Source organism: Hippichthys cyanospilos, chromosome 3 (assembly GCF_059441005.1).
Source record: "Hippichthys cyanospilos isolate Australia breed blue-spotted pipefish chromosome 3, RoL_Hcya_1.0, whole genome shotgun sequence".
Lineage (NCBI taxonomy): Eukaryota > Metazoa > Chordata > Actinopteri > Syngnathiformes > Syngnathidae > Hippichthys > Hippichthys cyanospilos.
The window spans coordinates 27864603-27935274 of record NC_142371.1 but is presented as its reverse complement, the minus strand read 5'-3'; the positions used below and the strand labels follow the sequence as shown (position 1 = coordinate 27935274).

The 70672-nt window shown below is 41.2% G+C and overlaps 5 protein-coding genes and 1 long non-coding RNA gene across 8 annotated transcripts; 1 reads left to right on the top strand and 5 right to left on the bottom strand.

Moving 5' to 3' along the window:
- Nucleotides 1-16473: 16473 nt before the first annotated feature.
- On the bottom strand, nt 16474-28440 carry LOC148426671 (palmitoyltransferase ZDHHC18-A-like). Its single transcript, XM_088411635.1, has 9 exons — nt 27867-28440; nt 27578-27738; nt 27241-27390; nt 25380-25517; nt 25249-25300; nt 24585-24687; nt 24373-24485; nt 22573-22678; nt 16474-18679 (listed from the first exon to the last, which is right to left on the bottom strand). The coding sequence occupies exons 1-9, from the start codon at nt 28100-28102 to the stop codon at nt 18353-18355; spliced, it is 1386 nt and encodes a 461-aa protein (XP_088267761.1). The 5' UTR covers nt 28103-28440; the 3' UTR covers nt 16474-18352.
- A 721-nt stretch (nt 28441-29161) lies between these two features.
- Nucleotides 29162-32722, bottom strand: LOC148426670 (GPI alpha-1,6-mannosyltransferase 2-like). Its single transcript, XM_088409431.1, has 3 exons — nt 32533-32722; nt 30668-31834; nt 29162-30089 (listed from the first exon to the last, which is right to left on the bottom strand). The coding sequence occupies exons 1-3, from the start codon at nt 32596-32598 to the stop codon at nt 29802-29804; spliced, it is 1521 nt and encodes a 506-aa protein (XP_088265557.1). The 5' UTR covers nt 32599-32722; the 3' UTR covers nt 29162-29801.
- A 1190-nt stretch (nt 32723-33912) lies between these two features.
- LOC148426669 (AT-rich interactive domain-containing protein 1A-like) lies at nt 33913-51491 on the bottom strand. Of its 2 annotated transcripts, none has more exons than XM_088410023.1 (20): nt 50308-51491; nt 46717-46932; nt 46087-46647; nt 45906-46001; nt 44498-44738; nt 44015-44104; nt 43766-43936; nt 42996-43296; nt 42770-42915; nt 42591-42676; nt 42287-42496; nt 41996-42200; nt 41734-41887; nt 41465-41634; nt 41190-41370; nt 40628-40753; nt 38856-38952; nt 37813-38659; nt 37077-37207; nt 33913-36994 (listed from the first exon to the last, which is right to left on the bottom strand). In XM_088410023.1, exons 1-20 carry the CDS (start codon nt 51214-51216, stop codon nt 35156-35158), a joined length of 6777 nt encoding a protein of 2258 aa, XP_088266149.1. In that variant the 5' UTR covers nt 51217-51491; the 3' UTR covers nt 33913-35155. The 2 variants fall into 2 exon arrangements, with proteins under 2 accessions (XP_088266149.1, XP_088266150.1); XM_088410024.1 differs by having other exon boundaries at nt 41734-41869.
- LOC148426668 (uncharacterized) lies at nt 49731-52997 on the top strand. Its single transcript, XR_015865038.1, has 2 exons — nt 49731-49870; nt 52812-52997. It is a non-coding gene; the product is annotated as an uncharacterized LOC148426668 (long non-coding RNA).
- Nucleotides 52745-57559, bottom strand: LOC148426667 (GPN-loop GTPase 2-like). 2 transcript variants are annotated; one of them, XM_088410026.1, is made up of 6 exons: nt 57477-57546; nt 56786-57189; nt 56530-56686; nt 55286-55446; nt 53323-53453; nt 52745-53146 (listed from the first exon to the last, which is right to left on the bottom strand). In XM_088410026.1, the coding sequence occupies exons 2-6, from the start codon at nt 57110-57112 to the stop codon at nt 53074-53076; spliced, it is 849 nt and encodes a 282-aa protein (XP_088266152.1). In that variant the 5' UTR covers nt 57113-57189; nt 57477-57546; the 3' UTR covers nt 52745-53073. The 2 variants fall into 2 exon arrangements, with proteins under 2 accessions (XP_088266152.1, XP_088266151.1); XM_088410025.1 differs by having other exon boundaries at nt 56786-57559.
- Nucleotides 57560-58476: 917 nt separating this feature from the next.
- Nucleotides 58477-68980, bottom strand: LOC148426666 (G patch domain-containing protein 3-like). The gene is made up of 7 exons (XM_088410909.1): nt 68548-68980; nt 60886-61340; nt 59522-59696; nt 59293-59352; nt 59054-59175; nt 58830-58957; nt 58477-58739 (listed from the first exon to the last, which is right to left on the bottom strand). The coding sequence occupies exons 1-7, from the start codon at nt 68978-68980 to the stop codon at nt 58556-58558; spliced, it is 1557 nt and encodes a 518-aa protein (XP_088267035.1). The 3' UTR covers nt 58477-58555.
- Between the last annotated feature and the right edge of the window lie 1692 nt (nt 68981-70672).

Below are 70672 nucleotides of genomic sequence, written 5' to 3'. Positions count from 1 at the left end.
TTTGATTCATTATTTTTCACGTACAACTAATACCTTTACAAACACATGTTGGCGCTAGTTGTTGACTAAAAATGACATCACATGTTGGTCGCGTGATGCACACACGTTGATCAGCGATTGTCATTACACGCGCCTTCAGCACGTGAAGTCAATTTCAGTTGACAGTAAGTAGAAAACGTGTTTTTAACGGTATCAATTGTACATGAAAAATAATTCTAGACAAGATAATAACTTTTTACTATTGAGAATCGCTAAATCAGTGGCGTACCCTACTCAAGGTTAGGCTTATGCTAAAATAAAATGAACAAATGAACCATAAATTAATATGAAAATGAAAGTCTACTGACCGACCAAAATGAAATAGAGCCCCCCCGCCACAAAGGGCTTTATTTGCAATATGAATGTGCATTCGACTACAGTACAAAGTAATTCTGAAATGTATTATGTTGGAGATAATACATACATAATTTAAGTGTTTTTTTGTTTTGTTTTTTCATACGCAACCGCAGTCATGACTTTGCGGCTCGAGATGAGCGGTACTGCATAGATGAAATGCTCCCAAGCTCAACGGTCAAATATAGTGTTGAACTATTATGTAACATTGGGTCGTTTTACTCGCTCAGAGAAGGGAGGAAAAAAAACAACCCTTTGGTTTTAAACTGCGGGGACTGGTGCGGCCATCATAGAAAAAAGAAAAAATGTAAAGCAAACAGTGGTCTCGATAAGAAATTCCTTCAGAAGTTGTGATCAAATTCACAATAAATCAACTGTGCAGCTTTCATTCGGCACATCAGAGAAGCGAAGAGATTCTGGCTGTGTGTCAAGCGCATATTTTATTCATGTGAAATGTCTTTTTACTTCCCCCCGAAAGCCAAAAAGCTCACAAAGCGCACATGCGTACGCATGAGTTATAGAGGAGGCTGTGTCGAAGACAGGAATGTATAGCCTCGCTCATAAAAACCCCCTTAGCTCGATCTGTTTGGCTGGGGCCTTCTTACTTGGACAGATTCCTTAACGGGAGCTCAAATCATACAATGCAGTCATCTCATAATGACCCTTAATGTAGCCGTATAAGTGTTTTCGCTCTCAAATTCTACACGTAAGAAAACAAACCCCATGTTGCTTTATTTTCGCTCTGCGCGCCTCCGTCTATGACCCCTCCAGACAGTTATCCGCAAAGCACAGACACCGGGCCAAGAATATCATTAAAATGTAAAAATAAAATATACAACTTCCACCGTTTTCCCAACACGTGACCCCGGCGCGGGACGTTGCTTATGAAAAACTTCCAGAAGTGGAGCGCTGGGTCCTTTCAAGCTCTGCGGAGTTTACCAGAAGTGAGAGGGGAACCCCTATTTAGCAGGAAGCTCTGGTTTCATTCCCAGAAATCCCGCACCCCGCTGCCCTCCTGACGCCGGGAGCATAACTCCCGGCTCGAGCGACGCACGGGAGCCACTCAAATCAGTGGGATGTTTCCAGATAAATTCCCTCAGAAGCCGTATCTGTTAAGATCATCCCAGCGCAGGTTGACTCAATGATTTTTCAGAGCAGAAGCACATTTTTCCAACCTCGCAGTTTAAAAAGCATCCAAGTGAACAGACAATTAAAAAAATATATATGCCGCAGCACATTTCTAAGATCATTAACCACTTTTTGTGTACGCCCTCCTGGAGGGCCTTCTGGGAATGTGTCAGCTACAGTACTTCGTGGGGAGCCAGCTGCATGTCATTATGTGCTTCAAGCAGGGTTTCTCTCATTTTTCAGATCAAAACACAAATAATATATTGCCTCGGCGTCAACAGGAACTGTACATACTAATAATAGGGAACACAAGTGATGACAAGTTATTACAACACGCAAGTTAAGAAGCTGTTTGCCAGGAAATCGTCTTCTACTGACGGCCGAGTCACAATAATTCACTTTCGAACCAGTTTGGGAAACTAAAGGATAAAGAGGAACCTACAGGGTCCAATACAATCCATCAAAGCGGTGCCGTCTTACGCCAAAAGTAACACTAAGTAATACTTTAAGTAGGGGTTTCAAATTAACAGAATAATCGTGATCAATAAATTAGAATCTTAGTCAAAGTCTTTCAATTGCATTGCATCTCATTTTCAATCTCTAACTGTATGTTTTTGGTATGGTGATTAGTTTTTTTTATGATTTGGACTTCTTGTCCTTGACTTGCTGGGAGTTGGAACACAAAGGCAAATCCTGAAGTGAACACTCATTGGCTGCCATTGTGTTTGCCATAACTCGATAGGGTCATGTTGTGTGTGAGAGGGCAAGTTATGGAGCAAAGGGAAGACGAAAAAATGGAAGAGCATGTGAAAGGTGTCGGTTTGAAAATTTAACTTTATGGCACCTTTGATAAAGGTAGAGTGATATGCATTCTTTGTAAGAAGAATCTTGATTACCACAGAAGCAGCTCAAGTTCAGCCTACCACATAAATGCAAAGCACCCAGGTAATGATAGCAACAAAAACACTAATGTAGTGAGTCATAGCAAAGCTCTTTGCCAAACTAAATTTGAGAACATCCTGTCTTTGAGCAAGTCGGTGATGGAGACGATGGAAAATGTTTTATTTTAATATTAATTTCTAATTATTTGCTGAATAACAAAAGAAAACAGCACCGTTCCTCTTGATGCTTGAAATTACAGGTTGCAGTCTACACTTGGGACTAGTCTCAAATACAGCAGAACTTAAATGACTGAAGTCCCATTTTTGTTGTTGGGTATGAATCTTTTGATCTGCCATAATATTACAATGTATCTAATCTTAAAAAAAAAGATTGGTTGAGGGGGTTTCTATGACGTTTTTACATGAGATTAAAATTATTTTAATTAGATCAATTAATTAAAAATCTTAATTTTATGTATTCCCTGACTGAAAGTAATTTGAACATCCTTAACTGCCATTCTGCCAGAGTAAAAATGAGGTAACTGCTATGACCCACCCTCTAAACCCATGGCCTGGAGGTTAAAAGCAAAAGTGAAGAAGGGGAGAACAGAAGGTGAGTAAGAAGGCACTTGTTAGTTGCCACATAGTGTATGGTGATAGGGATAGACAAATTACCGGGCGGGCCAATTTTCAGTGCGGGTATTAAGTATTTTGACAGATATCGACAAAATATCTTATTGACAATACTAAAAAGACTTTCAACTGTGTTATCTTGAGGGAACTATTGAAAAATTTCTGTGAACTTTATAATTCTGCTGACCCAAGGAGCATGCTGCATTTTAACATTTTTGTTATATTGAAGTTTTGGGCAACTTCATATTTTGTGTTTTAGCTATTTATTTATTCAAGTTTTCATTTACCTTTTTAAGCCTTGCCAATGAAGTTTGGAGCTCCCTGAACTTTTTTTGTCTGAATTTTACAACAATATTTGTTTTAAACATTTATATAAAAAATAGAAATAATAAAATCAACATTATGCAAATCTGAAAACCTGTTGACGAAACATATGCTTGAACAACAAAAATATGGAGTTTGATTCTTTTTTTTTTTGGACGCCAATATTTTCCCTTTTACCCACGTTGAACATTGGCTGCAAATATTGGTTATTGGCCTGATTCACTACAAACAATGACAGTGATGTGTGTGCTGTACTTTCAAACTTAAACAAGAAAACACTCACCGCTTTACTTTGATGAGGGAGACGACTGAGGCTGCCTGGGGGTAAATCTCGGCACCTAAAATAGACCAGAATAAAGTGCACACTTCATCACGTTGACACTTTCGGCTTATTGTACTAGGCAGGCGGTGTTTACTGCCTGAATGTCACATTATGTTTCATTCCACACTTTTATCCCTCTGTGGCACATCTTGGTTTTCATGCCAAAGCAAGTCAAGATTACCACAGGGTAATTCGTAAACCATGCTGCACCAGGCTGGATGTACCGAGTTTCTTTCTTTTTTATTCATTTATTTTGAATGCCCGAATGCACCTGGTAATTTGGTGACTGAAGATGGACAATACTGTACTGAAAAGAGTGCAAAGGACTATAAGAATCACTTCGCTGTAAATGGTATGTGCTCACACCCAGAACGGCGCAAACATACATTTGTGATTGCAGTGCCTCTGTGAAAATGACCAAAGAAAGGAAGCACACAGTAGATTGTGCTTTACGCTAGACATGCTCTAGCTAGATATGTTCAACCAAAGTGTGTCCTCTAACTAGCATCATAGGTGTAATCGGATAACGGGTAATCACCCACTCGGGCTATTTAAAGGGGGGCATGTACTTACTATGATGTTTGGTGGCATGGTGTGTACCAACACTGAACAACTCAAATATCCATTGCTTAAAGGGCTACAAAACTGCAGCCCTGTTGCTTTTGGTTAGCTCATCAATGACATTTCTCATTATGTGTCAGCATCAAGCTAGCGGGATTACAACATAGGTACAGTTATACCATTGTTTTCAACACGTGTATTTCTGTTTAATGTTATGTCTGACAGGGAGAGACTTCTCAAATTTTTGTTCACAACTCGAAGCAAAGGAACTCATCCAAACAACAGCTCGTATCACAAAAAAACTCTTAGACCTAGCCAAGTGTATCTCAGAACACCGCTATATTTATGATCGGATGAGAAAAAAAACTTGAGAGTGAGAGGCTGTTTGTCATTCGTTAAGAAGATTTATGCGTTGTGGGGCAGGTTTGACACCCATAAGCAGCAGGGAAAAAAGGCACACAGAGTGCACATGGCCAAAAGCTGCTGAGTTCCAAGCAGCGAGTCTTTCAATAGCAGCTGGAGCTCACATGCCCGACGTCATGTTTCAGAGTGAAATTATATATTGATTTTTACTGTACGGTTCTATTTGTGGATAGTTTTTCTGTTGGATGCAAAGACTTTCTGCTATGAAGTTCCATTTCTGCAACACAAGCCTTTTGGAACATCATCCATTTCCTGGCAAACAAAACAGCGTACTATAAGTCAAATAAGTGTTATGTCTGGTCATGCCCTGACAGTGATTCAGCATCCATGAGTTATCTGTCGGTCATCTCGTCCCATCTCTTTTTTTCCCCTACTGCTCTCATTTTATTATCATTGCTACACAACCCTGAGCCGCATCCAAGTGTCTGAAGTCCGAGGGCCTTTATTGGGCATTGCATAACAACAATCCGTAGCAAACCATGTGTTTACCATTTATTGATTCCTGCGCTATGGTAGCGGCAGCACAAACACCAGAAGTATCATTCAACTCCAGCAGAGATGTAAAGGCGGGCATAAAAAATGCAATCCTGCATAAGCATTAAAAGCCATGTTACAATTGTGTAAATGATATTTTGAGGTTTCTTTACAGGATACATTGTATGAACTCATTAGAAGGTTACATACTGAATAGTACAACTTCAAAAATGGGGTAAGCCACAAGTGAAGATTGTGGTCAAATGGGTACTTTCTTATTAGTATCGTTTAAGAAAGTTCTTTACGTAAAGATTTCCATCTTTTTTCACTACTTGTTCTCATCAAGGTCGCAGGTGAGACTCAACCTCTTTGAGCTGACTTTGGGCAAGAGGCGGGGCACACGATAGCATGGTCGCCAGGCAATCACAGTGTACATACAAACAATCATTCACGCTCATTGTCGTGCCTACAGCCAGTAGATAAAAATAAAAGGACTGTAGAGAAAAAGGCAGAGAAAAATCAAATACTCTGGGCAGGCTGGTTGTACAGAGGGCAGTCTGGGGGAAAACAAAAATCTTATAGCCTGTCCAGAATGCATAGGGACACTTTGTGTAACATTGAATTTTTTTGGTCTGCATGTTTATGTTTTTGGTAGTTAAAAACATGTACTTAAGAGGAATATAACATGCATTTATGTCATGCCACTTTTTTTTCTGTGCGTGCGATTGTGATGACCTAGCCCTGCCCTCTCTGAACCTAAAAGACAAACAAAGCGAACATTGACATTTTCATTGTTTGTACACCACTAGTTAGGTCGCGAGAGTTCCTGCCCCCATCAAGTGTGAAGTTACACAATCAAGTAAGTTTTTTGTGAGGTGACCTTTCCCGAAAATGTACCTGAGCGTAAGCCATTCAGATTTTTTTTTTTTAATTGTCACAAGAGTGGATCACTAGTTTTATACAGCACAACTCATTCAATTCCAAATACATATTTTGAGGTTTTTTTAACAGTCCAGACTTTCAATCCCAGGCCATTTATACTTCTTTTTATTATATTTTTTAAGTGGTTGGCTAACGGAGGATCATAAATGGCTACTTTCTTAGTACTACTCTAGTGAATTAAGTGCTAGATTACTCCATTACTTTTGGCAACTAAAGCAACTAAGTAGCAAAGGTGCAACGTATAATAAAGTAATTGATTACGTAGGGTAACTAAGTACTAAAGTCGTTGATTACTTTAGGTATATACTTAGGTAAGACTTTAGTACTTAATTACCTAGATAACTCATTCAATTCCAGTGACGTATTTTCACATTTTTTAGGAGTCTGGACATTAAATCCCAGACACTTGAGTATTAAATCATTCCTGAGTACATTAAGGACATAAAATTCCAGATACTTAAGTATTAAATTGATTCTTAAGTATCTAGGATTGAATATACCAGAAATACATCCCTGGCATTGAATGAGTTAAGAAGGAGCCTTTTTTAAACCCTATTTTAGCCACTTGAAAAAAACAAACAAACATTCAGTACTTGGGATTGATTGAATGAAAACATAAGAGTTTGTTTTTGTGATTGAGTTAAACAGATTCAAAGCAAAAAATAGGGGGCTAATAGAAAGCTTGCTGTAATTCTTGATCCCAGGTGTATTATCGAAATGTTATCAAGGGAAATGTTTGAATGTGAAAATATGCATATGAAGCTCATTTTAAAATGTATTCTACAGCCATTTCCACATTAGGCTACATCATCTTTAAAATACTCCAAGAAGGACATTTACTCTGCACTTCATCTAAGGTTCCTCAGTAGCTGCTGCTGTTTTGATTAGCAACAGAGCTCAATTGAGTTCAACAAGTTAATAATCTATAATCCAATTTGTGAACAACACATTCTATAAAATCAGGTGGTGACTCTAAAAGAGTGGAGACAAATATTTGTTTTGAAATACAATATTGTCCACTAAAACATACAGATTACAAGATTACAATTACAAGACATAATTGCGGTACGAGAGAATAGATTTTAGACATATTTTTAACAATTCCAGAGCTATAGTTCAAAAATGCAACCTTCTTATTGACCCCACAAGTAGCGGAATGTTATCAGTTCCCTGGACCTGTGTACAGATGCTTACAACATCATCGTGCAATGACACATGTTTGTTGTCCACAGTTTATCTCTCCCTACACTATCGGCCCACCACCCACGCTCCAAGACACTTCAATCCTGATATGCTCGAAAGAAAACTGCTCACCTACCTGTCACAATGCCCACTTTCTGCCATAGCATAGGCGTTGTCCATAGCCCAAAAGTCAAGTCAGAGCAAATCAAGATGCTCCAGCCCAGGCACCAGACATTAACATCATCTGTGAAAGGAATGAAAGAGGAAACATGAAAAAAACAAAAGAAAATTACCTTGATGAATTCTTGGGAAGCATGCAAGACGGATTTCTTTTTGAAGCCTGATGATTTCATCAATAAATTGCATGAATCACATCCGTACTGAAAGGAAGCAGCTCTGCAAGATCGTGCAATTGTTAGAATATTTTTAATGTGGTTCTTCTCAGCATCAATACTTTGTTCCGTTATGCAACATATTTTTTTTAGTATTTGAAGTCAATTATTTCTTCAATTTTCACATTACTCACTGTAGGTGAGAAAACTTTTGTCTTGCCAAAATTTGACCTTTCTGTGTTCATTAAATCAGTGGTTCTCAACCTTTTTTCAGTGATGTACCCCTATGAAATATTTTGTCACCCAAGTACTCCTTAACCAACGCAAAGCATTTTGGGGAGAAAAAACTGGAAAAAAAAAAAATACTTAAAACATGGCATTGGTGTCTGATTTGGAGACTTTAAAATAACTACCGGTAACTTAAAACTTTTGAATATTTCAAACTTCATCGGTGTTGGTCCACAAAAACATAATCAACATAAAATGTCTTCTTTTGAATCATATAAGAGATCTGTTATCAAAAAGAACTTATTTACTGATAAATATTTGTCCGCAAAAAATGATCACCCATAGTGTCAAACCCGTTCTCAAGAATAAAATACATCATTATAAATAAATATTTGACCACAGAAAAATATTCAACATTAAGTGTCCTCTTTTAGGATCATCATAAAGATCTACTATTGAAAAAATAATTAACATAATTAATATTTGTCTACAAAAAACATAAAGTGGCTGATGTTGTGAGCTTCCGCATCGTGTCTTGAGAGGATTTTCATTCATTATCCATGTGGCATCCATATTTGCTCTTATGATGGTGCTGCAGGTGCGCTGGCTTCATGCAGTTGTTAGCAAGTTTCTCCCCACACAAAAATACACAGTGCCTTGGTTTGAAACTTGTGGGTTTAAATTCTAGTCAAATATTGACAGGTGACAAGAGATGGTGCGTACAAGTCGGGTGGAACCATTCTAGTAAGGGGGAGAATCTGGGTTTTTAAAACAATGACATTTAAATTGAATAACCCACTAACCATAAAATTTGTTTCATGAACGTAGTATTTTCCTCAGACATTGAATTAATTCAGTCATTAGTTTTAAGCATATATTTGTTTGTTTAATTTAAAATCTCAAGTAACTTTTGGAGTTCCTTCAAGTACCATTTGAGAACCACTGCATTTAATGAGCAATCTTTCTACAAGTGATGGAATTTTATTTTATTATATCAAACATCATTTGCGAGGGTTTTAGATTTCATATGATCCATTTCTAGAAGCAATGGATTCATTAAAAGTATGTTATTTGGTTGCACTGTAATTCAGCATCGAGAAGGTTATCCACTAGGAGAAAGTTAGCCAGTGAATACTGCAGCTTCCTATGTCACACATGGCTGCTAACCGCCAATCTGTTCCACTCAAGCTGAACTACCTGCTACCTCACTGCACAGCACAGGGACACTTGACACTCTTGACGTTAAGTAGCACGAAGTGATGAAGACTAACTTTGGGTGTGAGTCACCTCTTTTTTTTTCCGCGACTGCACACACGACACCAGGCCAAATGCGTCTTGCTGAAGTGGGGCTAGCACATTGCATTTTTTTTTTTTTTTTTTATTAAAGATAATGAGATGTACAGTATTGGGTGAGAGGAAAACATCTTTTTACAGCGTACAGACAAACTGATAATTATGCCTTACTTGACCATTTTTTTGTTTTCCAATTTAACTCAGTGAAGCCTGCAAAGATGTCTGAAATATGATATTATGGTTTGTTGAACGTGTGACTTTTTTCCCTCCAATAATGGTCGGAACCAACAGTCATAAACCTTAGGCATGTTCAACATTTATGATACTTTTGTGTGTGCTCAACAAAGAATTTAGCAACAGACTCCGAGGTTGTGACGTAAAATCGGAGCCAATAAGGAAGCCACTTAAAGCGTCCCCTGTTGTGGACGCAAATAGAGGAGCAGCTGATTGTGCCTGTGAGTTTTTGTATTAGGGCCGTCATTATTGAATCTCTTTCAAATCCATCATGCTATTGATTATTCAAACAAATAATCGAGTAATCCCGCCCTCCCCCCCATTTATTTATTTTTAACGTGAATTTAAATGAGTGGATATAAAGAAGCATTGTTTATTATATTCTACAATATTCCATGAGAAAACCTAAGAGTGGAGCTGTGTGTTAGCTACAATGAGGTCAATAACTTTGCATTAGCCTTCTTCTTCTTTTTCTTCTTCTGATGCTATTTCTTCCTTTTGATGAGCAGATGGGGCACATTTTACGCTTGACTGCCCTCTATTGGCTAATTTGACCACCTAAAATCAAACATCTCTAGACTCTAGTGTTAGGTTATATTCTTGGAGAGTAGAACTCGAGCTTTTTGTGGAAGTTCACAACTTTCTTTCCTTTCATTTGGTATCATTAGTCCTCAATGAAAGCCCGCAAAAAACTGTAATCAATTAATGTGTTTTCAAGCACACAAATAGGATTAGCCATTCAGCCACTATGTGGTGCACCAAGACAACAAATAAAGTGTTAAGTCAAGATGGTCTTTGCATACAGGTGTTCCAGGTTAAGGGCGGCAAGAATAGAAGTACTGCTGGGGTATGAAAGGTCCACTTTGCAATATTTACATATTACTTTAATTTGTCACTCAATTTTTATTTGAAAATGATCACGCATTTGCAATATCCTGTTTTTTGTGGAGTTTATCTGTCATTGTGTGTGTATGCAAGAAAGAAAGGTCCGTGTAGAAAACTGTGGCACAAAAATGGTTACGGGGGAGCTTTAGCGCAGATATTTTTAAATGTTCTTAAAGTCCAATTACCCTACTTGGTCAACTTTTTTCCCACCTCCAACACAACCTATGTCTGTACACTGTATGTAATGTTCTGTCGTGAGAAGTTTGCAATCACAATTGCAGTATTCACTTGGTGTGTGAAGTAAATGCAATATTGTTTGGGTTTTTTTTTTTCAATGATCATGTATTATTGTTAATGGTGTGTTTATTATAGTTATTAACTTCATTGCTTTTATTCTTGTTTTGGACTGTTCTGCAAGTATGAGAGGTGGAGGACTGTTTGATTGCTTCTGGGTTATTCTGGACTAATGTTATTTCCTAAATCACCTCAATAAAAAGATGTTCATCCATCCATTTTCAAGAGCTGCTTATCCAGGGGTCACAGGCTTGCTCGTGCTTATCCCAGCTGACTTCAGGCAGTAGGCAGGGGACACCCAGAACTGCTTGCCAACCAATTGCAGGGCACACAGACAAACAACCATTCACGCACCCAATCATTCCTAAGGACAATTTAATATGTCCGATACACATGCCATGCATTCTTTTGGAGCGTGGGGAGAAGCCGGAGCGCCCGGAAAGACCCCACGCAGGCTCGGGGAGAACATGCAGACTATACACAGGAAGGCCGGAGCCAGGTGGATTTGAACTTGGGTCCCTGAACCGTGAGGTTTCAATTCAATATTCTATAGTGCTTGTAGAATCACACACATTGATTAGCTCTAATTCAAATGCTGTCAAACAAGCTGCCGTTGCTGAAGGTATCTGATGTAACAATATTGAGTCCAAGTGGAACTTCTTCAATTGAAATTCCACCATACTATGTTTATTTTTTGAAGTTGTACAATTGAAACTTCTCAAATTGGAATTCTACCATACTTTCAAGAAATGTGAGCCCCTCCAGACTCACAAAAATTTGATGTACTTGACACTTTGGCATATTTCATGAGCATGTCTCATCAGTGAGCAGCTCTAAAAGATTAACGGCAAAAGTGTGTTTTGAATCTTCATTTTCCATAAGTAATGGCAGTAAAGTGGCAACAATAAGTTGAGTGTGAAAATGAAAGATGTAAGAGAACTAAGAAAAAAAAACGTTATAAAGAGAAGAATATTGAGGTGCTTTGAATCAATTTTTGCTTTGTCATACTTCATGCATGTTCACGCAGTTGTGGAATGCAGTACAGTCGGTTTGATTCAACGTGTCATTTGCCTTCACCGTTGTCAACATCATCTATTTTTTGCACATTTATTATCTATTTTTCGATACCATTTACCGTCATTAAAATGTCACAGCTGAGCTAGCTGGTATCTCCATTTGCTTTACGTGAGAGGCACATGCTACATTGAGAGATTAACAGGCAACTGCAGGGTACTCGTACGTAAAACTGTATGATGGTGACACTAAGAAACTAGGGCAGATCATTTTAGTCACAATTAATTAATGTGGACATGTGTACCAAATGAAATCTATTGGAATCGGATGGTATCAATCGATTGTGTTTGTGTTCTATTTTGGGAAATCCACAGAGGTTTGCAGTGGTGTAGACCAGTGACCTGTGACCACCGTATCTGAATAAAGGCAACCATAATCTTGTAGTTTACTCCTCTGAAAACTATAAGCACCTAACAGTATTGATCGGAACTGGATGGCACGGTTTCTTATACCAATCATATTTCTGATTTGCACGGTGGCCGACGGGTCCAACGTACTTCAAACGGCTGAACGCAACGCTTGCTTTGTGGAAAATTTGCTTCCATTTAGTTTTTGCGATTGAATCATTTTTTCTGTTTATGTTTTTCTTTTTATGTTTGCATTTTTTGTTTGAGTTGCTTTGTTTGTTTGCTTTCCTCATTTCTGTGCTTGTAGAATTTGGCCAATTTTTCCATCATATGAATGGTTGATCAGAACACAACCTGCCAAATTCCAATAGCAAAACAGGTCTGGAGAGATCTGCACACATTAATAAGCAACTCTGATGAATAAATTATTTATTCAGATTTTTATGGTTTTGTCTTTTTATTAGATAAATATTGATTCTGAACTGCTCAACATAATGTATCCGACCTGTGTTTATATTGCATTTTTGTACTCCTTTAGATGATTCCTATAATTGGGCCGTACAGTGCATCCAAAAAAATGTTCACAGGGCTTCACTTTTTCCACAATTTGCTTTTCTTACAGCCTGATTCCACATTGCATCTCTTACCTAAAAATTCGAAACACAAAACCCCATTATGACAGTCTGAAAAACTGTTTGTTTGTTTTTTTTTTTACATATTTTGAATTTAGAAAGTGGAAAATTAAGAAATCACATTTTCATAATTATTCGCAGCATTTTTCATGCAGCTCAAAATTGAGCTCTGGTGTATATTTTTTTCTACTGATCATCTTTGAAATTTTTCTACCCTTTAACCGGAGCCCACCTACAATAAATTCAGTTGATTGGACTTGAATTGGAACACACCCGTCTATATAAGGTCCCACTATTGACCGTGCATCTCAGAGCACAAACGCCAAGCAATTCAAACAACAAACAACCATTCCTGCAGCAATCCACCAATCAGGCCTATATGAAATAGTGGCCAGACGAAAGCCAATCCTTAGTAAGAGGAACATGGCAGCCCATCTGGAATTTGCCAATGACACTCAGACCATGAGAAACAAAATTATCTGGTCTGACGAGATAAAGAACTCTTTGGTGTGACTGCCAGGCAGCATGTTTTGGGGAAACCAGACGCTCCTCATCACCAGGCCACCTTTACAGTGAAGCATGGTGGTGGCAGCATACTGCTATGGGGATGTTTTCTAGCAGCGGCAACTGGCACTACTTAGGACAGCGGGAAATGAATGCAGCAATATATGACAGAGATATGTATCCTGGATGACAACCTGCTCCAGGGCACTCTTGACCTCAGACTGTGGCACAAGATTCTTTTTCAGCAGGACAACAACCCAAAGCACACAGCCAAGATCTCAAAGGGTTGGCTTCAAAACCACTCTGTGAATGCCCCAGAGTGGCCCAGCCCCAGAGTGGCCCAGCCAAAGCCCAGCCTTGAATCCTATTAAACATTTCTGGAGAGACCTGAAACTGGCTGTGCAAAGATGTCTCCAATCCAACCTGATGGAGCTTGAGAATGACTGCAAAGACGAATGGGCAGAACTGTCGAAAGATAGAAGCGCTAAGCTTGAGACATCATCTTCAAAAAGACTTGAGGTTGTAATAGATGCCAATGGTGGTACAAAAAAGTATTGAGGAAAGGCTGTGAATATTTATGTAAATGACATCTTAGTTTTCTATTATTAATAAATTCAGGGAAAGTGAAAAAAGTAAGTCATATTGGTGTATTTTGCGTAAATTACGAGGAAAGGTTCATACAATGTGGAACGAGGCTGTGACATGACAAAATGTGGAAAAGGTGAAGCGCTGTGAATACTTTCCGGATGCGCTTGTAATGTATTATGAGTTGTATTGATTTCGGTAAATCCCCAGTGAAGTCACAGGTACCAAAAACACAGCCTGCAACTGATCAAAACTGAGTATTATGATATTTTGGCTGAAAAGGCAGATCTTGCATTGGTTTTAATTACAGTGCAGCTGTAACCAATGTTTTGAGTTCAGTCACGCAAATAAGTGTGAGAGACGAAAATTACGTCTGCAGTGCCCATCATCGAATGTCCCTTAGAATTTTGGAGCTATGGGAGTAGAGCTCAGTACTTATCCAGTCTCCGAGCCAAACCGTCTGCCTGATCTAAGCTCTTCTTGTATATAAAAAAAAAAAGTCATCCTATTTTAACTTTTAGCGTACCCTCTTATTGTGCACGCTGGCCACTGGTCCGGCTGACTGGGTGGCCTTTTCTGCCTCGACTACTCCACTTGAGGTTAAAGAGCACGGGCACTGCATTGACGTGAATCACCACGCCAAAACGGCGATGACAAGTGCACCCACTGCACCGAAAGGCCACCTTCTACTCGTGCTGCCATGTTGAATCGAATTATTGTCAATCCTCTTGCAAATTATTTGTATTCGTCTTGGCAACTGAGGGACCTGGTTCAGATCACAACGCAGCTGCTGAGTCTGTGAAGTTTTGGCATTTTCCCTCAGCAAGAGACCAAGCCAAAGTCTGTCCATCTGTTTTATGTTTGACTGTGATATACCGCTTGCCAAACCGGCAAGACTTAGCGAGGAGTCTTTTGAAGTGCAACGGTCGTATAACTGAAGTTTTACAGAAATCCATCAACGTTATCAAATTTCAGGTCCATGTCCTCAAAGTCTAATAAGAGCCTGATATAGAATGTGCTTTGAATGCTGTAACATGTAAAAAGTTTTGACGTTGACTCTATGCAATGTAATGATTTGCTTATGGAGCAGCATCAAAACTTTGGCTAGGTTCTCAAAGGAGCGGTGTGGGTTGTTCTTCGGTGCTTATTTTCGTAGTGACCCACCAACCTCATGAATGAACTTAGACTTACAGCACATCTGGGCAAGGTTTATTGTTAATATGTGAAATGAATGGCATTACGATATAACTGAGTAATTGTGTTTTTTCAGTTTGCATTTCCTAAGTCTGGAAAACTAGATTGAACGTATTTGAATACATTTGAATGTGGTTGCTAAATTTGTGAAACATTCCCGTATGGCAGTTTTTCTCATAATGCCAGGGGGGTTGGGGGGGACTGACTATTGTTCGTGCCAATGCAGCAAACAACATCTTGCAGATGATGCGGTCCTGTTGTATTCTTCAGTGATCTCCAACTCTCACTGGAGCAGATCATAGCAGAGTGTGAAGCGGTTGGGATGAAGATCAGCACCTCCAAATCTGAGAACATGTTCCCTAGTCAGAAAAGGATGGAGTGCCCTCTAAGTCCTGCCCCAAGTGGAGGAGTTTGAGAATCTTTGGGTCTTTTTCTCGAGTGAGGGCAGGATGGTGCGGGTGCTTGACAGGCGGATCGTTGCAGCAATGCCTGTGATGCAGACCCTGTAACGGTCCGTTGTGGTAAAGAAGAAGCTGAGCCCAAAGGTGAAGCTCTCGATTTACCCGTTGCTCTAGGTTTCTACCCTCACCTATGCTCAGGACCTGCGGGTTGTGACCAAAAGAATGAGATTTCAGATTCGGCTGGGTGTCTGGGCTGTGCCTTGGAGATAAGGTGAGAAACCCGGTCATCCGGGAGAGGCTATTGGTCTTCCAAGTTGAGAGGAGCCAGTGAGGTGGCTCGGGCATCTGGTTAGGATGCCTCCCTGGTGAGGTGTTCTGGCCATGTCCCACTGGGACTAGGAGAAGAGCCTGGGACCAACTCAGGAAACACTGGAGAGACCATCTCTCAGTTTGTCAGGGAACACCTGAGAATCCACCCAGAGGACCTGGACGAAATGGCTGGGGACTCGTTCAAACACATTTCAATTGATTTCAACGAGTGTGCAAATGTGTTCGAACAGGATTTCTAATCAAACGTGTTTTCTCTACATTAGCATTTTCACAGTTTCGTGATTTCCGTATCACAATTACAAAACAACACAACTGGAGACTTGTACAGTATAACCTGACAGTTGGATGCAGTCAAACATTAACCTCTAGCCCTTGCTGTCCACCCTTCATGATTCTCAGCATTCAGACAAATTTCTCCCTGCTTCTCAAGCTGGGTAATTACAGACTGAACAGTCTTTTAAAAGCATAACTGGGCATAGAATAAACTTTGGGACATGAGCAGTGCCAAGCAAAACCAGTTGTGCCATTGAAACATAATGTTCACTTTTGTGTGGCAACTCCTTCAGAAAAGAAATTCTCATGCACTGTAATTGTATCTGTTCATGCACTGAGGATGACCATGAGATGTTGTTCGTTGCATACACACTGTATCCTAGCAAGACACACACTCACATTCCTCACCTGTCTTCCAGTGTAGCTTTAGGGCGCCTGTTGTCCACATTGTGAGATCGCACTTCACACGCGCTTTGAACACGTGCGCTCAACATGCGTCTCCTCGTTTTTTTGTTCCATTCGGCCAACTATTGCTGATTTACTGTCACCGCAATTGGAAAAGTCATTCTGGGGAGGGGAGCGGTACAAAGAGGAGCAACACAAGTCAACAAAGTGATTGTTTTATTAACAACTTTTACAGCTCCACTGTCACTTCAGTCAGACTTGGTTCAAAATCTATGTGCCGTTTTAACGCATAAAAAAAAAACAGAACATCAAAAGGCCTTTTGGTCTACTTGTACTATTATTACTAAAGAAGTGCTGTCGAGGCAGACGGCACCAACCTTGTGCATATTCTGGCCCCTAGTGGTGAAAACTAAAGTTCGCCCAACTGTAGCGTTTTCCAGGGAGATTTGGCGAGAACCAGGGTACACCTTTAACTGGTTGCTAGCAAATGGCTGGTCACATTTTGACAGATGCTCACTGACACAGCTCTGGACATTTTTGAGTCTTCAGTGAAGATATTTAACATTTATGTGGGAGAAATAGATAAATGCCACAGAAGTGCAGGAACAGAACATGCAAACTCCACACAGAAAGGCTGGGTGATGCGATCTCAACCACATTCCAAACATAGCTGGTATTTAAAACGATCGAAACCTTTCACTGCAAACACGTACGTCAGTTTTCATGCTGTCTACTAGCTTCGAGGGAAAGGAAACAGACTCATTTTTAAAACATTTCCCTCTTGGGGCCAGCAGTACGCAGTATGGTTATCGTTTATTTAAATGTAAATAACAGGAGTACTTCCAAAAACAATGACCTTGTTCTTAAATCAAATTCCATAAAGGCATGTAACTGGAAGAACCGATGACAAAGGAAAATTATACAGATTGTTAAAAAACATCTTGCTTTCTTATTCAGAATTTTAGCTGTCCACAAAAATCAGGGGTTCTAAAACTGGGTGGCAAACTGGACACTGGCTTTGAGTAGAACTATGGGACTCACAAGAAAAAAAATAAATAAATAAAAAGAATCAGGCCAATGTATAGTGGTGTGCTATTCTGTCTTTGGTCCATTGAAACCCTTAAACTCATCCATTTTCGTAGCTTCTTATCCTCGGGTCGCAGTTAAGAGCCTGTCCTAGCAGGCAAAATACACAACAGACTGGTTGCCAGTCCAGCAGAGGGCACATAAAACAACTACCGGTACTAATACAGTCATGATTCACACCTATGGACAAGTTCTGAATTAACCTAGCATGCATGTCTTTGGAATGAGGGAGAAAGCCAACTTTTATGATTAATTATGACCAGTATAACTACATAGAATAATCGACTACTAATCAACTATGAATTTAATCAATAATGATGTTTAATAACAGATTATTCAGTTTGACACCTTGTTTAATTTAAAATTGTTCAAATCCCTGGAATTTCAATCTTTCACTAGTATATATTCTTTTATATTCTTGTTGAATCAATCTCAAACATTTGCATTTACTTTGGGAGAACAATATAAACATTTTTGCCCTTTTTCTGACATGTTACAAGAAAATAGCATCTGGATCTTGGTTTATTTAAGTTATTTGACTACGAATTTGAAATTACATCCTGTTTTTGAAAATAAAGGGATGTATATTAAAGTTTTTAGCTTACGTCATGTCATGGCCATGCCACGTCGCCAGGTTTAACAGATCTGTTTTCCAAGTTTGGAAACTCCTGATCAAAAGTTAAAAACAAAACATTAAAAATAATAACAATAATAATAATAATAAGACATAAAAATCACAATTACGTGATTTCCCTAAAGTCATTCCTGAAATGAATTGCTGCTCCATCCATCAACTCCCGCAAGAATTTCTGAGCCGTTTGCATAAGATGTGTGCAGGAAATTAAACACTGCGGCTGACCTGGCTCTATGGCTTGTGGTTCGGAACTGTAAATGGTATGTAGGCATGTGCTGTTATGAATAAAAACAGATGATAAATGTCCAGGGGTGCTAGAAGTCAACGCTCAAGTGTGAGACCTACATGTTGGATACGCTCAAGGTAAGGTGATAAACTTGACGTCGGGCGCCTCGCCGAGAACCAGCGTGGCTCGACCGATGGAAGGCGAAGGAGACGCCAAACGGAACGCCGGGTTGATGGTGTGCATCGAGTCGCTCGTGCTACTCCTGGAGAAGGGAGCGCACGGGGTGGCTGCGGGCTGGTGCGAGCACCTCGCCGCGGGCGATGTCTCTGGGGGTTGCCCTGGGGCACTGGTAACCTCCAGGCCCAGAGGGGTGGTCTTTGGGGTGCCGGGAAGGCAGAGACCGTAAAAGGCGGAGGAGTGGAGCATCCTCTCGAGCACGTCTTTGGTGCTTTGTGTGCACTATGTGAAGAGGAAGAGAAAGCAAACGTCAAGAGCAGACAAAAAGTACACTCTTCTCGGTCAGTTAGCTTGGATGGCATCCAGAATTTTGAAGGCAGTCTGTTGAGACGCACAGAGGAAGGTTAAATGCAGACAGTGCACGCAGAAGGCAACCATACGGAACAAGCTGAGGATGGATGTGAAGCTTCCTAACTCCTCTGGCGGCGAGGGGAATGGGAAACAAGTACAGTATGTGTTTGCTTACATCACCGTGCATGAATAAGACGGTGTATGATTCAAATCCAAAGAGGGCAGAACATCGTGTCAGCACATGAAATGTGACCACCATCAAGCTCTAACATAGGTGAGTGAACACAAATTTGAAGGAGAAATTGCAGAGAAGCATGCACACTCAACATTAGTGAATAAACCCAACGTCAAGGCAAAGCAGTCACAAAATTGGACCAAACATGATTTACAAAAAACAAACTGCAGCACGTCATGGAAGGTAGACAGGTGATTGAGATGTGATTGACCCTTTGCTTACCATCCACCTAATACAGGCTGCACTGTTTTTCAGGCTGTGCAGGACAAAGAAAAATCCTGACAGGTCTCCTCCTGGCGGGTGGAATGGATATAGCACAACAGTGAGCATTGAAAGGGTCCATACATAATGTGTGGCAGATTGGGAGAATATAACAAGAGTAGCAAGACAGGAAAATATGGACTTGTTATTGCTTTGTTATAGTAGTTTTCCGTTTTTCGACAAAGTGCTTTTTCACAATTACAACATTTTTCCTTCTTTTGATGACAAGGTATTAGGGACGGGAGGGGGCTTAGGTCTGCATCAAGCACTGCCACAGAGAAGCAATCCAACCGCACCATCACATCGTATCATGTACAAAAGGACTGCATACAATGCAATAAATTTGTTAACGTGACAAGCCGAGGAATGTGTCTTGTGTCTAGGGCCTAGACAATATGGATTTCTTAGGCTGATGCCATTTTTTCGCAGGGGAAAAAAAAAAACAAAAAACATTATATATATATATATATATATATATATATATATATATATATATATATATATAACATTTAACCCTTTCACTCTTGTTGGGCCAATGCGATCCACAGCTTTTCACAAAAAAAAAAAAAAAATCGCAGTAGGTATAGGAATCGTAGCGATAACATGAAAAGACATCCCAGCAGTTTATTACACACCTACCTACAGATTCTAGTGCCATTTATCAACTTTCCACACACAACAAGCCGGTGCTGCGCCGAATGTCAACAAGGCAGGTTGCGTTGTACAATATCTCGTGAATTAACAATCTTGTACAGCAGAAATATACTGATAATATGTGCTATATACGTGCGTTACCATAGATTACACTGTATTTCTTTGTATTGCAGGCATTTTGACTTCTCTCGCACTTTTCATTTTTCTCTTTCACTTTTGTAAAAGTATCATGGTCATTGGGATATACAGTCCCAGTGGAATTTCTTGGTGGAAATGGAAGTAGGACTTTAGAAACTATATTTTTTTTAAGTATTCTAGAACTATAAACAAGTAATATATGCCCCCCCGCCCCCCCCAAAAAAAGGAAGTCGGTAGGGAAAGGCTTAAAACAGACCCCAATTTGCCAAAATACAAAAATAACCTTTAAAAAAGAATACCACTTTTCTAAAGTTATGTTGAAATGTTCTGTGTTTAGTTAATTCATGTACAACAGTGACCAAAAAATGCTGAAATATTGTGTACGTTACATGCAAATTATTTGAAAGAAGTTAGACTCCTCAAAATGTAGCCTCCCTAAAGCGTCAACCACAACCTAAGTCAAACACCAAACACCGAAACACATGTTTTGTGACCGAAAACAACCTGACTGTGATGTAGTTGAACAAGCTCAACTAGCAGATCAAACATGTTTCAACATGTTCCTGGCTGGTGAATGGACTTCCGCTTTTAGGCGCAAATTCTGCAAGTTCAAGATTGGCACAACAACAAACCAACGAATCTATTACTATGAACAATTATTTTAAGACGTTTGCAAGTCTGTTTAGTCACTGATTCCAATACAAATGATTTCCTACAAGGACAAAGCATTTTAGTTTACTCATTCATGAGCTTTAACCCGAGTGTGCTATATTAAATGGTCAGTGTATGGCATTCTTCCGCATCATCAGAAGAGCCAAAAAGGACCAAGATAGCACATAAGATCTCAATCCTTCTGTTATGTATATATTAAGTATGTGCCTTCATTAGATTAGAGCTGGAATTATTCATTCATTTTGATTTTATGTTTACATATTTCAAGTTCCATCAGATTGCAGTAACCAATAGATTCTTTCAAGCCACAGGAACCAAATAAGGATATTTCTGGTTAACTCTAATAGTTTGAGTAACCCGCCTGCGTTCTCACACAAAACGTTCCGGGTCTGAAACAGTTCCACCAAGGTCTGCCTGAGAACATCTTCCATACTAGGGTCTTCGTCTACCTACCCGGGACCATCGAGGGGGTAGAAATTTGTTTCAACAAGAACAGGCGAGTAGCTGACGAGACGCCCGCCTTCGTTGAGCAGTATTGCGACGTGGAGTCAAAATATAAGGGTTGTCAAAACCAGTTTCTTCCAGTTGAGGCTACTTGCTAAAACTAAAATCTAACTTGCAAGAGCAGATTTGGAGCGTCTATTTCACTGCTTCATTTCATCAAGGCTAGATTAGTGTAACTCCCTGCTCGGTGGCCTCAACCAGTCCTCCATTGAATGGCTTCAGATGGTTCAAAATGCAGCTGCTCATCTTCTCACTCGCACCAAGATACACACAGGCACATCACTCCAGTGCTGGCCTCCCTGCACTGGTTACCCATTCCCTTCAGGATAAACTTTCAAATATTATTGATCACATTTCAAGCCCTAGATGGAATGGCCCCCTTTTACTTAGCTGAACTCCTGCATTACCACACCCCAGTTCCAGCCCTCCGGTCTGTAGACCAGATGCTGCTGGCTCCGATTGAGACCAGGCTAAAGACTCGTGGCAACCAAGCCTTTGCAGCAGCCACTCCAAGGTTCTGGAATGGTCTGCCTCTGTCTGTTAGATCTGCCCAGACCCTCGTTGCTTTTAAATGCCTCTTGAAAACCTACTTCTTCTCGCTTGCTTTTAATACGCCTTGAAAGCTGACACCTTCGTTGCAGAGCTGTCTGAGTATTAGCTTGTTCACTTGTTTTATGTGTTTTACGTTTTTATCTACGTTATTTTATTGTACAGCAGTTTAAATGACCATGGTCCTTCTAAATGTGCTTTATAAATTAACGTTCCCGACTCGACTTCACAGTCCCTGTATTTTTACCAGGCTTCCTGTTAAAAAGCACTCGCTGTAAAGACTAAAGTGCTTGCTCCACCAGCAACCGTAACTTTGTTGCTAGATAGCGCAGCTCTGAAGACGAATATCAATTTATTAGGATCTTCCTAACAAAGCTGAATATAAATAAAGAAAAAGCTTATTTGGCTCCATTCATTGTTTGTTTTCAAAAACAAATTTGTTGATTTGTTTTACAACAAATCACAATGCTTCTTTTGTTCATCATCCTGCTTATTTTTCATTCAGCTTTTTTGGTTAGCGCCACTTGTGCTTCACGTTTAGCCTGATTTTAATAAAGTTCCTTGGCCACTGTCACAAAGTGAGAATGCAAATTCATGGGCTACACTCAATAACCTCGGACCAGGAATTTCTCCTACCAGGAACTTAAGAGTTCCTGGGATTTTTGGACTGAAAGTGGCTAACGAGAAACTTGAACAACTCCATACTGTACAAAGAAGAGTAGAAGGGGGACATTCTTTAAAAAAAATAATAATAATAACAAAAAACAAGGGGCTGGGAGTACAGGGGAAACCAAAGTGAGATCAAACATACCATGTTCGCGTCATTCTTGGCCGCAAAGGAAGGCAGCTCAATCTCTGAGGCATGCACAGTAGGGATGGACTCTTCAGGTGGCAGGAAGCCTCTCCTATCAATCAGACTGTACGAAACAATAGATGATGGCAGCCCTGTGTCATTTTTGGAATCAACAAGTTCAACAGGTCTAAAAAACCCCACAACAGTGTGTCGTGATTGTGACACAGAATTAGAGATGAATGATAGATTGCTTTAACAAGATAATCATGGTTTGATTTAGCGTGAGTTGCAACTTGCAAAAGCCGCAATTTCATTTATATCCAACTGATATGTCAACACTGAAATACCAGAATAAATGTGACTCATTTTCAGGGAGTTTCCAGTCTCATGGGACTTTGAGGCAAGTATCGAACAAACGGAACAAATTATAAAATGGATGCACCTTGATTGTCAGCGGTCACATACTAAGAGAATAAATTTGTCTTTATGTGGCACTGTGTTGCGGCATCAGATTTAAGAACTGTCTGAAAAAAGACAAACTGATGCTCCTTCTCTTGTAATTGATACAGCGCTACTGCTGCTTGTCATGCCGGTTGGCTCTAAAGCAGTTTTTGAAATCGAAACATGTTACATCATATAAGCAGGTATGATATTACTTTTTTCACACTTGAGTACATGTGAAGTTATTAATTGGAACTCTGTATTTTTTGTTCTATTTGGATATGATATTTATCTATTGATGTACATTATAAATTCAGTGTTTAAGAAGCGCAGTCTCATGTTTCATGAAATGGGAAAAGTAGGCTATGTTGAAGTGGTGAGGCCATTATTTATTTATTTTTTTGCTTTATTGTAGTAATCTTAACTTTAGTTTGATTTCTAACTGTATTTCAATTTAGTATATGTTTACACTGCATTCGATAGGATTACATTTGATATCGTTTGTTGAAATATATTCATATTAATTAAATTAATTAATTTGAGATTAGTTTATTCAGTGCCGGCCACTTTCAGATACCGTTTGAAAAATACAATACAGATAAGTATTTTTGGATTGGAGATTGGAATTTTGACACTTTGATTGAAATTCAAGATCGCATTAACTCATTCACCGGCACTGTTCTGAGTTATATATTTGAAAGGGAGGGTGAATTTGTAAACTTATTTACTACCAGTCCACTAAAAAAATGAACATTAATGTTCACATCAATCAATGGGAGTGAATGAGTTAATTGTTTGTGAGAAAATAAATAAATAAACAGTGGCGTATTAAACTGCAATCGCAATGTTTACATTAAAAAATAGGAAAGGGCATAATCAATTATTTGGATTCAATTTATTGTAAATTAATTGAGAAAATGCATTACCGGGCTTCAACCGGCAGAGCTGCTTTTTTATTTGTATTTTAGAAAGCTTAGTTTGTGCCAGACATACAGAAAGGCTTAAAATACTTTTCTCCCTGAAAAGATGCAGAGTGCAGAAATAAATGAAAAAGGTACAGTGTGTACTAATTATATAAATAAAAAGTGCACGCATTGATGCAAAAGGTGCTGTCGTTTGTATGAGGCAAGCATGACTATAAAACAAAGAAAGAGAATTGTTGAATGAATAATATGAAGTACAGCCTGTTTTAAGGCAGGTGAAGCATGGTAATTACAGCAAGTACAATCAAGTGGCCTATGCCATTGTAGTTTCAGTTTCAATGAATCTGCAATCCATATCACAAGATATCACCTTTGAGAAACTGAGCTACATTTACTGGACTGGATTTATTGTTCATTTTTGCCATGTTAACTTATGTGTTAAAATGTTACACACCTTGGGGGCATGGGGCCACATAATGTCACACAGCAGTTGGCTAGGATACTGTTATACGTGTATGGGTTCCCAGACTCCTCTGCACCCCTTTTACTTGACCAGGAGCCCTTAATCTAGAAAGTGAACAACGAAGGATGCAGTTATTGTAACTGAGTGTTTAAAAAAGGGATAGAGAATTGAATTGTCCTATGTGTGGTGTAAGGTTTACTTACGTCCTCATTTGTAGTAAGGTTGGAGGCTACTAGGTAGGTATGGAAGCCTGAGAGGCCCAGAATAGACCAGATGGAGAAGAAACAAATGACCAGCTCCACCACAGTACAAAACCAAAGTCAAGGAATAGTTTGACAGCTATCAACAAACTCTTGCCTCGCTGAGAATTATTACATTTGTAAATGCTACATTTAGAACACAGCTTTTCTAATAATTCTCATTGGACAATGCAAGTGTGCCTATTTTGGAGTGCAACCAAAAAAAATCTCCTTTTGAGGTTTCCACTAAGAAAAAAAATGTGTTAAGTATTACCCACAGCAGGGTAAATATGTATTTCTGCCTGTCATCATAGCTGCTATTGTTGTGGTGTTGAATACCACTATAGGGGATTTGGAGCATTTAAGTGTCATGCGCTCACACAAAGTCAAAATAGTTTTCCAAAAATAACAAAAGTGCAATGTATGACGTCAGTGGCACGAGGCGATCCTCTTGCTTGAAAGCCATCTGCCTTGCTGTGTGCTAACACTGATCCTATTAAGCCCTGGCTTAGACTGGCGAATGTCTTGACAGCCTCCGTTATTCTTGCCACAATTAAACCAACATCGCATGCATTTTCAAAAGAATACAATTAGGCCAAAGGAAAAAATAAGGGGGAAAAAAGGATATCTGGCAGGGCTCTCCTGGATGGCTTGGATGAGGCTTTTACCCGATTGAGAACCTGCACACAAAAGACAGCGGGGTATTGTACAAGGATGATATTGGTTATCTCAATGGGAGCTTGAGTGTGATGAACTTACGCAAGGTAATGTGTGCTATGACGCAGCCAAATATAAAAGATGTCAAAAAAGACAGGGAGATGATGAAACTGTAAAAAAAGCGATAATTGCGCTTGCCCACACAGTTTCCCACCCATGGGCAGTGATGATCAAACCTCTCTGAAAATAGAACACACAAAGCGGCAATGAAAGCATTTTCACTTTATAACAGCTTGATCGTATGTTTAGGCATGACTAGGAATGCAAGGGGATTTCGTAATAAATTGTTTTGTACATCAACACGACTCAAATGGGGGTATGATTACCTGTGAGGGTAAGTGAAGGCACTTGAGGAGGTATGTCAAATTTTAACATGGTCTCTGCTGGTATCAGCAAATCTAATGTAACACTTTTTTATGCCCTGGCATGAACATTGCAATTGCATTTTCAAAGTAAGAGCAAATTAATTGGAACATGAAGCATCTTGATGTTGAATTGTGTTGTAGTGACTCCTTTGCTAAATGCTGTATGCATTTTGTTTAATTGGCAGACAAGCCTCAAATTAAACCGTTGCTATGCCATCTATCTTCTGGGGTTGCTGAAAAAAAATCCTAGAAATACTCGTACAAATATAGTTCCTAAATGTATTAAATTAGACATGGATGGCACACCACTGTTTTACGTAGTCTTTTTTTTTTTTTTTTTTTTTTTTTAATCCAAAGATGCGTTGCGCTGGTTAAGGGCGTACTTGGCTCAACAAATGTATCACAAGAGGTACATCACTGAAAACGTTTGAGAACCACCGCTGAATACTGGAAAGACAACAGTAAATTTCCGTGAAAAGTTGAACTGGAATCATTTGGAAATAGTAAAAGTTGCACCAAGGTCAGAATAAGTGCCAAACACGAGTTTACAATCAATATTCATATTTAAACAAATGTGGTTTTATTTGTTTCGCAACAAGTAAGCATCTACACGAACATCTTTTTTTAAGTGCTTTTTTGTTGTTTTTCTTTTGCCGCAGAATAGGAAACAGATGTAACAAGTTTCTGCAGACATTATTAATATGCATTCCCTGAACTCAAAATTCAAATAAGTAGATAGTTTATCATACTGCTATTAGATTTGTTAGGTTTATGACAACTGCACAAGACCTCTATTCATAATCGGTCTGCTTAGTTAACAAATCCATTTTAAGCTATTCAGTTACTCCCTTAACATTCCAAATGCCAGTACTGACGTTTGAAAAAAATCGTGAGTAATTTGCACCATTCAAATGCAATAATCTGCCTTGTCCGAGACCCATGGAGATACCGTGTTTTTCTTTACTCATTCCAAGTATTTAATCATGAACGCCATGCTTTCTGATGAATGTGCTTGTTTTGTTTTTTTGTAAAGGTTTTGATTGTTTTGTTTAACCTGCGACCCGACTCCAGAATAAAGTGGTAGAAAATTGATGGATGAAAATGCAATGGATGATTGTTGTAATGAAATGTGTGTAATCGGGGCCTCGTAGGGATCCTTAAAAAAAAAAAATAACAAAAAATTAAAGTAAATAAAGATTTTCGTGGGTGAGCCTGAGCCTTTTTTTATTTAGCAAGCAGGGTACAACTTTGACTGGCTGCCAGTCAACTGCTAAACTCAAGAAACTGTACATGTTTAATTCAATGTATTTAGATTTAAACTATCTGATTTGACCTAAAATGTTCATGTTGCCTGTTACAGAATAAATAGAAATATCACCTGCATTTCCCTCTTTCTGTACATTTTCATAGTCTCATGAATTCCCCTTTTTTTTCAAGTAAGTGGACCTTAATATGAGTGCTTCCAAATGATCCAGTCTTTTGCTAAAATAGTGTCAAGTGGGGGTGGAAACATTTGCAACTTATGACCATATTCTTACCCACACAGTTGTCACAAAGGCTGCAGTGTGAGGTCCGAGGTGGACGAAACATTTTACACGTAAAGCAGTACTTGAGTTTGACCACCTGCTGGTTGATGAGGATCTCCTTGGTTCGTGGAGGGGGGCGATAGGATGAGGATCCTGAGGTATCTTAGAAAAGAACAAATGTTTTTCGTGCACAAGTTAGTCAGGAACAAATGTGCAGCTGCTTTGCCTTTCCAATAATGACGCTTAAGTAAGCTACTTAGGTTTGGGAGTGTACTGTAGTCCCTCACAGATGTCCCCATATGGCAAAGCTGTTTCGCCCCCATCTGTCTGTGTAATGAGTATGCCTTACCTATTTGCTTCTCTATGTCTGCAGCTTCATCTAAGGTGGCCCTGGGTAGGATGCCTGGGTCTGTGAAGCTGGTTCTCAATAGGGAGAGGACCACAAACACGAAAAGCACCCCGCCGATCACCGGGATGAAGACTGTCAGATGCTTCACAAGAAATGGGCAACTAGAAAAAGAAAGCGTGTGCATGTTTATCGCAACCAAATAGGTTTGCTAATGACGAAACATTTTGCAGTGACACGTGTACACAAGTTCAGTGATTGTCAATACAACACACAATGCTTTAGCACTTACTCGAACGCAAAGAAAAGGCCACAGGTGACAACAATAAGCCCCAGTGTCAGAGGGAGGACGCCGCTCTGTCTGGCCACGATGACACGTCCGTCACAGAAAAATCGGTTCTTCCCCGGGAACACTTCCCATTTTCTCCGCAGCCGCTCCGCTTTCTTGTCGGTGTGGTTCTGAGCTGAAGCGGGTGCCACCGACAAAGCCAGCGGGTCGATTTGCTGATACTCACAGTTTCTCATCATGTAAGCAGAACCGCCGCTGTTCGGAGGTAGATAGACACCGGCTACGATATCTTGTCAGTCGGGGTTTTAAAAGAAAACGAGCTCAGTCATTGCAAAAGGGGGCTATTGGGGTTAGCATCCCCCGACGACGTTTCTCATCCTCAATGCTAACATTAGCTAGCGGACCTGCAAAGACATTCGTCTTCGTAATTGACTTCTCCGACATAAAACCGCTTCCTAGTCGACCTAGGGCTTGTTGCCATCTCCGTAAGATAAACCACAACAACGTATGAATTATTTTTTAACAATTCCGACTAGCCGACGAGCTTCGCGTCCAGCTTGATGCTGCAATGCAATACATCCTTTTCTCTTTCCGTCGACAATGACGTCACGACGCAGCGACGTTACGGACGATTTGTAAACAGGGGTAACATTTTTGTTGTTTTTTTGTTTCAAATTAAAAGTTTAAAGTGTTTGTGTTGTATTGAGTGTGTGTTTTTTTTTTTACCTCGGGTAAAATTAACTAAATCAAATCTGTATTTGATCAATTTTCTTATAACTGGCTAAATATTATTTAAATGGAGTACACTAAGCTTTTTGTTTTCATCAAGGCAATATTTATTTAAGTAAAAATGTTATTTAGTCAGTAATTAATTTGATAATTTAATTTTCATACACTGTATTGCATACTGTAAATGCCTTTAAAAACGTAACTTTGCCACTTGCTGTCGACCGAAAATGATGTAACGCGTGCGCAGGGCTCAGGTAATGTCCAATCACAACGCACCTGTTTTTTTTTTGTTTTTGTTTTTTTTGTGGGGGGTTGGTCATGTGATATTCGTAAACTGAGGTTTGGTGATGGGTTGATAGGTAAAATATCCATTTAACAATCTCCAACACACACACACACACACACACACACACACACACACACACACACACACACACACACACACACATATATATATATATATATATATATATATATATATATATATATATATATATATATATATATATAATTTGTTAGGTTGGTGCTCAAAATATGGGCAGATGAATTCACATAGAGCACAATTGTTTCACAGAAAGCATGCAATTTAATGCCCTTATTTTCCATTCACATTCAAAATGAAAGTTGAATTTTAAAAATATGTACAGTCAACATAAAAACAAATATTCATCACATTTAATCAGTGGCATCAGTGACAGAATGCATTTTTGTTTATCTCCAGTCTAACCACTGGTACAACAAAGATAAATAAATTATACTTTCAAGTTTCAAGTGCATTTCAGGTCGCTGCTACACCTTACAGTAACTTAAATGAATGCCTAATTAAGATGAACAAGAAAATGGCTCACAACTATGAATGGGCATGATATTCAACTGATCATTGAGAAGATTTTGTGGAAGTGATAACTAGTAATTCTTGACACAACAGAGGCAAAATTGGGCGGACTAATGTCCTACAACCAACTAGTTTCAGACCTAAAGAAATACATTATGAGATGGCATTCTTGTTAAAAAACACCAGCAGAGAAACGATGCTCAGAACATTGCCAGACTCCCCCATATTGCTAAAAATGCTTAAAAAAAGAAGAAGAAAAAAAACAGAACAATCTATGGATTGTTAACTCTTTTCCAGGCAATTTAGTCAAATGCTCATCCCTAGTAATTAACCTAGTAACAAACTAATATGGCATTCTTCAGCCATATACTCAATCAAGTCCACGGTAGACGATTACAATGCATTGCCAAGCCCAGCACCCAGTAAGACAGAAAATAGCCCAAGATGCTTTTTGTGGTGGAAGAGCACATTGTGATATGTGGTATCAATGCAATGATGGGATTTGTGGGTGTGTGTTTGCATCCGTTTCTGGAAGGAGTCTTCAGCTGAACGTTCGGGGTGGATGTTTTTCTTCGGTGAAGAAGCGGCTCGTTGAGGAGTAGCAGGTGAGCACTGATCCAGAAGGGCACAGGTGACGAGGAGGCCAGAAATCTGGTTAGGACCTGAAAACATAGAAGAAGGAAAGAATGTTCAATGGTAAACTTTAATGAAAGTAATTTAGCAAATCCCTTCTTTATCATGGTTCATTTTTCACACAATTGCACCTGCAGTTTCACAGATTATTAAAAAATATTTTCTTGTTTTCAATTATTTTTTACAGAACACAGAAAAGCCTGATTTTAATATTGTCTGCATTCTAAGGAGTATGTGGAGCAAAATGCCAGGTAGCACTGAGGTCTACTTGGAGACATGCAGCAAAATGGAGTACAAGAAGGGACATGAAAACAATTAAGACTATTTTTAAAATGCTTTAAGAACATCTTAAGAAAAATTGGACGAGCTCTAAAGAGCTTCTACTTTTGCTGACACGCTCCAACTTTTGCCCCTACGTGGCATAGGACCTTTACTGGCTTAACAAACATGCTGTTTCATTTTATTTGTTACCTGAAATGCAAGGTTTTTGCAAGATTCTAATATGGTTGCAATTTGTTTTTCTGAGTTAACATGAATTTATAGTATAAATAAAAAATATATATAATATTGATACGGACCATTTACCATTTTGTAGTTATATTCTTACCTGCACATGCATGCACAAGGTTCCAAACACCAGGAGAGCAGTGGAATGCACAACATATACAAAGACTCGAGGATTTAAAAATCCTGGTATTGGTTTGTCGAGGCCTTTCTTCCAACCCGTCTCCCAAAGTCCGAGTCTGAAACACAGCTCTGGGTTTGCTTGGAAATAAGCATAAGCTGCCATTACGCCCAAAGTTGCCATGGGGAAAGCAAGGAGGAAGTTTGGTATTTGTTTCAGTTCAAAGTAACGAAGGAAGCCCACATTCCAGTACACGTCTTGGATATGGGAATAAATTAGGGGGAGAGGTCTCATGCACCAGAGAGGTGGAGGACTATTTTCATCTGCAATACGGTATCCCTTCTGTTCAGCCAAGGAGATAAGAGCCAGCGGGATTCGCTCTAAGGAGGCTGTAGGAGTACAAAAAGTTCTATAGCCGTAGTACTGAAAAGCGCAGAAGGGAAGAGCAATGACGGCTGCTCCTAGCAGAGAGGTGAGCAGGAGCCGGGTGACGACCCAAATGTAGTAGAAGATCTTCTTGTGGCCTTTTGCGATGGAACGATATAAACGGATCTGGGATATGGCGTATATTGACGGAAGATAGAGAAGAAAACCTATATTGACTAGTCCGTTGGACCGCGCCGCTGTGGCTATGCTGAACGCCAGGCAGGCTGTCAAGATGAAACCTTTTTCCAGCAGGAACAGCCCTCCAAACGTGAGCGCGGCAAACAGACTCTCTGCATAGCCGGCTGTCATAAAAACATTGGCTGGCGTGATGCAGTAGAGCAAGGTGGAAAGCAGAGCCAGGCGTCTGTCCTGCATAACCGCCCGACTGAGCGCGAGCAAGGCCACCACGCTCAGGAGGAACAGCATGCTGTTGCCAAGAGCGACGGCCACCAGCAAACGGCCTCGCAGGCTCAACCAGCCGCCCAGGGGCCACAGCAGCGTGTCGGCCAAACCCCGCAAGATGATGGGGAAAAGGGGAAAGAAAGCAAAGTTGTGCTCGTAGACGTATCCTCTCTCAGCGATGAAGAGGTAATGCTCGGCGTCCCAGTTGCTGAGACCACCGAATAACCACTCCGTCGCAGAGTCCAAGAACAGAGGCTCTTCCGTCCGTGGGGGCCTGAATGCATCAGCGTCATGGTCAGGAATGGCAGCGTTCAAGAGAGCCTGTTGGAAGATGTTTAAGTCATATGTAAATACATTGTTAACTACACAGTGAAACAGCATAGACATTTAGAGTAATAAAAAGAGGGAAAAAAAAGGCTCAGCCTATTCCTTGCAAATTGTTAAAAAATACTAAAATTAGACTTACTAAAAAAGAATTACTACTAAGGGTGGCTCACTGGCGCAGTGGTTAGCACACCCGGGTTAAAATCCACCTCGCTCCAGCTTTTCTGTGTGGAGTTTGCATTTCTCGCTGAGCCTGCGTGGTTTCTCTCCATTCCATTCCAAAAGCATGCGTGGTAGGTGAATTAGGCACTCGAAAATTGCCCTTAGGTGTGATTGGGTACGTAAATGGTTGTTCATCTCTGTGTGCCCTGCAATTGGATGGCTACCATTTCAGGGTGTCCCCCAACTAGTGCTCATTGACAGCTGGGATAGGCACCAGTAGCCCTGCGACACAAATAAGGACAAGCGGTAGTAGAAAATGGATGGGTGGAATTACCACTAAAAATGAATAATTTTACATACCTTTTAAAACCTAATCTGTGAATAACCCACGCAATCTTTACCTGATAATTTATAATTTTATTATTAATTTTTAAATTCACCCATTCCTATTGTAGACCTCCATGACGTAACTCGTATTAGATTAAAAGCCATACATTATATCTAATAACCTGACTGCAAAAGACCAATCGTACCTGCAAAAACAACGAAGCAACCCTGGTGAATGTAGCAAACTCCAGAACGGGTCGGTAATCCATCATAGTCAGTGAAAAACAAGATAAACACTTGCTTTAATAGAACGCAACATTGTGGTTGAACGGATTTTTAACAATTCATGTCAGATCAAAGAGTCAGCCATTTACGCCACTTTCGACCGGTACCCAATTTACTTCCGGTTATAGCGCAAATATGGCATTCAAAATAAAGCGTTCAGCGGACATAATCATTTCCGCCTAGATGACGCCTCGAAGGCGCTTGCAGTGTACAATAACACGTCAGTGCGTTTGCCATATTGGAGGGGGCAGCGCTGCCTCTTAATTGATGCTGAACTTCATAAATTGGTAACCAACAAACTTGTTCACGATGTTAATGCCCATATCCACTCATTAAAGACACTCACTAAAGAAAAATAAACAGAGAAATCACGCATGTAACTTTTAATTCAATGTTCATATTTTTTTAGGATATAGATTAACGACAATGTCGCCGTGGTAACACAGATTTATGGGTACAAGTGTGGTCATGCATGTTTGCTCCGCCACCTTTTCCATGTACAGTACTAAAACGTTAACTTGTGCTAACGTGATGGGTAATTATGCGTGCACCCCAGCAGATGGCAATGTGTACTACCCAATAGATCTATAACTCAATTGAATAGATGCGAGTTGATTCGGATCGTGAGATATCATTTTCCGTAGCGATATATTACCCCATGTACTGCTATAACGCGTGATCCAGGACACATCTTTTGATTATGGATAGCCACTTACATATAGTATGCTTTGGATCATTTGATGTTCATTTCCATAGTGTAGCATCCCTGTATAACTCTCCGCAGACGTGGCAGAAATGTCTGTCACAAATTGCAGTGTAAAAAATGTTAAATGATGCGGTATGCATTCGGTCACGAGGGTTTCTTTCCATGATTAAAACTAACAGATGAAGTTCTTTCTTTGGTTTGATTCTCGCTCTAGACCTCTTGTAAATGCTTTTAAACGTATTTTTAGTCAGATGAAGCATATCATCTTGTGTACGAAACGCTCATTAAACAAAACAGCATTGTTTTGAGTTGCTTTCAGCCACAATGTTACTGCCGATGTGATAGAGTGAGATCGATCTGATAGGTAATACTTTAATAAAGGGAAACCCATTCATGTTTAATTTGTTCGTATTGGTTTGGAGTAAAGGCTTATGGTACTCAGATTACAACCCAAAACGACAAGAGGTGTTTAACCTGCCTGTTGAATACAATTTGAATGAATAATTATGACATGAACTGTGTTGCCACCTTCCTGTGTGTTTATACCAAGCAACGATGTTGAAAAAGAGGGAATAAAGAGAAGACCAAACATGAAACAGCTTAGGAAGATTTAATGTACATTTATTCTTACCACGTGGAACATATAGTATAAAGATTTCATACTGAATAAATGATATTCATTGAGCCAAAAAAGGGAAAGGGGAGAATTTACATGTCTTAGCTACATAGTCTGAAATACAAATATGAAGAATCCATGACTGAAGAAAAATTGTCAAACATGTACTTCATCTAGTTTGTGTTGTACCAGGAAACAACAGGTCGGAGCTGTGTCTGTTGCACTACAGAGCTGTGGGGGCGACCAGAAGAGTGGGTCTAATCAGCAGGAAGTGGAGGTTGCTGTCCGCCTCCATCCCTCACCAATGATACGCGTGAGAATAGTGACACAGACAGACAGACACAGAAAGAAGTGTAATGTACAACATTATATATATATACACCACAGCAAAGCTGTATTTGAAGTTGAAAACCAGTCCTAAGAGGTGATTTCTTTTCATAAGGGTATTCATACAATCAAGGGATAAGAGGAGGTAAGGGTGTTCTTGATACTTTGGGGAAGAAAGCCATTTTCTGTTTTAACACCAAACCCTAATGACCTCCGAACTCTAGCCGAGCCGCTTCTGTGTGAAACAGAAGGCTGTCACGCAAAAGCAGTATTGTACAGAAAATGTCCTACAATCTACTGCACACTGCACAGGCCTCCCCGGTGAAGGTGTCTATTGACAGTGTTTGGCCGCCTGCTGGCCTGACTGGTGAGAATTAAACTACAGCAACTAGAACCAGTAGGCCACTTTTGTCAGTCAGCTTCACCTCTGAGCATCAACCAGTTCACAGACTCATCGTGCTCTCTAGGGGAGAGCTTCGGGTCTGAGGCTGCGTCTCCCAAACTCACTGTAAACGAGACAGCAACTTTGGTTAGGTTTTTTGTTTTTCAGCTATTTATTTATTTTATCATTTATTTATCTTTATTAAAAAGTATTATTTCCCCCCAAGTGCGGAACAGTTTTCCAACTGTCGGCATTTATTTTGCAAGTAGTGTCACTTGGTGTGGCTTCTCTCTGTTGTGTAATCCAGCACAGCTCTGCGACGACAGTCTCGGAGCAAGGATGCCCTGGGGCGGGCTCAGAGAATGGAATCTGGAGGTTTTCATAAATAAGAGTCACTTTTTAAACGTTCCTTGCCCTGTTACACACAAGCCAGGATACCGAGGACGAAGAGGGTGGAGGGGAACGCGCCCCGTCCCCCTCCCAGAAAAGAGGAGCCACGGCTCCCTACAGCTGTCAGGACTGGCCGATCAAAAACAGTACATCACAGATAACATGAGAGACCAGCGAGTTCATGAGGGGAGACACCGAAAGGTCAAGGAGCCGGGACTCATGTAGTGTGAACTCGGAGTGGTTCTCATCCACCTTGGCTAACGCGTGCAGCGCCCGGGCGGCCCGCCTCATCATGTCCGGGCTGGTGGGCTCGAAGTGCATCCCCTGTAGGTGTACAAACGAACTCTGGCTCTGCTGGAACTGGGTGGCCGCCAGACTATCCTCCAGGAAGCCCAGCAGGTTGCCAACGCTGCCTTTCTGAACGGCGATGGCCCGGGCAGCCATGTTATCACCCTGGGCCAGGTTGGCCAGCAGAACCACAGCCATCTCCCTGCAGACGGCCACTTTCCGCTCTCCGACCAGCCGCACCAGATTCCCGTAGAGTTTCTCCAGTCGGCTGAACGGCGGTGTGGCCAGGATGAGGTCCACGTTGTTGTCTTGGATGCTTAGCTTGCTCAGCGTCTCCAGAACCAGTCTCTGAGGGGACAAAGCGCTGTGCGGACCCAATGTGGGGAAGGGGTCCTGTGCTTCCGCTGATGGGCAGACGGCCCAGTGGAGAAGGCCATCTAACAGAGGCAGGCAGATACTCTCGGGGTAGACCGATAAGTCCAGCTGGCCTGAGATGTTAGCCAAAGTGACCAGCGTGTTTTCCCTCAGGAGCTCCAAGCAGTCCCACCACCACTCATCCCTCTGACCCGTACCCTCTTCTGTATCCTCATCTTTCTCGTAGGTGAGCGGGGCCTGTTTGCGCTCGGGGTGCCGGTGGTGGAGCAGTATCAAGCGCCCCAGTAGCAGCAGCAGCCCTGGGTGTTTGGACATCTCGTGGTCATTTCCTGGAACGAAGGAGAGGCTGCGGATGATATTAGAGATGCAAACGCAGCGCCGAGCTAAGGAATCCTGCCAGTTGGCCCGCGAAACGAGTGGGCCTTCATCTTTACTGTGAGGCTCGTCCTCCAAGATGGCGTTGACCTGATGATGCGCTAAAACGCTTACAGACGGAATGGGTCTGTTATTTTCCTGGTGACTTTGCTCAGCCGTTTTGGACTCCGATTTGTTCTCCTCGTTAGTGAGGGCGAGGCTGTCCTCTGAGACGCTCGCTTTCCCTGAGAAGGATGTCTCCTTCGACCCATCTTCTTCCTCATTCTTTTTCTCCTCTTCGGTTGGCAAACTATAATCAAGGAAATCTTCACGGATTCGCCTTTTCAGCACACTTTGGGGCACAGGTATTCGTTGTCGGCGTTCCAAGAAGTCTCTGCGGGGTTCGAAGTGTGTTTGAATGTGCTCCGTTGAGTCTCCTCCTCCGGCGCTCCAGTGAAGCAATCCACTGTCAAACTCTTGCAATTTGCCGTGATTGTTGTTCTGCGTAGAAACAAAGGGATCTCTCTTTCTTACCACCTTTACAGGAAACTTGTCAAACTTGCTGCACTGTTTGGGTCTCTCCTGGGCCGAAGACGGCAATGAGTCAGTTTGGTCAGAAGAAGATCCCTTGCCCTGTCTGTCCGCATCACCGGACTTCTCATCCCCCTCTCGTGACACAGAACATTCCTTATGGTCGTCCTCCTGTTTTATGCGTGGCTTTTCTGCGTCTTGTTCTTCCTCATCCAAGTCATCTTCATCCTCCAGATCGACATCTTCTGAATGGGGTTCCTCTTCTTCTATGGCATCCGCGAGTTCTTTCAAGGCATCAGGATCAAGTAACGTCTTCTGGCCGGGATCCCCCACCTCATATTCCCGTAGAATGCCAAAGATCTCTATTAGGCAACGTCTGAAATACTCAACCACCAACTCTAGTAGGCCAGGCAACTAATGGGGAATGAAATATGACAAACTATTAGACACAATCCCATTGTGTGGAAAAAGTATGACAAAGCAGAAAAAGTCTCACCGTATTGAGATCAAACGTAGAAATACTGCCATCGTCATAGAGGAGAATGTTGATTGTATCTAAAGCCCAGGTACTTTCAGCTAATAGACCTGACTTTAATGACATCATGACTCTCCAGGCTTCTGGGGTTCCTAAGAATGAAAAAAAAAAGATGTTATTGGTCCATAAAACTCTCAGATTCACTCATTTTTTATCTTGACGAGCAGAGTTGCAATGTGCTGGAATTTGGGGAAGAGTCCATTCCTCGTTCTGATTAATACTTGCATTTGTAGAAAATGTTATCAAGCAGCAAAATTCACATGTTTTTTCTCAATCTGGGGAGTGGCCATTTTGCTACATGCTGTTGACTAAAATTACATCAAAATTGCTTAAGTAACGACCAATCAACGACCAACGTCTCAGCTTGTAAATGTCATATGACCGCTTGGAAAACAGGTCAGTTGTCATTGGTCCCTTCTATCCCAGACAATATCCCAGACAGATATTTAAAAAAAGGGAGGATTTTGCAATGTAATGCATATTCCACAGCCACAATATTAATCGTAATTCAAAGTTTTAACTCTTGGTGGAGCATATAAGCTATTTTTGTACAGAAAAATATTGACTTGACTTTCCCTTCAACAATTTGTTAAGTTCATTAACTTAACATGCATATGAGAGAAAGTCACACTGCACAAAATCACATGCAAACTACACAAAGAAAAGAGAAGAGAAGCAACGCGCCCAGGAGTCTTACCGATATCTTTCATGGTGAGTCTGCGACGTGGTTTCAGAACAGGATGGGAAGCTTCAACAGAGCCAATGGGGAAAGGCATGTCTCGTCTGATTAAAGGTGACTGCGCTGCAGAGGGCACTATATGTGACGCGGGGACAGGAGGGCCAGCCTTTTGCATTTTCATCACTCCGTGCATGTAGGGGGATTTACTTGGCGATGTCCGACTCTCCATAGGGCGAGGCATGGAGGCAGGGCTGGATACTTGTGGAATGTGGTTTTGCACGCCTTGAGGGGGCTGGTAGTTTGACTGCACAGAACGAGGCATGGGTTGACCTGGCCCCGCGGGACCATAAGGAGGCTGTCGCGGGCCTATCTGACCGCCCCACTGGCCATCGTGATTCATGCGCTGTTCTGACGATATCATCTCTTCTGAGCGGTTCATGCCAGGGTAACCTGGCCCTGGGGGCTGGGGTGGGCCTCCGGGACCACCTTGCCTGCCGTGGTAGTTCTGATAGTTCATGTCTCGTGGTCCCTGCCACATGCCCCCTTGAGGACCTTCTGGGCCCGACTGCATCATCTGAGGGGGCATGGCGGGCTGAGAATTGGGCCCGGTCGCTCCTTGCATCCGCTCACGGCCAAAAGGAAATGGAAACTGATTGCCTTGGCCAGGGGGGCGGCGGTCAGAGCCCGGGTAAGGTCCACTGCCGCTGTACTGATTGTATGGCTCTTGCTGTCCCGAAGAGGGTGCGGGGACGCCGCCTTGCTGTTGTTGCTGTGGTGGGGGCTGTCCCCCTGGAAAAGGCCCACTGTACTCGGACTCGTGACGTTTTGAAGGAGGGTAGCCGCCTTCCACAGGACGCTTGTAGCCCTACGCATGGAATGAGATTGAGTGGCCCAAATGATACAACTCTTGAACTGATGGCACATTTAGAAACAAAAATATGGAGTAGCACATTCAAGCTACCTCCTATAAACTTTTAAATGTTTGACATATAATAAGCATTTGAGGTTGGATTTCAGTGTTCTAAGCAATGTCTCTGAACATAATACTTTTCGATTGTTACCTGCTGTTGATGAGGGTACATTCCAGGCTGCTGATTAGGGTAGGAGCCAGTAGAGGGCGTGCCCTGTCCAGGATACTGATTACCATAGGAATCATGTCTGCAATTATTACAGCTCACCGTCAGGTTGGTCATGAAAATAATGATCAAACATTTCTATTTAAAAATATTAGCGCAAAGCATACAATGTCAATCAATCAACCCTGACTGACAGACAAAAACTAATGTTTATCACAAACAACCATTGGAAAAATGCATTAACTCTACAGAAAACACTAGATCAGTGCTTCTCAAGGGGGGGGGGCACGGATGATCCCAGGAAAAAGGCTTTGTTTTTGTCATGTAGAATGTAATTGCAAAAAAGTAATAATTTTCATCATGTTCTTTTAGTTTCAGGCACTTTGGTACACTTGCTTTTTTTTATGTTTTAGACTAAGCTATAACCCGTATAAACACGATAAAAATAATTAACAGTTGTTGAAAGTTGATTTATATTGCGTTTTTTTGTTGTTAATGTTAAAAGGATACATGTGTAGGTATACTTATACAATTTTCATCATTAATAATCTTATTTATATTCAGTGCATCCACTGAATGGGGGGGGGGGGGGGTTGAAAAATGATCTCTTTTCTAGGGGGGGCCTGGCAAAATATTGTTGAGAAACACTGCACTAGATGCATAAGCACTGCTATGGCAAAGATCAAGTATAGTAATGCTCAACAGTGTGTCATGTAAAAGGAGAATTTATTGTATTTAAAAGAGCTACATATGGAAAAGTTGTTTAAGATTGTTTTTACAAAATTCTTTCGCTTTTCGGGCTATTGTAGTGTCAGTGGGAAGTTTGCATTTTGGAATGTTTTATCTGGATTTGACATCAAAAATCCAAGTTTGGAATTCTCTCAGTAGTCTGGTGAATGTGGTTTATGTGTATTATTAATATTAGAAAATACTGCCATATAATAGATGTATAGTTCTTGTGGTATTGTACAGTATAATACATACTTCGAAGATTTATATTTATTTTAGTTTTGAATTGAAATTTTAAAATTAAATGGTGTCAAAGCCACAGACAATGTTTGAACAATCACTTCACACTCCTCATCTCATCCTAATTAATTCAAGTTTTTTTTTTTTCAAAACATGTACCAAAAAATAGTGTTACAAAATCATCTACCTGATTTGACTGCACTTTTATATGATTTGACTACCCCCCAAATATGTTCTTATGTTTGTAAGAAGCTGCATAAAATTGATTATGATGGTAATTATGGTTTTGTTTTATTTTTTATTTCATGTTTTTTGTTGTTTTTTTTGCATTGCGTGCAAAGCTAGATGGTGGCTTTCTCATTACATAATTTACTATACATTACGTTTTTATGCCAGCAAATGGCAGTAGTCTGTTGAAGTCTACAGAGATTTGTGAAAAAGCAATGGCAGATGGTTATGAGTAAAAGTGCATTAGCAGAGAAGCTAGTAAATAAACAAATCTTTTCAGGTAGATGTGCCGCACAAACCAACAACAGTACATTTAATTCAACACTAATATAACCATATCCTCAAAAATATGACTTAAAATCTGATAGGATTACAAATTTTCTCAAAAGTACACACTTTACTCTCCTAATATGAACACGCTAAGATGAAAAGCTTATTAAGCAGATTTTTTTCCAGTGTCCATGTTATTCCTTTGTATGAATCACAATGAATTAGGAACAAATATATTATTTAAAACTCAAAGGTGCTGCTTTAGAGATAAAGAAATTCTGGGAACCAACCGTGGTTGCTGTGGTGGAAAGCGATTTGGCGAATACATCCCAGTGTCGGCATTTGCAGGCATCATAGAGTTTGGCTGAGAAGCACCAGATCCCATGTTGCCTTCTGGACCCATTCCTGGCTCAGATCTAGGAAAGAACATAATGACTATAAACACCGAAATCTTTGAGAACATGAAGATTACAATGATAAATACAGTAGAGACTAGATGGATGGTTAATCCGATCCTCTTTTATACAATATCAGAACTTTGGACTTGTAATGGGGATATAAAAAAAAATACCTTGCCGCAATTATGACTGTCAAATAAATAAATAAATAATCCGGTTCTAATAAAACACTTTTCTTTGGCTCATTAAAATTTATTTTTAAAAATAAATCTACATAATGACTCATGGGATAATTAAAACAAATGGCATTTAAGAAAGCGAATCCCTTTGTCAATCTAAGATGGAGTATTAATTACATATCTTTCCCTGACCCACAAAAGTAATTAGCCTCTAGTTAGCATTAATTGAGTTTAATGACCTTTAAAATTCGAAACCACTATTTAATCCTTATTACCTCCGATCATAGCCTGGTCCATAAGGATACTGCTGTCTGGGCCCCATTGGCATCGTGCCCATGGCCCCGGGCGGTCCCCGGTTAAATGGTGGTTGCTGCTGTTGCTGTTGTGGTGGTTGCTGCTGCTGGTCGCCCACCCCACTGTTTGGGCCCTGGTTAGCAGGAAGAAACTGCTCTCCAACTGTAGAAACAGGCAAAATTAAAGCCAGTTAAGTGCAAATTCACCAAGCAGTTGAAATGAGGTACTCATTTTATGACCCATTCATTGTGTCCACCTTTTCTCATGTTGCTAAAAGGGTCCTTGTTGGGTTCGTAGGGACCCATGCGCCCCTGCATGTCTGGGGTGCTCATGCCGGACTGATAGGCAGAGTTGGGTGTCATGTTTTTACGTGGGTAAGCAGGGTCGCTTCCTTCAGAGAAGGGGTCCTGCAAGTTAACACTGCTTCTACAAAAGGGGGGTGGGCAAAGATGGTAAACTTAGATTTATAACCTATTTAAGTGTAGATACATTTGAAGCTTTGTGATAGTGTTATAAGAAAGTCACCTGGAACCAGGTGGCATGGGGGGCATCTGGCTGTGAGGAGTGGAGGCCGGGGTTGGAGGTTTTAAGTCTCCACCCTCAGCCATGGAACTGCTAGTTGATTGGGGAGTCTGAGGACCCTGCAGGGAACCCGACCCAGCTGTGGAGCAGAGGGACGCTTCAGTTTGAAAGCAGAGAAATAGACAGATATGGAACATCAGTTTAATGGCATAGAATTAAAAGGCAATTGTTTTATTTGTAAAAGGAAAATGAGTGTAGCTCTAACCTGGCGAGGGGGGTTGGACCTTTGCCGTTTGATTCTTCTTGTTTTCTGTAAAAATCTCAGGAGGGGGGTCTTCCCCACGCTCAATTTTACACTCAAAGGCGTATAAACATTGGATGTATTGTTTTTTCAAAGAACTGGCAGCACTGCTTGATGTACCCACATTCAAGGATGTGGCTAAGTCTCGCCATTTCTTGTTTTTATTCACCTGAGAAGGATGTACACAAAGTATTAGTCAGGTATAAAATCCACAAGAACTACATTTGAATTGGGAAGACGCACACTTAACATTACCTGTGTCATGCCTCCAATGTCTTTTACTGATATATAGAGCCGGAAGAGGTCAAGGGGTTTGCGTCCCACAGCAGGCAAGTTGGTCATGCCCATGGCTTTCTCTTCTATGAAAGCCAAGTAACGATCCACCCACATCTTTCTTTCAGGTTCTGGTCCCAACTCATACAGGCGAGTTATGATTTCACTGGTTGTCGTTGAGGAATTGGATTTCTGTTTTATTTGGAGGGAAGTGGAAATTGTTAAAGTACATTTGCTTTAAAAAAAAAAAAAAAATACTGTAAACCCCACACAATTGTGAATTTACCTTTGATTTGGACTCTGACTTGGGTGTTCCACTTCCATCGACTTTGTTATTCATTTTATTGTTCATCTCTGGACTGGCGGCCATACCTGGACACATAAAAGTTGAGAATACATTCATTGATAGGCTTTGAATAACAAAAAGTTCAAGTAATCAAGATGCAACCAATCGGTAAAATATACCACTTGAGTTGTTGGCCATGTTTGGCCCCATGGGATAGGGGGAGCCACCTTGGGTGTTCATCATTCCAGGCATGTTGTTCATAGGAGGACCATAAGGAGGACCGGAGCCCATCATGCCTGGAGGCATGTTAGGGTAACCCGACATCCTGCATGTGGAAGAACAATGAGTGTCTAGTAATGATATAATTGTTGAAAAGTAAAGAAGTCAGCCAGAGCGTCAACCAACCTATTGTGCAATGAATTTGAGGCAGGGTGCTGCATGGCTGCAGGATCCTGGGGTTTTCTGTTCATGCCTGGAGGGGGGCACATCGCTGAGCTAACCTGTGATGGCATGTTGCCCATGTTAGGGCCCATATTAGGTCCCATGCTGGGGCCATAAGGACGTGCTCCCATTTGATTCGGTGGCATCCTTCCAGGGGGCATTCCAGCATATGGTTGTCCCCCACCTTGACCTGCCATAGGACCCATACCAGTACCAGGGTAGTTGGCATTGGGCATGTTACCATAGCCGGGTTGGCGAGGATAACCTAAAGCAAATTTGAAGAAATAGATCAGAAAATCATTTGGACAAGACCTGTGTTTTGAAAACTAAAGCGACAAGTAATTATTTTTGCTTCGTGAGGCACACGTTTCTCTCCACAGTGTGCTAGCAGTAAGAGCTACGTTCCCCGAGCAACAAGCCTTCGTCACAGTCTGAGCTCTACTGACAGGAGGCTCTGCTACGTCAGCTGACTTTCTGCTTCACAGCTATTAATAGCAGCAACAGAGTTAGAGGGAGGGAGCAGAGATAGCTTGCTATGCTGTGCCTATGTGCTGGAGAGATGGAGCCAATTGTTTTTTCTAATGAGAAATGTACACATAAACTTCAAAATTACAGTAAATTGTCAGGACAAACATAATTTGTATAAACAACAAAAACGATTATAAAGAAAAAAAAAAGGGGGGGGGGGGCAAAATATTTTTTAAAAGATGGTAAAAATGGAGAAAGATACACACCCTGGGGCCCATATTGTCCCCCCTGTTGGCCATAGCCAGCCATGGAGTTATTTTGTTGATATGGACCCATCCCAGGATGCATTTGTCCCCCCGAGGACTGGCGTGGTGACAATGCAGAGGCTGACTGTGGAGAACCATAAGGGGGCATCTGAGGGTTTCTCTGCATATACCCTAAAAGGGGTGAATGAAGAGATAGGCTTGTTCAGAATAAGCTAAAGTAAACAAAATTGTACATGAAACACAAGGTACCTCGATCCGGAGCCAAAGGAGACTGGCTCATACCAGGGTGAAGGCTACCATCTGACTGCACACTTGATGGTCTTGGAGGCATCTGGTTGCCTGGAAAACAATATGAAAGTTAGGTCAGCATGTGTTGCAACAAAATTGATATAATTACTTAGTTAAATATTAATGTGACTGAAAGTTGAGTTTCAGCTAACATGGTGCCCACTTGCTGACACAATTGAAGGGGCAAAAAAAAAAAAAAAAAAAACACTGCAAAAGTCTTTCTAATTTACTAGGAACATTATTTTGATGTAATTTACTCGGTTTGTTCTATGTACAAACACACAAAAAACAATTGGGTGGGGGAGTATGATGAGTAAAATATACAAAAATGGAATTGTATTTTAAAACAAGCTAAGCTATGGTGTTTCTATTATTTGATCTTAAGTATAGCCATGGAAAGACATATTGTAAATATTGTTTTTGGACATGAAGAAAACAGCCCACCTGGCATGTTGGCAGGTGACAGAGGTCCAGTGCGAGGTGTACTGGCACTGGCTGGGGAGCCAGCCGGGGAAGGCGATGGTCCTCTGATGCCCGGCAGGTGGGGAGATGTGTGAGGTGAGAAGGGCGACTGAGCCGGGTTGCTCTGCTCGCCCTGGCTGCTCGAAACACCCGGCGTGCTCACTCCGGGGCTCAGGGCACCATCCGTACCAGTAGGCAGGTCGTCAATGGACCCTGACAGGTCCTGAGAGCATGCAAGGGAGAAGAGCAGAGTTATGAGAGTATATTCTGTTTATAAAACCTTTAAGCCCACCTCTTCTACTAGTACTAGATTCACACACTGAAAAAAGACACAACTTTAGGCAAAACTTCAGCTATATATATATATATATATATATATATATATATATATATATATATATATATATATATATATATATATATATATATTTTTTTTTTTTTTTTTTTTTTTTTTTTTTTTTTGGTCAATTATGTAAAATTACATCAACGAAAAGTTGCTTATATTTGATCTATTTTGGTAATTACAAAAAGGAGGAATAAAAATCTTATAAATTCTCTGTATAAATTCCATACATTTTTTAATTGACCAATTCAAATGTTTGAGCAGTGAAATTTCACTGGCATCAAACTACATGCCATAAACCATAAGTGTCAAACCCAAGGCTTGGATGCCTGAGCCGACACGCCAAATCCTTACAGTGGCCAAGCGAAAGCAAATAATGCCAACTTCAGTTGTGCTTGCTAAAATCTGTACTGAAATTTCAAACGATCATGTGTAGTTAAAAATGTTGAAATTTTGCTTTTTTTGTGTGTGTATCCTTTTTAATATAACTACAACTATTATCCTTGACTTTTGATTTCAAAATGAGTAATCTTTCTACCCCCTTATTGGCATTACTTGTAAGAACTGTTAAGAACACTGAATTCACTTAAATGCCTCAGGTGCAAAAACACAAAGAGATCAAAGTACTGGAGGGAATGGGACTGATGAGTAAAATCTGAAAATGGTAAATAAATGTATATGGATGATAGTTTGTAATGAGTCTCTGTAAATAATTTACCTGTGACCTTTTCTCCCTCTTTTTTCATGTTGTATTTGAAAAACGTTTGAAAATATATATATTTTTAAATGAGTAACCTTTAAAATGTTTTTGTATAGCCTAAGTAAAAATATGGTGAGACGCTTAAACATTCGATTTTAGCCACAACGACAGAATGAGGGAAGCTGTAACTACAATGTGGCTTGCCACAAAACTCAGTTTAGCATCTCCGTAGGAAACTATGGAATTGAGAATAATAGCTTCAAAACACACAAACGAGCAGATGATTTTACAAATTGCAAAAGAGAACTAGAGATAAGAATGCAAGCAATGATGCATACATGACTGACCGGAAGGCTGGATGGACGGCCCTGACTGTCCTCTGGACCACCTTTTTGTTGCGAAGATGGTGGAGCATTAGACTGAAAAGAATCTTGGGGTAGCTCCTAAAAAGGAACAACAAATTCCCTGACGTACATGTTCACGAACCAAACAAAGATGACTACTATAATCCTCATCTGAGGACCACACCTGTTGTTGGGCAGGAGGAAAGCGTTGATAAGGTGACTGCTGTGCTTGCTGCTGCTGAGGGTTTTGTGGGTATGCTCCAGACTGTCCCTGTGTGTGCTGGGGTGCCTGTGACTGTTGCTGTTGCTGCGAGGGAGGCTGCTGAGGTGGCTGTGTGGATGTCGGATAGTTGCCCTGTCCCTGTGATCCTGGGGGAACCTGGGAACTTGGCTGCTGCGCATTCTGACCGCCTTGTCCCTGCTGCTGGTATGGAGACTGGCCAGGCTGTGGGGCTGACGCTTGGGAATACGGCGGCTGAGACTGCGTGGGGCCTTGTGGAACCTGGGATTGCGGGGGAATATGAGGCTGCTGATAAGGGGGTCCTCCTTGGGCGTGCGGTGCCGACGGTGGCGGCTGGTGAGGTTGGCCCGGGTAAGGTGCTTGACCTCCTGGTTGTCCAGGTTGGGACTGAGAGTAGGGTGCCTGATGCTGGCTTGGGTGTGGACCCTGACCAGGCTGACCATAGTATGGGCCCTGGCCCTGTGAAGTGTATCCTCCTTGTCCCTGCTGTCCATAGGACCCCATCTAGCACAAAAAAAATAATTGTAAGTGCAACTTAAAGCAATAATAACAACAGAATCAAACCAGGTCTACCTGTGGACCATAGGGCATGCCCCCCATGCCTCCAGGCGTTCGTCCTTGCATGCCAACTGGGTATCGTTGAGGACCTGGGGGGCCATATCCCTGGCCAGGATAGCCAGGGCCCTGCTGCCCTGTGGGAGGTCCTTGCTGTGATGGCTGACTATAGGGGCTACTGGCATTGTATGGTTGCCCTCTCATTTTCGCCATTGGGTCCATGGAACCGGGTGGCTAGGAGAGAAAGAATGGAAATGAGTCAGCAAAAATATGAAATTTAGGGATTGATTAAGTTGAGTTAATATGTCAGTGTTTCCCAACATTTTGTTGAACCAATTAGTGAAAACGAAATATGGCAAAATTAGCAATATTAAAATGAGGATCTAACCTCATTTTACTCAATAATTGCGTGAAATTTGCACTTGTGTAATTTAAGACAAAGCTATTAAACTAACAAGTGGCAGTCCATTAAGTTGTATGAATGTCAACAAGGTCATTAAACATACTATCATACCATCAAATAGAAAACCGTTTAACTCTTCTGCCTGTCACTAAACAGTGTTTACATTAATGCATAAACAAAGATATTTGTCATTAATGAAGATTTTTTTATTGCATTTATAATAGCGTTATAATAGGGTACACTGATTGGAAAACAATGATGAGGGCTCCAGGATTGCAAAGAAAATATATCAAAAAACTGTGGAAAAAAAATCTTTTAAAATAATTTCTCATGTTTTTTTTTCCTGATTATTTCACCATAATTTCACAAGTAAACAGTGATGTATACAAATCAGCTTCTAGATTGCAATCAGCCCAATTACACGCATTTCCCAGCTGTGTTCATGTTTTGAGCCTTGTCGAAGTATTTTTTTTTTAAATCCCTGTGGAGAAGGCAGTTAGCCTTCCGATGACTGACACGCAAAATTAAAGAAATAATTCCAAAACAAGGCAAGTGAAATGGAAACAAGCGCAGACCTTGTTATGATAAATAACATTTCAATAAATACTAAACTTATTTAGATGTTTAGAACGCAAAACTCACTTCCAACATGAACACTGTTTTAAAATACAGCGAGAGAATTCCCAAACGTGCTGGAGAAAAAGCCTCATCATCTTAAAAACCTTTTTATTTTTGCAAATGGTATGCCTTGCATGACATTCTGGAGATGCGCCATGATGAATTTAAATAAATAAAAGCAGCACATGGCTAATCTGCATAAGACAAACTCCCTTGGTGGGTGAGAGATGGTGAACTGCTTTCTGATTGGCTTAAGGGGGGAGGGACTGGGGGGAAAATTCTTTGGAGTCAAACTTGTGTGGCATGCCAACCAGACAGCAGCTAAAGGCACACATTTCTGCAAAAGGGGCTAAAATGCAGCTAATTTTTCATTGACGGGTAACTATGCATTTAAAACATGCATGCAAGTATACTGTATATCACCGTATTTTACAATAGGAAAGTTGCAACAAGAAGCAAAGAAGATGGTATCCGTTGCAGTTAGCAGATTTTGCCTGAATGCAAACAAGACTGTAGTATAGATAAAGAATACTGTACATACAAACTGTGACAGACAAACTTTTGACAATTGCTGTAAATATGCAACAATAAAAGTATGTTTTCATGGAAAATGTTGAAAAAAGTAGTCTGACTACCTCCAGACTTAAAGATACTAAACTTGTTTAGTCACCCAGGCATTAAAAAGGTGATATTTTCCCTACTCTATAATAAATTTTCAAATATTTTTGTCGATTAACTTAAAAAAAAAAAAATTGCCACTTACTGTTGACTAAAAATTACATCACATTTATAGAAGACTCAGCTAATAACCAATCAAGGATATCTTGCGAATGTCACATGATCAAACCCAGAAACCAAATGAGCCATGATCAGTTGTTACCCCAATCTTGAAAACGTTATCTTTTTCAGCTGGTAGCAAGTGGCAAAATGTGTGTTTTTAAAAGGTATCGGTTGCACATGAAATGGAGTTACAAGACTAATTACTTAAATGTCCATTTAAGTTAAAGTACAGATCATTGTTAGGAAAAAAAAAAAAACTTTGGCATATACAGAAGTATCGAATCAACTTCTTACGACTACAATTTTAGTAGGGGCAAGAGCAAAGAGTTTTTTCTAAGCAATACCCATTTTGATAGTTTAGCTACAGCATTTAGAATATCAGTGTGTTAATTATGAATAACAAATGCTACATCATCGAATAATAAATGAACAAATACTGACTGTTTTTTTTCTTATGCGAGAGATTTTTTTTAACGTCTGAAGTTGGTGTTTGGTTATAAAATGGCAAGATAACGCAGTCGCTGGACGCCATGGATGAGGGAGAGCTTGTTTCAAATACCTCCGTAACACAGCCTGCTTTTTCTGCGTAAGATCCCAATTGAATGTGGTAAACTTTACCTCTATATTTGCATCTTTACACTGTGTCCCCATCCGAAGTGTTAGAAAAAGTAACAAGCCTATCTGACTAAGATTATGAAGTAGAGATGCACTTTTAAACGTAAGGAAATTTATTTTAGGTATAACAAAGCATAGGCAGTATGTTATGTATTTAGTAAGCTCAAACCCAATTGCATCTGTGTCAATATTTCGAGGTGTTTGGAGAGAAAAGTGGCAGCCAAAAGGAAAAGGCAGTAATACCTCCGGTGACCCTGAGATGAGACAATACTTCTCTTATCAGCAGCAACTGTTGCCTTGCATCACATGTAATTATAAATGGCTATGAGCTGCGGCTGAGGAGCCAATCAGATCAGAGCTAGCATGTCAACCCGAGACCAACTATCCCCTGGCTTTGACAGCACGATTTTTACCTCCACAATTCAAATCCCCGTTGCACGCTGCAATCTTGCAGCAACTCGCTTCATGTGGCCCGATGCCTTTTGACCGATTACTGGCAACAACAAGCATGTGGAACTCCGCATCCTTGCTGCACTGAGATAGGCGGTCACGTTGCAAACATTTACGTCATTTTAGTGACATATTATAACGACGTTTAAGTTGCTTTTCTTTGAAAGGTGGAAAAGCGAGAGGCCAGTTATCTAACAGATTCGGAGCGGGATAGCGTTCCTCCCGACATAGCCACCAAACGAAAATGGAAAATTAACAAGTCTAGATTCTACAACCGGCTTTAGGCAAGTTAAACAGCAATTTACAGTACGTATGCTGAAATCTTATGATCATAACAAGCAAGGTATTTTTTTCTGCTTAACATTTAGTTCGGTGTGCGTGGCAAGCCTTGAGGGGCTTGAAACGAACCGTTGCCTCGATGTGGATTCGAGACGTTCTCAAAGTCGGGCCTTCGTGGCTGCGCGAAAGTCCTCAACCGTGTACACTTTCGACGACTTCCCTCGTCACCACGCCACGATTTATATCGTTCGAAGGGACAGAAAAACGACTGTTTGACGGGCTGCTATGTGGGGAAAACACACACGAGAGGCAGCCATTTTAGAGTCTTAGCGAACTAGTGTAGCAGACAATGGCTGGCCTGCTACGTTGTGAACTAGTTAGGAGGAGGGAAGGAGACGTGGAAAAAAACCGACATGGCGTTCACGTTGTAGTGTGTGTGCGTTTTAATACTTTTTTTTTTTTACCTGACTTCTAGCTAGCGGCTGCCCGGCGCTTCCCGGGCTCATAGGCGACGGGTGATGGCTTCTTTGTTGCCAAGCCGGATTGCTGCCTCCATACTGACCGCTAGCGCCCATGTCTGCTGCTCCCTTGCTAGCTCCCTCCTGGCTAGCGTACTCGCTAGACGGGTAGCTGGAATAAGCCCGCGTGGAGCTCGGCGAAGTCAGGAGCTTATTGAGCGTCGGTGTGGACGTAGGCTGCGGGTTTCCGATGTTATATCTCTGGTTATTGTAAGATCCAGCCATGGCCGTGGGTCCTCCCGCTGGTGCTTGCTGCTTAGCTGGCTGCCCCCCAGCTGTCGGCGCCTGGCTACTGCGAGGCGAGTTCATAGCGTACGCCTGGCCCGGGTACGGAGTCCTGTTCGGGAACGGGCTGTAACTGTTGAACTGGTGGTTCGAAAAGTCATGCGAATTGGGTTGGTAAGGGTCCATGATGTTGCCGGGCTGAACGGCCGGACCCGCAGCAGCTGCCATGCCAGGGCTTTGTTGTCCGCCATGTTGATGAAAAGGGGCCCGACTGTAGTGCTGACTGTATCCGTACGACGGTGGAGGGAACGCGGGGTTGTGGTGGTGCACCATACCCGGGTGATTGTTCCCCTCCGGTCCAACGGTGTCATTCTGGTTATTATTGTTAGCTCTGGGCGGGTTCCCATTCCCGTTCTTCATCTCAGGCTCCCCTCCTCCTCCTGCATTTCCAGCGTCGGCGCCGTCCTGCAGATCTCCCCGGCCCGGCGATTCGCCTTCCAACCCGGGCTGCTTTTTCTCGGACTGCTTCTCAGCCGCTACCGTGTCCTCCTTGGGCTCTCGATCCGGCTTTTTTAGCTCGGAAGGCGGGCTTGTGTTCAGAGTGGCGGCGCTGGCGACCTGAGCGGCCATGATACACCCCCCACCTCTCTCCCTCTCTCGGCGAGTCAGTCACAATCAAAAGCTAGCATGGAACATGAATAATTGTTTAGAACCATTTATCCCGGTGCCGATTCATCCCCGCCCGCGAACCGGACCGAATCCGGCTGCCACCCCTTGGTTCCGGTTCCGTGAGCGGCTTAGAGTGATGACGGGCGCTTCATACAATGCGTAAAAACCGAGAGAAATTGTTGTGGGAGTTGTGTTACTGAGCCCGAGTAGAGGCAGGGAGCAAGCCCAACCAACACGAGGCTTCGTTGGATACAGCCATTTTACTGAGCCCAGCGGGGGGATGCAAAACCCGGACCAGATCGAAAAGTAAAAGCAAGGCTGGACCGGATCTCCGGCGTCCTCATTGTCATTTCCCCACTCGTGTAGTGCCAAAATATTACATTACACGAGGGGACTGTTTATGTTCATACAAGTTGTGTTCAACTTTAAATAGATCACACATCGTGAACATTGTTGAAATAGTGTCGAATGATCTGTGGAACATTCTCACAAACATGTTTGAACATATCCCGGCTTTCCTTCCGATCACCACATAAATACAAATGCTTTCACCTTATGTCAACGCTTTTTTTTTTGGTTTTGTTTTTGAATGTACTAAAGCAACCCACACAGCAGAAGGAGGAAGCCTTGCAGCATTAGACTAGCAATGCACATTCCCTCTTTTCGCTCCCTCCTCCCCTGTCTCTCAGTGCTGTGCAGTGTGGGGGATGGGAGCAGGCAAGGCTGCAGCTCTCTGCCTCTCTCACCCCAATAACATTGAACCAACAGTCAAGCCAGACCTTATCTAGCAGCCTGGGTTAGAGGGATTGATGGGAGGCATTAGTGCAAGCGTGGACAATTCCAAAAAGTACAGCAAAACAGACAACACTTAGTGCATTTGTTTTGCCTTTTTATCCTCAGTGAAAGCAAAGACTGGCATCCATGAAACGCAGAGCAGCAAGGGAGGGGTGTGATGAGAACTGTGTGCGTGTGCAGAAGACTGCGAGCTGCTGATTAAACGAATGGCATGCACGGACAAACTCCATTCCGCGTTTTAATATATTTATTTTAATAAAAGTAGCGTTTACAATTCCATTTTACACTTTCACAAGTCTTACACACATCTTCCCGTAGGGGGCTTAAAGGAAGTGGTGATGTGTGTGCGTGTGTGTGTGGGCAGGAGGTACCAATGAGAAGGCATAGTTGATCACATGTGGAAACATCGGTACACAATTTAAAACTGTGCCCGACACACCCCCTCGATGCATGGACGACTGCAGCAGAGTGCTCCAAGTTCACCACGTTACCGTATCTCGTCAGTAATTACTTAGCTCCACTTTGAAGACACATGAATACGTGTGGATGATACTTATTATTTTGTAAAGTGAGAGCATGTGAAATGTTTTAAGCATTCGAAGGAGCGTGTATTAAAATGTGATTACGACAGTGCGGGAAAGAGTCAAAGGAGAGTTTGAGGGTCTTCCATCCCAAAGAGCAGACACAGAGCCAGTTGTGCAGAAACACAGATTTAATGTGGCTTCCTCTCCCCGCCTGACTTAATTTTTCTGCTCCGGCAGCGGGGAAAAGCTGGAGCGGCCCCCGTCGGAGAGCAGACTCCACCGTTTGGGAGCACGTCGGCTGCCACCCGCTGGAGGAAAGCGCTCATGTAATCTCAAGGAACACACATTTTCTCATGGAGCGTCACAGAACATCGCATTAACATTTCATTAGAGATAGTTTTAATAAAATGTGTATTTGCTTTATGACGACCCATGTCCTTCAAATGTCACTCCTGAATATGTGGAAACCAGTTCAGAATTAAGGCAAGGTAAGCTTGATTCAAAGGTCCATCAATTCCTCCTCCACAGTCTTCCCGTTGGTCTCGAGGTACCGCTCTTGAACTCCGAGAGTGCTGGAGAGTGTGCTGTTAAGGCAAAGGTTAACACTTCGCAGTGTGTTTCTTTACAATCGTCATGAAACCCCGGTTTAGAAGGACAGTCAGCTTTTCGACCAATCCCGTAAGTGGTGGGGGGTTCATTGAGCAACATGAGTCAGCATTGAGTCACCAGAGCTGCTAGAAAAGGATACGAGCCAAACTGAAAGTCTGCCCCAACGGCAGCTGACATCATGGCCTGAAGATTCCTCTCCTCCAAGTCTCCAAAGCAGCACCCGTTGGCCTTATCTACAGCCCGCAACACACGCATCATACTCTCTTTGTCCTGCATTCATAGAAAGGAAGAGTCAACTTTTAGCAGCCCTTGGGTGAGGAGGATAAAACTGACAGACAAGTACAACGAAACCAGAGCAGGAGTGTTACCGTGGTAACCAGATCTACCGTATTTCCCTGCGTACAAGTCGAGTTTCTTTCCCTCATTTTCAACCCCTATATGGGGGGTGTTGGACTTATACCTGCATAACTCAAAACCAGACCCATTTTTTTCCCCATATCTGTTTGAATAACAAATTCAAATGCAAAATAAATGTCATTTACCAGGCTTACAATGATTATACCTCTAATTCGATATAGTACGCATCTATTCTAGCGGGTATGCAATTTCAAATTCAAATTTGAGAGCATGGATGTCGGCAGGTGGGGGGAGGAACAGCAAAGGGCAACCTTCCATGCTGTGATCTCACAACTTGGGTAAAGAACGTCTTAATATCATCACCAAATCATCTCCGAAGACGTCCATTTCAAACAAATTGGACAGGACCGAAGATGACTACCCGCGAAAGAGTAACGAGGATGTTTGCGCAAATGACGAGCAGGAAGGAGAGGACGGTCGGGATTTAAATAGTAGAAGCCAATTGGCGTGTATGATGATGACTTAGTGCTTTTAGATGAATTCACATTCAGCTGTGTCGAAAAATAAACCATTGAAACTTCATATCATTATTAGTTAGTATCGTTATTAGTTTCAGCATTTGCGTCTCCATGCACGCGTGCACATTGACTTGCAATTGTCTCTTTTCCGCCCCTCCGTAACCACAACAGTATGTTATTTGATATATGATGAAGAAATGCATCTAAAGTACCGTAATTTTGTCATTTTAATAACACACCATAAGTTATTGGACAGCTATGATATGTGTAACCACTAAGGTCGGGTAGGCGTATACTCACGTTTTTGTCAAATTCACCCAAATGTAAGTAAAAAAGAAAAAAAAAGGGGGTGGGGGTGGGTCAACTTATACGTGAGGTCGATTTGTACACTAAGAAATATGGTATTTCGGTTGGTTGAAATCAGATTTTGTTTTTGTTTTAAAATTTAGACCTGAATAACATGTTACCATGGTAACAATCACTCAGAAAAAAACATGTAATTTCTGTCAAACACATCAAGCACTAAATGAACAGCAGGTGCAATGATCAAATTAATAATTATTTTTGATAAAAAAAATAAAAATAAGCGGCTAAAATCAATGGATGGATGTTTATATTCCTTTATTTGAAAATGGTTAAAATGCTCAGAATTTTGTCTTCTTAAAAGCAAATATCCAATATCTGTAGACAATGAAAATGTACAGATTCCTATTGTGTTGACTGTTTGTTTTTGATTTGAAAAGCGACATTGCCCATTTTCTGACATTACACACCAAAACATTTTTCTGAGCTGTCACTTTTAAAATGGCCATGTTTTTGAAAACATGAATAGAAATAATATTGATTTTCAAAATCCAATTCATCGATTGAGAGTTAAAATACTGCAGCCCTAAACTGCAGTGTTTGTCATTTCCTTACAATTTTAGACATTCTTTTTTATTAATACATTGCACATACGTTGCATCCATGCATTATTTTTTTGTGGTTTTATGGAAATAAAAATAGGCTATGGCTATGTATTAAATCCTTCAAAGATAAATAAGATGTATCTTCTGGCTGCTAATCACAAGAAACTGGCAAAAGCCTAAAGAAGATGAAATTCTCTATTTTAAAGTTGAATAATCTTAATATTGTGACACCTCTTGAATATAATACAAACAACATAATAAATGTGAGCAAAATTATTTTCAGCAAAGCATCACTAGGAATATCTGAGAAAAAAAATACCTGAACATTGAGAGACACGAATGAGACCAGGCTGTAATCTTGAATGACTTCTGCCAGCTTTTCGTTTAGATGGCGAAATTTTTTGAAGAAAGGATCTGCAGCCAGGTGATCAAGAAGATATGTCAGGTCCATAACTTCAGTGTAGAAGTCCAGGTTGAATGCTGGGAAAGATTGAAAACATTGAATAAGGATATCGTTATATGATGGAATTTTTTTCAAAAATCTTGAATCTTTAAAACGATTGACCCTGTACAACCACTAGTTAGTGGAAGATATGCCTCTGATGTCACATAAAACCCGGCTATGATTATTATTAATTAGCTTTTTGAGTTTTTTTATCCTGATAATACTTAATCAAGAAGATTGACTTAAGTGTGAACTCTGTGCACCACACGAGATGTAAATGTTAAATGGTTTTGCTTTGTTTTTGCAAAACTGAAGTAGGATCATCCCCGACAACTGGTGTAAACGGAAGACGAATGGAAAAAAAATTACAAAACCGAAGAGAAGCAGACTCAAATTGGAGAAAAAAAAAAAAAAAGACTCAAAATGCCAAATGAGTCAAACATTTTTCTAACACATGACAAATAGGAACTAAGTAAACACTTATTTGTAAACTATTCATTATTTCATTATATACAGACCACTCACACTCAAATTCACACCTATGGAAAATCTTAAGTCTTCAATTTGGCTCAACTGTTTGGGGGCAATACAGTGGGCAATCTTAACATGTTTGCCTTACAGTTTGAAGGTTGGGAATTCAATCTGCCGTAGCAACCAGCACAAGTAAATAAGAACCATGTTCAGTTGACTAAACGGGCCGCGGTAGAGAATAAATCTGGTTACAGTCAAATAGTAACCTCCTTTTTACAACAGTTGCTTCAAGATGCAAATAATCAATAACGCATTCAACAGAATTGATCTTCACAAATGTTCAAGGCAGTATGGCGTGCTAGGTCAAACGATAATCTCAGTGCTTGTCTTCCTGTCTAGAGTTTGCACTTAGTAATTGTTCCAAAAGCTTGCATGGAAGGTCATTGAATTTGCTTCAATTTTTATTGGCAGTGAATCTGAACGCCAGCTAGTCGATATCTCATCCAAAATCGGTTGCGATAGCCTGCAACTCATCTGCAACCCTTATTAGGATAACCTCTATACTAAATGGATGAATGAGTTAACTCCACTGCAAACGGATCCTTTGCTTTGTCGAAAGTAACTCCACCACAAACCTAGTCTCCTACCTAGTTTGCCATACTGCTCAATTAAGTCCATCTTGGAGAGGATGTTGACATGAGGGAGCTCCACGTGCAGCATAGTGGACAGTGAAGTGCACAGCACAGAGATGAATTTGGCCGGGTCCGCACAGTAATGCGAGTCCACAAGGTGCACACATGTAAGCTGAACACAAAGGAAAAAAATATATATACACACATTAGCTGAACACAAAAGAAAAAAAAGAATGAACATGGTAAGTAAAGTAAAATGAGCTGCACACACCCTGAAATTCCACTTTCCCAATTGCGAGAAAATGTTTTTCACTGAATTCTGGTGTGTGTAGAGCTCCACCTGCCCAGGACAGTCAAACAAGAAGTAACAGTCCGGATGCTCCTTCAGCTTGTTTCCCAACCAGTCCAGATTGGCCTCCACATATTCCATGCAGTAGAGGAGCCCACCATTGGGCCCCAACTTCAAGCCAGCCATGACATCATCCAATGTGACCAACTCGGAGATATCCACAGCACAAGAGTACGGTAGTCCATCATTTGCCGGGTCCATGTTTACCACAACAACTTTGCGTCCGAGGTGCGTGAGGAACTCCTGCATGGCCTGGCAGTAGGTGGTTTTACCAGAACCCGGCGGCCCAATCACCACCTGGCCGAAACGGAGTGACTGCGTTTCTCCTTTAGGTGCAGACATGCCGAAGTACAGTACGTCCCAAATTATTATTATTAGGATTTGATACAAGCGATCAGGATAGAGGCAGTGATCTGGTTAAACGTGGCATCTCAGTGTCTTATACTGTTGCGTTATGGATACTAAAAAGGGAATGCAAAACATCCGACGCGTGGAGGTAAAGCGAATCAACAAACACTAATAGGTCAAGTATACACCAGCAAGACTCATTTAAATGCGTAGGAAACACTGACCCACTAATAAACAATACAAGTTGGTACAGAAATAGCTTAACTCAAATGATGAAAGCGCAGTTGTAGACTCTAGTGGCCACCTGCTGCTCTCCACATACATTATTTGCGTACGTAGTAACTAGCCGCCGTGCTAACACCTACTACATCCGGGTCACGTAAATGAGAAAATTTCAAAATAAATGTTTTATAAAACAAATATTCTCAATTTTAATAGATTGGATCTTATATCGCCAAAATTCATTGATGACCTAGTTTGTTAAAGGGATACTATACACACTGTGCAGTTCATATTTTTAGTTCAAATTAATTTCATAACAAATTATTTTTTATGTGACTTTAAAACACAAATTTCCACTTGGTGTAAACTGAAAATAACATCACGTATGCTCAAGCCTGGTAACAGACAACAACCAAACTACTGACAGAACTGTTTTAGTCATATGACGTTCACAAACTGAATCGCGATTGGTCGTTATATGAGGCATGAGCACGTGACATAATATTTATCGAAGCATGCGGGAATTTTCTGTCTAAAGGCCGAAATTGTTGTTCGTCAAAAATAGTTATCACGGTCCTTTCTGAAAAAATCTGAACATTTTACTGATGAAAATTCCTAAATAAGTTTTATATCTAAAAAACAACAACAATTGACTGAAAAACGAACTGATAAATGAGCCCTAATTGGCAATTCGGATTTTTAAATTAAAATTTAAGAAAATATACTAACTAGCGCTACAAAAAATGTCGAGGTGCCATCGATTTATGACAGTAATCATTTTCTTATACTTCACACATTTGCGATAGACTATATATCATATTGAAGTATTAGATTATAATTGGAAAAGAATAATAGTTAGCGGGCAATGTTTCGTGTGTGTGCGAGCATTAGCCCCTGTAATTAGCTGCGGCACAGTCTACCATGTAATAATTTATTGTTGAACAGCTCGCCAAAACTGATCAAAGGGTTGCCCAATTTCGCCTGACTACAGAATAAACACATACAGCATAATTAAAGATGACTAAAACACAGAAAAACACGGGTAGAGGTACAAAATTTTAATAAGGTTTGGAAATATAAAACTACATTATCATGAAACTCGCTTCAAGCTAACAGAATTGGTCATCTTCGTCGTCCAACGCTGCCCCCTGGCTGCCAGCCTCTGTACTTCATGCTGTCGTTAGGTTGTCGTCTGAGCAAAGAGTCCCCCACATCAATGTCTTTGGGTTTATCATAGATTGTACTGATGTGGAAGTCTCTTCTGGCCTTTTTAGAAGGATGTAAGAGTAGTTTTTCACCATGATACCTGTAGAATAAAATGTGTATCTCAATGAGCACAATGACTCATAATCAATACAAAAAAAAGCCATTAATCGCTTTTCATTTTCAAACGTACCCAAAACCCCGCTTGCAGTATGGATGTTTGCCTTCATTCTCCAGGGCATCAGGAATTCCAGTTTGACTGCTTCCCAACCCTTCACCGTCCTTCCAGCCTTGTTTCTCCATTACGCGGCGGCCAAAGCCCTAATCAAATGGTAGACATGAGTGAAATGTGAAAAATTTCTACGACAAACAAGTCGGTATATAATGCATATACAGTATATATAACGAATGTCCTACCTTAGTGTACCTCTCAAAACTGCCAATGGCTTGATTATGTGCAGCTCCATCTTCAAGACCATCCCTGAGCCTTTTCTCCAGTCGCATTCGGACGTAGTCCCGGGCGTCCATGTCACCTCCGTCTGGGGGAAAAAAGATGAGACCGGTTTAAGAAATAATGTCTAGAGGTTGAATAAACCTTGTTATTCCTTACGTGACCAACATCATGAAAAAAAATTAAATCAGGCAATCCAAAATACCTTTGTCATAGTAGATGCTCATGTCAACATCCCAATCGTCAGCGGTTTGCTCATCAAAATCTGAAGAAGAAAAAAATGTTCAAAATGAGACAAGCCGTTATCTCAGATTTGTTTTCCTCGCAAGCAAAGCAAAATACTTTGTTCATAAGTTAAAAAAAAAAAAACATAGTTTGGGCCACTCAGATGATACCACTGTTACATAAACAGTATTATCAGACATGTTGCTTACCTCCCTCCTCTTCCTGCCAGTACTGGGCATCAGTGTAGAACACTAAGCCTGAGCCGCCCTTTTCCCACTTTAACTCAATTTCTTCTTCGAATAGTCTTTCTTTGCTTCGCTCTTGGCTCGTAACATCATCATGAAGCGCTTCATGGCGCTCCCACTCCTCGCAGCAGTCATCATCCTGCAACCAAGAGAGAGATTAGTGGTCACCACATTTCATTACACATTAGTTTCCAACCTCCATGCAGTTTTTCCTATCAGTGACATACCTGTCACTGATAGTATTCTGACAGTATTCTGATTCATATTGCATTTGTGGAATATGAATGAATTAAAAATCATGGACCATATTCTCACATACGGTCAGATGAAAACAGTGTCTTAGGACTCAGCTTGTGAACGTCACATGACCAAACCTCAAAAGCCAACATTCTCACTAGGGCCTGATTGATAAATCGGCTAATTATGGCGCCTCCAACATATGCCAAAAAGAATCAGCCAATATTTGCCAATTACTTTAACTTTTACCTTTATGTACTGTAAACATTTACAGCAGTTGTATACAAGTAACATGGTGTTATTATGTAGTACACATATATCCATACAATAACATTCTTTGGGTTTATCAAAGATGTAATGTGGAAGAAAAATGCATTTTTTTGAAAAGCTCATTGTACAGACTTGTGATTCAAAACAAAGCAAATTCAAATTTTTAGAAGCAATAATATGTGAGCAATGGAATTAGATGTCACTACTTTACACACAACCTAAAGTCAGAATATGTATACAAATGCTAAATCAGAAACTATATGGTGCAAAATAAATTAAGTACAAATGTGTAAAATATGACACCCATTCAACCACTAGTAGCAAATATATATAACAAGAATCAATGTCCATATTACTTAATTAACAGCAACGCAATTCAGTCAGTTTTTTTTTTTTTTTAAATATATTTACTGCTAACCCCTGTTATTCGTGTGAAATGGGTACTACTAGGCCGGCCTGTGAATGGGGAACATCCACATAATTGACTCCTAGTGAAATGCAATGCAAGAAACCAATGCTGTTTTGTTTAAGTAACTTTTACAATTAATTGGTCTATTAATCTGCAATCAATATATTGTTTCTGTCAAAAATCAGCACCAGCCTACAAAAATCCAAATCGGTCAGAACCTACTTACAACCTCTAGGCCATTGGTCCATATTGTTCCAAACTGTTAATAAATTAGAACAAATCGGAAGTTGTCCAGCTTTGCAAACCAGACCGGAGTTTTTGATGTACTCACAAAAATCAATTTTGAGACAAAAAAAAAAAGGATGTACTTAAAATGAGTTACACTTGATAAATACTGAAATCGTGATCTTACATCATCTGCGTTTGACTGCACGTCCTCCTCCTCTTCTATTTGTTGCTCATCATTGTCAGTTGTCTCGCAGTGGTCGTCCGGCTGCCTCCGCACCGATGCCCGAGGGGCCAGAGTGCCCGGCCCCGATATCTCATGGCCAGCAGCTGTTAAAACTGTCTCTTCTGTGGCCGGTAAAGTGCAAGTGTCCTGGTACTGGAAAGGAACATTGCCATAGCGACGGTTGGAGCCAGTCTTGGGGAACGTCAGACCCAATTTGCGGATGAGGCGGGGAGGCAGCCTGCACGACTGGATGAGCTGTAGAAAGACTTTGACTGACGTGCCCACATTGCCATTCTGCATCAGAGCGGGCGGGTTGAGTTCAGATAAGGTCTTGAGGTCAGACAGGGTGAAATGTTCAGTTTGGGACATCCGGTGTCGCTGCTGAAACCTAGTCTTATACGGGAACTGATCATCATCTGGAGAAAGAAAAATTCTTGTCAGTTTGTCCAATTTAAGTGTACCAAAACACTTTTCACATAGCGGGAATGCCTGGTTTATAAATTCATCGGTACAGTTCAGTATTTAACAAGGCAGTACGATACTGTTGCATAAAATCGGTAAAACTTAATTGGACCCCTTGAAAAGTACAAATAAATAACATTATTATTGCTGTTATAATTATAAGCTTAGCTAAACTTAACTAGTTAATAACTAAATACTTAATGACTTTTAAAACGCGACAGAAACCGCTTCCAGTGAGACAAAGTGTAGTTCAGAGATACATGTTTTTGTTGTTTAGGGATGTTAACTTATTCAATTACTTCAAACTGAATTTAAAAAAAAAACAAACAGCTGAATGTCGTTTTTACTTGTTCAGCTGTCTCTAACGTTTATTCTGATTTGAATATTGTTTTTTTTATGTAGAAAACTGGATTCAATTCAAACAAAATATCTTACTGGAAATGATGTGAACGAGTAATTATAAACTGTTGGAGCCAAAAAGCTTTTTGTATATTCTAATTTGTTTATATTAAGAAAGTTAAACAAATTGTCTGAAGACATGCCAATCTATGGTGGGTGGAACCATGGTTGCCATGGTTACATAAATACGTGCCAGTTGGTGATTGCAGTCAGGTGCGACAGGGCAAGGGGCAAACAGTTTTCGACCGTGCGAACGTGCGAACGTGAGTGGTCTTTAAGTTTGGTTTGTAACCCGAATTATTGTTTTATCAAGATATTGAACGAAAAGGAATGTGGACGAAATAAACGGATTGGCATATCCAACGCAACGCAAAGAGACTATTGAAATTATTTGATCGACGCACGCGTCAAAATAAAACTTACCCAGTTGCCCTGCTGTCCAGCCTATAGGCAAAGGCTGTACAATGTCGAAAACTGTAGTCTTAGTTTGAGACGGACTACCAGTTTAAAGTATATTGGAAACCGAGAGGAAACGCAACGTGACGGCTGCTCGGTTTGGACGGCATCCGATCGTTGCATGAAAGGACAAATAAGTGCTGTTTCGCTGTGTTGTTGCGAAACTTGGACGGACCACAAGACTACGCCAGGGGAGACACGGCGTGCGGGCCATTGGCTTGGCTCAGCGGAGGCACCGCGAACGTTGGGACCAGCAAGGCAGCCAGCCAGAACATCCACGGTGAGCGGACGGCCGCGCTGCCCAGCCACCTCGCATCGCATCGCATCACACGACCAGGACAACGGCCCGGTGCTTGAACTTTGCATTGGGGCACTTTTCCAAACTTGGACAGGTACACTGTGCACATAAAGGTATGTAGCGCGCTACCAGCTGGTTAACAATATATGGCCATTTAAAATACTGTGTGCACACATAGGGGACTTTGAGGATAAAAAAGGTGTCAATACGAGCGCTCTGGTAAAATCCAATGCATTGGTGGTTTTATGGCATCATCTCCGTTACGTTTTACAAGGTCTTGATTGTAATGTGATGAATTTCTGTGGGGTTTGACTGAAATAACAAGGTACTGTTTTACATTTCACACTGCTGGTTGGGTTTTGTATTGCAAAAATGGATTCAGGTAAAGGTGTTGCTCATGTTATGCGCTCAAATGGTGATGCAATGCAAATAATGGATGAACCTTCAGAGGGTGAAAAACGGTCTAATGTGACCACCACAGGTCAAAGTGCTCGCAGTGAAATTTCACAGGTTAAATCTCAAGTTGGGTCACAGGTTGGCTCCAAACGCAAGGTGAAACTAACACCAAGGGCCTTAATGGAGAAAATTGATTCATTGCAAAAGGAGAGAAATTCTAAATTAAAAAGGGCATCCAACATGCAGAAAACAATTGGAGAATTAATGGAAAATGGAGGATGCAAACAGGAGGTTCAAAGTGCACTTGTGAAATATCTTGACCTATGCAAAGGTGCCAGAGAGGCACAGTGTGCTCTTCTACCACTAATACCTCAAGAAGAACAATACAAACATGACATTTGGTTCAAGGCCAAAATGATCAATATCGATCAATTTATTGAGGAGGTCAATGATTGGACAAAAAGGACCCAAGCTGTGCAAAGTGGCGATGATGTGGAAAATGAAATCAATTCCAACGACAGCATCTCTAATGTTGAAAGCACAAAATCCACTAAAGGTCACACCTGGAGTGAAGCGAGTAGGTCCAGCACCTCTTCGTTGCGAGCTCGCAAGCAGGTAGAGGCAGACAGAGCTGCCCTTGTAATTCGTGCAGCAGCATTAAAGGAGAAGCATGCGCTTGAGGAGATGGAGGAAATGCTGCGAAAGAAAAAGGAAACATTGGAGCTGGAGGCAGAACTGGCTGCTGCCAATGCCAAAATATCAGTGCTACAATCTCCCACTCACCAAACCCTCTCACAAGCACCATCTGATGGAATGGACTCCTACTTTAGGAAAGGTGCAAGACCAAAAGAACCTTCGGTGGCACAACACACCCTAGCCAGAAAACATGAACCAGTCACACAACCTATCCAACCGCAGCCACCCCGACAACAATCTGCACAATCCTATGTACAACAACAACCGCCTCCTATACAACAGCAGCAAGGACTTATTTCACAACCACCACAGCAGCAAACGTATATTCAAACAAAACCACCACCCCGACGTGTACAACCACCACCCTTTTCACAATCACACATGCCTATGAATGCAGCATGGGACATTGGCCATACCACCCACAGGAACCCCCCTGTGGAACAAAATGCTTCTCAATTCAATGACACTTCAACGGTGTGCAACTTGCTCCAAAAACAAAATGAAATCACAGCCATGCTAATGGAACAGCAAACCTCTCATTTACTGCCACCCAGGGAGATACCATGTTTTGATGGGGATCCTCTACAATATAGAACCTTTGTTAGAGCCTTTGTACATTGCGTTGAGAGAAACGCAAGCAACAAAGGGGATTGTCTGTACTATCTGGAGAGGTACACCAAGGGTCAGCCGAACGAGCTTGTACGGAGCTGTCAACACATGGCACCAGACAGAGGGTATGACATGGCAAAATATCTTCTTGACCAAAACTTTGGAGATGAATATAAAATTACAGCAGCATATATGGAGAAGGTGCACAACTGGCCGCTGCTGAAATCTGAGGATCCAAAATCCCTTCGAGCATATTCACTCTTCCTTCGTCAGTGTTGTAATGCCATGGAAACGGTACAGTATATGAGAGAACTTGACATGCCAGCCAACATGAAAGTCATCATTTCAAAGCTTCCATATAAGCTAAGAGAGATTTGGAGAGTCTCTGCATGCGGCATAATGGAAAGACACTACCGCAGACCCCAGTTCACAGACATAGTCACCTTTATAGAGCGCCAGGTAAAGATAATATCAGATCCAGTCTTTGGTGACATTCAGAATAACACACCGGGCACAGGAAAGCCAATGAACAAATTGAAGTCCCAAGGCAAACCCAGGTTTAAAGGAGACAGCTTTGCAACTACTATCGAAACCCCTCCGCCTGAAGAAGAGCAAGCAAGATTTCCACCTAGTCCCAAGCCAAGTAATACTGCTCACAACACCGCCTCTTGTATATGCTGTTCTAAAGACCACACTCTGGATCAGTGTCCAACAATGGAGAAGAAGTCACACAGAGACAAACTTGCTTTTATAAAACAAAATGGAGTCTGTTTTGGCTGCCTTCGCAAAGGCCATTTAAGCAAATATTGTGCTGACCGTTTGATTTGCAAGGTGTGCAATAAAAAGCATCCCAGTATTCTTCATATTTACTTTGACCAAAAGCAGAGGTCAAGCAACGCAAGTCAGCCAAATAAGCCTGCAGTGAGCAACGCACAGGTCTCCTTGCAAACTTGTGGACAAACAGGGGCCGGTGACAGTAATGGCGTTTTGTCAATCCTACCTGTGCAGGTGAAGTCCAGCAAGGGACATAAAGTAATTAAAACCTATGCATTCCTCGATCCCGGCAGCACAGATACCTTTTGTTCAGAAGCCCTCATGAGGAAGTTGAATTTGAATGGAAGAAAAGCCAAAATCAGCCTTCTAACCATGGGCCCAAAGGCATCTGTATCCAGTTACATGTTGACCGATTTAGAAATCTCAAGCCTCACTGGAGAAGAGTTCTTTGACCTGCCCAAGGTCTACACTCAAAAGAAAATGCCTGTTACAACCAGTAACATCATTAAAGAAGAGGAGCTGGCTAAGTGGCCATATTTAAATGGGGTGGTTCTTCCACGCATTCAAGCTGATGTTGAGCTATTGATTGGTACCAATGCCTCTAAACTACTTGAACCGTGGGAAGTTGTGAACAGTCGTGGTAATGGGCCATATGCCATTAAGACCCTATTGGGGTGGGTTGTTAATGGTCCCCTTTCCGGCTACAGTGAGCAGGCTGAGTGCGTTACTGTCAACAGGACCTCCATAACACATTTGGAGGAATTGCTGCACAATCAGTACAACCATGATTTTAATGAAACGACATCGGAGGACAAAGAGGAAATGTCACAGGATGATAAGAAGTTCATGAAAATCATGACTGATTCTTGTAAACTTCAAGATGGACATTACACCCTGGAACTCCCTTTCAGAAAAAAGGAAGTCTGTCTGCCAAACAATCGGTGTGTTGCTAGGCAACGCATATTTGGATTGAAGAGGAGGTTTGGGAGAGATAAGAAATTCCACAGAGATGCTGATGAAACTAAAGAATGGATTGAGAAAAAAACCCAGGCTCTCAACACCGACAACTACGGTCATGATTTGGCAAGTGTTCAGGCTTTGCAGCGCAAGCATGAGGGCTTTGAAAGAGACCTGGCACCCCTAGGTGACAATGTGAACTCTCTTGGGGAAACCGCACAACGTCTCATACAGTCCCACCCAGAAGCAGTGGATGACATTCAAGAGAAATGTACTGAGCTCAACTCTGCCTGGAGCAGCCTTGTTAGACGTGCTGATCAGCGCAAAGACAAGCTGGGAAATTCACATGACCTGCAGCGCTTTCTATCTGATTTCAGAGACCTCGTGTCCTGGGTTAATGGTATCCGAGGACTGGTGTCCTCTGAGGAGCTAGCCAAAGATGTGACTGGAGCGGAAGCACTTCTAGAAAGACATCAGGAACATCGCACAGAAATAGATGCTCGTCTTGGTACATTCCAGGCTTTTGAGCAATTCGGGCACCAGCTTTTGGTGCAAGGACATTATGCGACTCCCGAGATCAAGCAAAGATTGGAAACTTTAGAAATGGAGCGGGCTGACCTGGAAAAGGCCTGGGTACAGCGCCGCATGATGCTGGACCAATGCTTGGGGTTCCAGCTCTTTAGCAGAGACTGTGAACAAGCTGAGAATTGGATGGCAGCTCGTGAAGCCTTTCTTGCAAGTGACGACAAGGGAGACTCCCTTGATAGTGTTGAGGCACTAATCAAAAAACATGAAGACTTTGATAAAGCCATTAATGTGCAGGAAGAGAAAATTGCTGCTCTCCAATCCTTTGCCAATCAACTCATAGGAGCGGACCATTATGCCAAATCTGAGATCTGCAGTCGACGCAATGAAGTTCTTGACAGGTGGCGTCGGCTGAAGACCCAGATGATTGAAAAGCGCTCAAAACTTGGTGAATCCCAGACCCTGCAGCAATGCAGCCGAGATGTGGATGAAATAGAAGCTTGGATCAGTGAGAAACTGCAGACTGCTTCTGATGAGTCCTACAAGGACCCTACCAACATTCAGCTATCCAAGCTTCTGAGTAAACATCAGAAGCACCAAGCATTTGAGGCGGAGCTCCATGCCAATGCTGATCGAATCCGTGGCGTCATAGATACTGGTAACACACTCATCCAGAGAGGTGCCTGTGCTGGCAGTGAAGATGCAGTTAAGGTACGCCTTGGTGCGCTGGGTGAACAGTGGCAATTTCTCGTCAACAAATCTGCTGAAAAGAGCCAAAAACTCAAAGAAGCCAATAAGCAACAGAACTTTAACACTGGCATCAAAGACTTTGATTTTTGGCTCTCTGAGGTGGAAGCACTTCTTGCTTCAGAGGACTATGGGAAAGATCTGGCCTCAGTCAACAACCTGTTGAAAAAACATCAGTTGCTGGAGGCTGATATTTCAGCCCATGAAGATCGTCTGGAAGATTTAAATGGACAGGCTGACAGTCTGATGGCAAGCAACGCCTTTGATACCTCTCAAGTGAAGGACAAGCGTGGTGCTGTTAATGGTCGTTTCAACAAAATAAAGAGCATGGCAGCCAGCCGCCACGCGAAGCTGAATGAGTCTCACCGTCTACATCAGTTCTTCAGGGACTTAGATGATGAAGAGTCTTGGATCAAAGAGAAGAAGTTGCTTGTAAGTTCAGAAGACTATGGGCGTGATTTGACTGGAGTGCAGAATCTGAGGAAGAAACGCAAGAGGCTTGAGGCTGAATTGGGAGCCCATGAGCCGGCAATTAAGTCTGTGCTTGATACTGGAAAGAAGCTGTCTGATGACAACACCATTGGCCAGCAGGGGGACATTGTATTGATCGCGGATGCAACAGCCCCACGTGGATCCTGGCTGCTGGGAAGGGTCTTAGAGATCTATGCTGACAAGAAGGGACTAGTGCGTTCTGCACGAGTTAAAACAAAAACCAGCACACTGGACAGACCAATAACTAAGCTTTGCTTGATTCAAGAAGCAGACACTTAAGCTTCTAAGAGGTTTGTTTTGTTTTCGTTTACATGACTTGTTGGCTCCATTTATGTTAATATTGGTTTGAATTGTTCACGGTCTCCTGCCGTTCTCAATTAGGGGCCGGTGTGTTGGAGCCAAAAAGCTTTTTGTATATTCTAATTTGTTTATATTAAGAAAGTTAAACAAATTGTCTGAAGACATGCCAATCTATGGTGGGTGGAACCATGGTTGCCATGGTTACATAAATACGTGCCAGTTGGTGATTGCAGTCAGGTGCGACAGGGCAAGGGGCAAACAGTTTTCGAACGTGCGAACGTGAGTGGTCTTTAAGTTTGGTTTGTAACCCGAATTATTGTTTTATCAAGATATTGAACGAAAAGGAATGTGGACGAAATAAACGGATTGGCATATCCAACGCAACGCAAAGAGACTATTGAAATTATTTGATCGACGCACGCGTCAAAATAAAACTTACCCAGTTGCCCTGCTGTCCAGCCTATAGGCAAAGGCTGTACATAAACTATAGGGTGTAAATATGATTCATTTACCATTGTGTTGTGAAACCTTCACTCTTTTAATGACACATCTTCTGGACAGCCAGTTTCCCTTCGAGTCGATCCAGTGGTTCCCTGCGTACATCCTGATGAATCTATCGGCGTGGTCGTTGTGGACAAAGACGACACAACAGCAAGTTTTGGCTTTTTGATTCGTTTTTCCGCCAGAGTTGTCCTTAGCCGCGGTTGGAGATGCTGCTGCTGGGTCGCTAACGGACGACTTGTCGCCGTCTTGTTCACTGTCCTCGCACTTTCGAGGCTCCCGATGAACCTCTGGCCGGTGGCGGTAATGAAAACAAATAAAGCCTCCGCTCTCAATGAATTGACTGAAATAATTCCGGAGGTCCGACGAGTGGAAAGCGGCGGGAATGTTACTGACAACTAAATAGACACCCTGAAAATCCGCCATGTTTTCCTTCGTCAACATTTTTTTGACACATGACGACACTTCCGCGTAGGGGCGGTTGTAAACGGATATGACGCACAAATCATGTGATGCACAACCGTGTATTTTTTAAAATAATTTTATGCACCACTTTGTATTGATAAAATTGTTTTTCTTTTCTTTGTTTAATGACTTCACTGGAGCACTTTTTACGGCGACCACTCACTCGGTGCTTCTATTAAATGAACTGCAATCATCCTTACATAAAATAAAGAATCAAAAGTAGTGTTGTGGAGTAGGAGAACAGTACAGTATTCTTTAGTATTAATTCCAATTCCACCTTTTTCTCTTGCTGCTTCCACATTAGTGGCAAACATTCATGTTTTTTCCTTATCATTGTGTGTAACCCTCATTCTGTCTTTGATTGAGAGTGCAGTACTATACTAAAGCTCCCTACTATTACAGTATAATTAAAGAGACACACACACACACACACACATTTGTATGTGACCTTTGTTGTTCTGTTGTGGGCCTTAGTGATTTGGGAAAATGAGTCCTTCGTTTAAATTGAAATTACAGTAGTTTGTTGGTTTTCTAAATGTAATTGCAAATATGAAGATTATGCTGTTGTTGTAACGTTAAATAAAAAGTTATTATATCTTAGATGTCAGTATCAGTCAGAAGCTTAGAAAGGCCTTAATTCGTTGTTTTGCAAATGTGAGTCTTCAAAGTAGACAGCTTTGCACAATTTGGGGATTTCTCAGTCAAGTTTTATTCTGTGGGTGATGACTTTTAGTTCACACGTGTGCATTTAAAAATGTTAACAAGTTGAACCTTTTGACCTCTTATGTGTTTGGATTGGAAGTTGTATTCAATGTTTTGACTGGTACTATAAACTTATAATTCCTCAATATGTTTGCAAATGTATACAGTATTCTATATTAAGTAAAACACTCCTGAATTAAATTAGATTGTACAATCCACGGGTGAAAAACCCATTGACAAAACGGCTGTCATTTTATGGTTTTGACTTTTGGGGGGATGCAAGTGGATCATTTAAAATGGGCTTTGATTTTATGAATGTGATATTTACGTAGACATTTTATAGTTTTTATATGTGGTGTTATCCTCATTTTAGCACTCAGAGAGTGTTTTTTTTCCTTTCTCTTGTGGGAAGCAGTCAAAATTGCTTTTGAGTATTAAAGTTTGGTAAAGAGACAAAAGGGCATTCAAACTCACATCAAATCTATGGACAATTTAAATTATTTAAATGACCCTCATGTGGGCAATACATGGAATCAAATTCTATGTTATATTTGGGTTGAGGTCTTGTGAAAATGTTCAACATTTTGGAAGTGTTAACACTTCCAATATATTAAAAACAATTCTGTACCAGATATAAGCCTACATTTTGTGGATTCCATTTGCATTTACTTTTCTTTCTGTCTCTCTCGAAAAAAAAAAAGACCCAAGAAATGTATTCTACCTGAGTTCATTAACCCAGAGGCTAACGCTGTGCTTGGCCTTCACCTTAGCGTTTATCGGTGTGTTTTGATAGTAATAGGCAGTAAAACTGTACTCATGTGTCTGGACCCTGACATCACTACAGAGCATTTACCCAGCATTACGCTTCTCTAGTGCATTAGTCATAACCATCCTACCTTGTAGATTTACAAATGCACTTACTAAACATGTCCATTTTTTTTAATTTACAGGTTGTACTAAAACAAGTTT

Coding starts and splice junctions, on each gene's coding strand:
- LOC148426671 (XM_088411635.1), bottom strand. CDS start 28,102: ATGATGAGAAACTGTGAGTATCAGCAAATCGACCCGCTGGCTTTGTCG. Junction 27,739..27,866: donor GGCCTTTTCTTTGCGTTCGA/GTAAGTGCTAAA, acceptor TTCTTTTTCTAG/TTGCCCATTTCTTGTGAAGC. Junction 18,680..22,572: donor CCAAGAATGACGCGAACATG/GTATGTTTGATC, acceptor CTCTTCACATAG/TGCACACAAAGCACCAAAGA.
- LOC148426666 (XM_088410909.1), bottom strand. CDS start 68,980: ATGTTGACGAAGGAAAACATGGCGGATTTTCAGGGTGTCTATTTAGTT. Junction 59,697..60,885: donor TGCAGTCAAACGCAGATGAT/GTAAGATCACGA, acceptor TCTTGGTTGCAG/GATGATGACTGCTGCGAGGA. Junction 59,176..59,292: donor GAGCATCTACTATGACAAAG/GTATTTTGGATT, acceptor TTTTTCCCCCAG/ACGGAGGTGACATGGACGCC.
- LOC148426670 (XM_088409431.1), bottom strand. CDS start 32,598: ATGATGGATTACCGACCCGTTCTGGAGTTTGCTACATTCACCAGGGTT. Junction 31,835..32,532: donor TTGCTTCGTTGTTTTTGCAG/GTACGATTGGTC, acceptor ATCTTCCAACAG/GCTCTCTTGAACGCTGCCAT. Junction 30,090..30,667: donor CCTTGTGCATGCATGTGCAG/GTAAGAATATAA, acceptor CTATGTTTTCAG/GTCCTAACCAGATTTCTGGC.
- LOC148426669 (XM_088410023.1), bottom strand. CDS start 51,216: ATGGCCGCTCAGGTCGCCAGCGCCGCCACTCTGAACACAAGCCCGCCT. Junction 43,937..44,014: donor TCCTTTGGCTCCGGATCGAG/GTACCTTGTGTT, acceptor CACCCCTTTTAG/GGTATATGCAGAGAAACCCT. Junction 42,497..42,590: donor AGTCAGAGTCCAAATCAAAG/GTAAATTCACAA, acceptor CAAATAAAACAG/AAATCCAATTCCTCAACGAC.
- LOC148426667 (XM_088410025.1), bottom strand. CDS start 57,205: ATGTCTGCACCTAAAGGAGAAACGCAGTCACTCCGTTTCGGCCAGGTG. Junction 55,447..56,529: donor TGAGCAGTATGGCAAACTAG/GTAGGAGACTAG, acceptor AATCTTTCCCAG/CATTCAACCTGGACTTCTAC. Junction 53,147..53,322: donor GCAGACTTTCAGTTTGGCTC/GTATCCTTTTCT, acceptor CACACTCTCCAG/CACTCTCGGAGTTCAAGAGC.